The sequence below is a fragment of the Oenanthe melanoleuca genome, chromosome 1A (assembly GCF_029582105.1).
Source record: "Oenanthe melanoleuca isolate GR-GAL-2019-014 chromosome 1A, OMel1.0, whole genome shotgun sequence".
NCBI lineage: Eukaryota > Metazoa > Chordata > Aves > Passeriformes > Muscicapidae > Oenanthe > Oenanthe melanoleuca.
The window spans coordinates 46,366,499-46,438,587 of record NC_079334.1 but is presented as its reverse complement, the minus strand read 5'-3'; the positions used below and the strand labels follow the sequence as shown (position 1 = coordinate 46,438,587).

The window sequence follows — 72,089 nt, the reverse complement described above, 5'->3', positions numbered from 1 at the left end:
TCTGCTTTTCAACAGTGTTTCAAAAATATTTAGGGTAGAAATATTTTTAGGCTCTCCTGAGCCATAGATAATAGCAGAGTAAAGCCAGGGTACTATTCACTACCTTCTTTATGCCATTTTTCCATTCTTCCTCTTGTATCAGTGGGACACTCCTGCTGAGTTGCTGGCTTGTTATGACCTCAAATTCCTTAGACTCATTGCTTGAGGTGTTTACTTCAATGTAAAATCTTGTATTTCTTCCTCCAGTATATGCAGATTTGTATTACTCTGACTGGGAGCACTAGTCTAAACATATTTATATGCTTTTCAGTTTATTTTTCATTAGTCCCAAATCACTGATGGTAAAATTGAGTAGTACAAGACTGAACAGCCCCTCTTTCTGATGCCAAGCCTTTGCTGATCACTTTCTTATGCATGCTGCTTAGCCAATGCTTAATCCAGTTAAAACATGCTTTATTGATACTGTGCAGTGCTATATTTTTAATTAGAATATTGAGTGATACTAAGTCAAAAGGCACACAAAAGTTGAAGTGTATTATACCTACATCGTTACCTTTGGCAACCTAACTTAAAATCTCATCAAAGAGCAGAAGTAGATTTGTTTGACAAGGCTTATTTTGCACAGAACTATGTTGACTAGCATTAATTATATTCCTATGTTTTAATAATTTATTAATTGAATCTCTTTTCAGTTTTCCTATCATTTCTCTTGGGAATGATATTGGGCTGAGCAGCCTGGGAATACAGATGTCAGTTGCTTGCTCTTAGTGGAACACCAAGAAAGATGAAGAACTGCTGCTGAATGGAATATCAGTGGCATTGTTCATTCCTTCTTTAGGTCCCCTAAAATAGGTATTTTTTTCTTAATTTTGACATGCTTTATATTCTTTTACTAGCAGAAGAAAAATTCCACCAGCAAATTGTGAAACTACTGTTTATGTAAATAAACTACCGAAAGTCTAGCTATGCCATTGTGCAACATATTAGAAATGAAAGCAAACTTAGTGTGAATATGAAAAAGATTGTTACACAACTGTGCTGCAGTGTTACAACATGATGATGTGTGCTCAAATTAGAAAGAGCAATTGAAGAAGTCTGAATATGCATCTGTAACTCTGAAAGGCTGTTATGTTCTTTTTCCCAGAACTGGCATGTCAGTGAGATATAAAATGGAAATAGGTACAGTCAGTTTCCTGTGCATTGGGATATTTTTCTGGATAACAAAATCCATCTCCAAGTTTTAATTTCTGTTTCAGCTTTGTGGAACTGGTGGAGTTATAGTACTTGTATTTGTGTTGGATGCTTTTGATTCCCTTAATGATTGAAGCTTCTGGTTTTGGTTAGACTTTAAATTCACTGTGTTTAGGAAAACCAGATATTAAACAAAAACAATGCCTAGAAGGGAGTGGATAATCTATCAACTGTTAGATTTTATGCTGTCCTTCTTTCCTCAAACAATCTGGGATAATTAGCATTTAAAGTACATGGCTACAGCTGCTGCAAGAGAATGTTTGGGAGGAGAACCAGCACTCCATCTGCACAAATTCATCACCTTGTTACACTTTGCACATGTGATATCAGGAGCACTTGGCAGGAAGGGCCAGACAAGCAGCTATACTACAGGCTAGAGCAGATGTACCAGCAGAACAACACTAAATCCTGGGTGGTGTCTGAGTTTTGGCTGAGTCAGGCTCTGGATCACAAGGTGAACACTGAATGCTTAGCAAAATATTTTGCTAGAGATTCCTAGAAATCAGATATGCCAACAAGCAAGGTCATCCATCTCACAAAACAATAGGATGGCAGAGAGGCATTTACTAGCAAATGGTCTGCTGAGAGCTAGAAGATATGCTTTATCAAATCACACTTCTTAATTTCTGTCAGACATGAGAATCCAGGTTCCACAAGTGTGCCAGATTATTGGATGTGCTATCCTGAAAACTATTTCAGGTTCTTCCTTCATGCTTTTCTGCTTTAAACAAAGGAGTAAATATTCATTGAACCACAGAGACAAAATGAAAACTAAAGTAACCCTATATTCAGACTGTTGTGGCAGTAAAAGATGCATCAGCATCAACATCTGAATCTTAAAATTCCACATAGGGTCTCATAAAATGTCACAGATTATGGGAATTCCTCAAAAGATTCTGAATTGAAAAATCAGTCTCCCAACACTACTGGAGGATACCATAGTAGGATTATTGGGAAAATAAAAATTATTCTGCTCTGGAAAATCTTTATTTTTCCTTTTTTTTTTTTTTTTTTTTTGAGAAGCATTTTGTTTTGTGGATCTAAAACATTCACATGATTAAGATCTCTCTGCAGCTAAGTGCATGTTGATCTTGGTTATTTTGCTTGTGAAATTCATTTATGTGGAACTGGTCTTTCAGGTCTTCTGCTTTTTGCACTTATTTCACTGAACTTCTAACCTGATATTATCCTTTTTTTCCCTCACCAGACTTGATAATGGTTATTCAGAGTTTCTATATGTAGACTATCAATTCAAATTTCCCTGTCTGTTTTCAGATTTCCTTTGCTCCTTCAGGTTCTCAGGGCCTTGTCCAGAAAAATGTTGAAAATCTCCAAGGATGGAGATTACACAGCCTCTTGGGGCAATGTGTGCCAGTGCTTAATGCTTAACTGCTCCTTGTGCATCTTTAAAATGAAGCTCAAAATAAAGTCAAAGTTTAACATTTACAATTTTGGCAATACTTAAAAGAGTTAAAGTCATCTGCAATATTCAGAAAGTCTATGTTGAAACTTACCTTCACACCACTGAGAAAAGATAACAGAAGTCATGCAACATCCCAAAGGACAATAGACCAGTCATACTTGGAATGAGACACTGTACTATCTGGTTTTATAGAATGATGAGGATTTGAGCTTTTACTCCTAGTTCACACACATTACATGCACAGTTTTGCAAGTAAGTTCTGTGTTTAGAGAGCTTGACTTGCAATTTCAATATTCCTTTCTCACAGTATGAATTTCCCTTCCCCCCACCCCACTTTTATGGTACATTAACAATATGATTATAAAAAGAGGTTTCCCATTCTGCTTTGTCTTGACATTGTGGTTTGATTTTAAAAAGTGCTTTACTTTAGCAGTGAGTACTAAGACTTATTTAGAATATATTAAGTTGAAAATCAGGGCATAGATCCATTTTTAACCTCAAAGATTTTGCTTTGTAATGACTGTAACTGGCACAGTAAAGGAGTGGAGAGGTTTCCAAAACCACAGCAACATATATTCTGTTGGCAAAGCTTTAATTCTTTTTCTGCCTGTGTAAGTTCAGGACAGGATATAATCACTGAAAGATTATCATACTAAATAAGCACATCTGATAAACTATTTTTAACCTAATCAGCAGTTAGCTGAATGTCTTTCACAGATCTTCCCTTTGCCCAGTGTGATGGCTCTGTGGTGGTTCACTAAGAAAACAGGATGCTCAGAGATTTTGGTCTGCCACTGGCAATCTGGGGCCCCGAGGAAAAAAAAGCAAACCATTGAGTTCTCCACAGTTTTCTTGTAGACCTATAAAAATTCCTTATTAAAAACAAATTTAAAACAAGGTAGTATAGATTTTGGACACTGCAACTTTCTTATGTTTCCCATTTAACTTGAAGGCATACGATATTCTTGATTTTATGCTTGATTTAATACTGTGATTAAACTGACATGCAATAGATTTCACTGGATTATCATTTAAGAAAATGCTTGATTATCTAATTTATAATATGAGTTTAAGCATGAAGGACTAAATAGGTGCATAAGTGTCTGAATTATTTGTTATGATTTTGCATGTATCCTTACATGTGATAAATCAGAGCTTAAAAAATCAGTGCATTATGCACTTTCTAAAACTAACACAAAAATTGAAGTTAAGGCAAATAATGATGTAAGTAAATCCCAAATACACATGATTTTTGCAACTTTATATATCATGCATACCTTCCTAACAGAAACCAGGGGAAAATCCAAACAGTGTATTTAAGATTTTATATCGATATTTTAATGGAATATTATTTAATAACTTTAGGGCTTCCATAAAAATAATTAATCTCATATTAATTACTGCATGGCTTAGTCTTTTTATATGAATGGAAAATTAGTTTAAAGAAACATAATTAAAATTATACTTAATGATTAAAAAAAAGTAGGTACTGCAATATTGTAGAAAAATATAACTTCTTCAAATACAAATTGCTTTTATGGCTATCTATTTCTGCTTATATATTTTAGGGGAATCAAAAAGAAGTTTGCTTAAATGACTAAATTTTTTTTTGAGAAAAAAGTCTTCAAAGCAAGCCTTGCTATTATTTAACAAATATTAATCATGCTTACACAGAGACCACTTGAGAAAAATTTATTACAAGACATTTGTGACCAGTCATGCCATAGGAAGAGGAGAGAGCCACAGGGCTGAATTGACAGTAAGGTCTGTGTACGCAGTGCTCCTCTGGTAGTTAAATTGCTGGAATGTGACATTGATCTGAAATGGGATCTGTTTGAAGTAGCAACTGTCAATCTCTGTAGTCAAAGGATGGCCCAAAGTCTTAATCAGCCATTTTGGCATGACCACTCAGTTTATAAAGCTCAATCCACTAAAAACATGATCTGTCCTCAAGAGGAACCTCAAATAGTCTGCACAGTCTGTGGATAGTGAGCAGGCATTCAGAACTATAGCTCTGACTCTTCCAAAATTACAGCAATGCCTCATTTTAGTGACTGTACTTATTACAAGGTGAGACAATGTGGATTGAGGTGTGAATGAATGTCTGCTGCTGCTGATGTTTAGAATTGGTTGGATGATATTTCTCTTTGTGCATTTATTTACTATTTCATGTACAAAAGAGTCAATATTAATTTAGGTACATATATGCATGTAGATTTTATTGCAGTGATCTCAAGAGAGATCACTTTTAATTGAGAAAAATGTGTAGCATATTTCTGGTCTTTTCTCAGGATCATGGTTATTTTTTCTAATTCTGCTTTTCTTTATCATTATTCAGAGTGTTTGTTCTTCTGTGTAATGGGAAAATGGTAAACAAAAAAATGTGTATGTGTGTAAAATTGAAAAAAGATACTATTAATTCTATCTAAATGTTATTAAAGCTGAATCTACTGTTTGGAAATATTTTAAAGTGAGCATATGTATAAATACTGATACAAGCAACTTGAAATTTCAGCAATTGTTTCCATTCCTTCCCAGGTACAAACGCACTTGGAAAATCAGTCCAGATACCACATCCAGCAGAGCCAGAGGCACCAGGTGAAGCAGTACCTGACCCTGGACACCAAGCTGTCCAGCCAGACGCTCTCGCTGTCGCACTCTCACACGATCCAGCCCGTGGGGGTGAGCTCCATCCTGCGGAGCCACATGGCCCCAGCGAGCAGCGCTGGCCCCGGGGACAGCCCTGTCCCCAAGCTGCTGGCCCTCGGCGCCGAGCGCGAGCATGCGGTACGGCGGGGCTGGGCAGGGAAGGGAGCTGGGCCTCGGCTGCTTCTGCCACAGGCTGCATGACCCACCTCCTGCTCAAAGTGGGCAAGAGATGACTTTCTGAACTCTCAAGGGGCCCTTGGTTATGGCACTTGCTTTCTGCATCCTTTTGAGTTATGTGGGTTATTCCCCTGTGTGCCTAGGAATAGCTTACTGCAGGATCTTTTAGATGCTGCCAGATAAAATGCTTCTTTTTTATACATGCAACATATGTTGCTGTGCATTTTCTGAATATACACTTTGAGAAGAAAAACATTCTTTTTTCAGATGGGAGTTGTTTCTGTCTAAAGATATTAACTGCATAAAAAAAGTTAAATACTGATTACCTTCAATATATAAGTGAAAAAATCAACCATTCATTTTTCAGTTAGCTGCTATATTTTTATATGGGTTATCTTGAGTAAATTGGCAAAGATATGCTAACTTTAGTGCCACCATCGATTTTCATAGAGGTGCAGCTGTAATACAATATCAGATTCTTAGCCAGTGTGAGATGTAGGTCATTATGGCTTTTAATACATCAATAGATTTCAAAAGAGACTGTTTATTAGGTGAAAGGGGAATTCCTACAGAAATGAGAAATGGAGATGCTGTATCATGTCTTGGACATTAATAGAACAGAAAAATCCTACAAATACACCGTGAGTCATTCAAGCATTTGGATGTTACATAGCTAAGCATGAGGGAGCCCATAAATCTTCCTGGAGAGCTCATCTGGGGCCTCTCCATTCCTTCTGCATTGACAACTGACAATTTAAGTCAGGTTTATGGATTACTGGAGCTACTCTAAAATGCTATTTTAACTGGTTTTTGTGGACACACATGTGGCCATCTCCATGCTGGCAGAGTGCAGGGTGCTGGTACTGCTCTCAGGTATTTTGGGTCTGATCAGGAGCCTGCCCTTGGACCACGCTCCATCCTGGGGAGCAAGGGAGTGCCTGGGGAAAACTGGAGGGTGATAGCTGGCACTGGCAACATCCTGGCAGCTTTGCAATGATTTGAATAATCTCATCTCAGACTCAGGGGGATGACTGTCCCAGTGTAATTTCTCAATGTGGGTATGCCTTGTGGTTGACAGAAGGCTATAGTTACATTAGTAAATAATATAGAGCCAACACCCAGGTTGGTGCAGCAAACTTCACTCCTTCACATTGTTTAATTGCCAGCATTTCTTGGCATCCTTTTGGCCCTGATGGTGCTTTCCTAGATAAGTCTGGGCACAACTCCTGGCACCGGAGTTTTTAGAGAAGGAGAGCAATGCATGTATGAGCTGTGCTGGGCCATGTGGCCTAAAAGACTGTGTGGAAAGGTCCCATGTCTGTGTGATCCTTTCACTGCACAGGAACATCTACAATTCCTTCAGCTCCCAAGAGCTGCAGACAGTAGAATTATAAGTGACATGCTTACTGTGGGATCTCTCCCAAAATTATATTGTGAATGGAACCAGACCATAATTATCATTGAAAACTCATGTTGTACTTTGTCCAAATTTATCTATAATCTATCTATATATCTATCTGTCTATCTATCTGTCTGTCTATCTATCTATCTATCTATCTATCTATCTATCTATCTATCTATCTATCCATCTATCTGTCTATCTGTCTATCTATCTATCTCTATAGGCTTTCAAAGTATTCATTGTTTCATCCCAAGTAATCATTGAGCTATTCCATCTGGCTCAATGTTTTTTGGCTCAGATTTTATCAAAAGTGAGACCAGAAGGCTGTCTGGAAAAGTATCCAGTGTACTGCTAAACAAAAAAAAACCCTCTACCTGCCAAAGAGAGCAGCATGTAACACCAAACCTTGAGTGTCTCATACAGTTGCAGAACCACAGGTTCCTTTCAGTCTTCCTGTGCCAATGCACTGTGGATATGACACATTTGATCAAGATGACAGGTCACAGTTACAGCTTAACCATGCACTCCTGCCATCTCATCATGGTGCTGCAATAAGGGGTTAAAATAGGTGGTGGTGTTTAAGAGAATGACTGTTTTCACCAGAAGTAAAAAATGTGAATATTGTATAGAAATGTTTGAATTGTTTGAATTTTAAGATATAAAATTCTGAAATTCAGTTTTATTGAGATAAGATGTAGATATTCAAGATTAATTCCTGTGTATTTTAAATGTAACTTTTTTTTTCCATTGTTATTTGTAGTGATTTGTCTTAAAATATTATTTTATCAGATGGAAGAAGTTATTGAAGACATAATCAATATGGAATCAAATTTTAATGATGAAGGGATAGGTTGTTCTGAAACTCCTTTACTAATGCAAAGAACTGTAAGTATTTTGTTGAATTTCCTCTTCCTTTTTATACTAAAAAACTTCTTTGAGTGATTCAAGCACATCACAGTTCAGTGACTAAGGAATAGTATGAGTGGACTGTTCTCCATTCTCTTCAGTTGATTGCATTTTTGTCAATAAAAGTTATAGAAAAGGGCAGCAGTGTGGTGAGACACAATTATTTTAAGTGGTCTGAATATCATTTGGGGTTCTAGCTCAGCAAAATATCTGGTGTATAACCCACTGGAGTTACAAATTTCTTTGCAGTGCTAAAAATAATAAGCATAAAAGTCTCTGGACCCTAGAAGGCCTTTTAAAGCCTTGCTTAAATATTCTTCTATCTCAACTAAAAAAAAAAAAGCCAAAACTTCCCCAGGTAATAGTTTCTATGGTAAAGTGGTTTCTCCAGTGTCTTATCCTGAAGCAAGACTCTAGTTCTGGATTTTCATACAGAAAAGTTGCATTTAGTTGAATAATTTCAGGGACAAATAAGAGGAATGTGACTTTTTCCCAAGAATTAATGTAACAAACTCCAGTTTTATGATGTCTCTTTGTGAATAAATGTGAGAGGACTAACAAAGGCTATTTATATTTCCATGTATGTTACATATTTGAAGAGGAAGGATAGAGAATTTCTGGACACAACCACACATAGAGTGTTATTATTTATGAAAGTAATACACACCAGTAACTGTAATGCACTTTACAGAAGGATTATGTTGTCCTCTCTACCCTAGCTAATGTCCAGAACTGTTTGTCCTCAGGGCTTTAAACTGCACACCAATAAAGGGGAACTTCACCCTGATGAAGGCAGGAGGATTTTCACAGGCTTTGACAATCTACCAAGTTTACTCAAAATAATCAAGTGCTTGATCTTTATCGCCCTCTGGAGGAACATCTCTTCCTGACTTACAGAACTTCCCTGGCTCCAAAAATACCTTAGGACACAAGACCTCTTCTCTTCTATGTTGCCCCCTATACAGTCCAGCATTAATGACAATTAAAAGTTTCATGAACACCTGATATTTGCATGCCATCTACAGAACTAGTGCAGCTGGACTGATTTACACATATCTCAGTACAGAACATAGCAAAGAAATGGTCCCTGGGGAGTGAACGAATATTTTGGCTCCAATTAATGTGAGGCAGGGGAGGATAATTTCAGGTATGATAGTGAGGGATGGTGATGAGAGGCATGAATTCTGGGTTTGGGGTTGAAGCCGTACTCCCTCAAAACCTTTTAAAACTGGATGATGTTAATCTATGCTAATTCCAGGTTTATTAATCTTTATCTTCAGCCTTGAAGGGCATCTGTCTCTAAAACTTATTGAATACCCTACTCTTGATGAGGAAGGAAATATGCAATGTCTTTTAGACCTTGATGATATTGTACCTGCAAAGATTTGGGACTCTTGAAATGCCTCTGGGACAAGTAATAGTATTTGGATTTTCATTAGTGCTGAGGAAATCAGCAGGCTGTTAGGTAAGCCAGGAGTAGCATGTGTTTCCAAATCTCTCTGTTCAATCCTGTGGCAAAATAAAGCCTGCCTTCAACAAGGCATGCAAACTGCATCGGTGTGAGGAAATTGTCTCTGCTTCTTGTCTTCACTTTTAGCTTTGAGTACTTAAAAAATGTACAAAAGAATTAGGTATGTGGACATGATCTCAGGCATTTAGCTCACATCATTTGGTTTTATGTCACCTTTCAGGCAACATCCTAAATCAGCCAGCAAAATTTTGGTCATAAGCTGTGCAATAGAGAAAGATAGAGAAGGAGGTAGAAAATATTTTTTTTATATCCAGTTTTTCATTATTACATTAAATATAATGAAATTTTTTTTATCTGAGCCAAATATGTATGTATTATAAGAGTATTGGACTAGAAGGCATGATCAAGAATGAGAGAACATCTAATTTCCCAGGAAAGATGTGCTGGGTTTGTGCAGTACTTCAGCAAGGACCCACAGTAGCTCTGACACCTGCACAAGGTGCAGTGCTATGGTGGCTGACACAAGCATAGAGTAAGTGAGATTGCAGGTGAGACTGAGTTGCCTCTCTATCTGGCTGATTTTGTGTTGGCTTTCTCTTTAAAATTCTCCAGTATCATACCTAAGTATTTCTAGAATTTCTTCTTAGACTTTCCGTGCTTGGGATTGTCTTGCCTTTGCAAACTGTGCAGAGTAGTTGCTGAGGTTCTGAAATGGACCAACTTGGTTTTCAGAATCTGGTGAAAGGCTCAGGTGTTTTTTCAGTGAAATCTTTTCTTGAAAAAAACAAATTCATGATGCCATTTTCCTGTCTCAGTATTCTCAATGGATAGTGGCTGAGTAATCTTTCCACTTCTTATGGTGCAACCTGTTGTGTGTTGCAGTGAACTAATGTTTGCTTTGGTTAAATGCACCCATGTACCATTTTAATGGCACATTAAATGAAGACATTGAATTCTGTGAGACTACTCATGTGAGTAATTGCTCAAAGGCTCATTGTCTGACCCTGAATTAATGAATTACAGTTATGTATTAGTGGAACCAGAGAAGTGAACATAAGAACATTCCTCCATCTCTCATTAAAATAATTACAGTTTCTGAGGAGTGGATTATCTGGCTTTTATTGTGTTTGGATCCAAATTTATAATTTCATGAAACCGTCTGGTTTTGGGTGGTCACTTAAGAATTGCTCAAACTAGGGAATTTTCTGGCTGTGTTTCTACTGCTCTTCAGAGTACCCTAATGGCAGAAACCTACTTTTTATAACATTTTTTTAGAAGTTCAGTTAAAATGAAAGACTAGGTCCTCCCTACATGCAGGAGGTATTGACTCTTCTGAAAGAATTTGTAAACCAAATTTGTTGATAAAGCCTAACTGAAATAAAGGCATAACTATTCTTATGAACTATCATTTAATGTCAACTGATTGTTCATTATGGAGAAAATAAGATTTAATTAAAAAAGACTCTTGAAGATGACACCATTTTAAATTTATTTTTCCTTGTTGTAAAAATTTAATTTTATGAAGCTTTTATTAAGAGACAGCAGAGTATTTATCTTTATAAGAAAATATTTTTTTTTCTAAGTCTTATACTAGGAGCAGCAAGTTTGTTCTTGACTGTATAAGAATCATTAAAAAAAATGAAACAAATAATACGTGAGTGAGTTTTAGAAGAGAACTACTGTCATGCAGGGCAGATATAGTGACAGACATTTGAAAATTTTCATTCATTTTTATCAGAAATTCATTCTTATTCAAATCCTTACAGTCTATTTAACATTCTATAGTGAATTAAAAGTATATTAGCACTTCCAAATGTTCAGAACATAGGAAGTGTAGATGTATAGATGTATACAAAGCATACATATTCCACCACTATTAATAGTTTAGGGCAGATAGTAGAAATCTCTGCTCTACATTGCTTTTAATATACGCAAAGACAGAAATTTAAGAAAAATATTAAAGGAGATGTGGACAGATTTAGTCACAGTGGAGAGAGGAAAGAGCAGTTAAAAATAGGATCTCTGTGCTTTTCAGGGTATGATTTAACAGCATGTGATCTTATGATGTGATCTTCTTTGTAATAAATGTTGTTTTGTTTTGATAGATTATAAACGTATAGAGCCCTAGGACTCACCAGCAAACCCAATAATCTGGCAGTCACAGTGGAGATCTCTATGAAAAGAGCTAGTGATGCGATTATACTGTGTCTTTTTCCTAATTACTTAAGAACAGACACAGTATCACATCATGGATGGAGGAGGACACAAGAGAGGCTCTTTCAGTCTCAGTTTATTGCAGGGCGATGGCGTGGCCAGAAGGAGGCCGAGCTTCCCCCGAACCAGGTATTCAGGAGAGGGGAATGGGAGTGGCCTTGGCTGGCTGCCAATGGGATGAGGACACAGAGGGGACAGGGACCGGAATATCCGACCCCCGGTGGGTACAAGGACACAGGGGAAGGTCACAGGACCGGAAAGGAAGACATGAACTGGGGTTTGCAGGAAGGAGGTTACAGGATATCCTGATATAATTTCCTATACCTCAAATACTGAATTACAACATCTCCCCGTTTTTTTGTTTTTTAAGTAGGGGGATGATATTAAACTAATTCTAGTCCAAATTTATTATTTTGCCCACCATTTGTGATAAGCAGGAGAGTTAGATTGTTTTATATTTGCCATCTCTATATGATTGCCTGCTGAGGTAGAAGAAATTATACCATTAATGGCTTTAAATATTAAATGACGTAGGATACCAAATGCTATTGCTACAAGGAAAAGAATGACAACAAATAACATAAGGGTTTTGACTATGGAAGTCCACCACCCAGAAAACCCCCAGCCCTTGAACAGTTCATTAAACCAGTCCTTTGTTTCTTGCTTCACTTGTCCAATTAGGTGGTTCATATCTCGCAGAGCAGCGTGGACATTGGGAGCTTTTGAAGTCAGGTTCAGGCAGCAAAGTCCTTCAAATTCCTGGCACTCATGCCCATGTAGTAATAGGAGGAAATCTATAGCAGCACGATTTTGGAGTGTTGCCTGTCTAGTTACTTCCTCATCTTCTAGGAGGGAGCTGATGGCAGTTGAAGTTAAATTTGCCTGTTTAACCACCCAACACTCCAGGTGACCTAATTTACCCAGAGCTTTAGCTGCTGCAACCCATGGAAGAAATACAGACACAGCAATTCTTTTTGATTTAGCCCAATGGAAAATTTCTGCATCACAATTTGGGTCCAGATTTTCAGCACTTCTCTTTTGTATTTTATTGCCTAATTTGCTTTTGTGTGTCCAATTACTAATTAATGTTTGGTTGGGTGCTAACAGGGACAACCGCCCTATAGTACATGGTCCTCCTAGCAGATTAGAAGGAATTCCAGCCCAGGCCCGGTCCCCACAAATTAAAAACAATCCCTTTGGTAGAATTTTGGGACTTGAATGAACTGGATCTGTAGCTGGAATATGGCTTAAACTAGTACACCACTTGGTGGACACAAATTCCTTGCGAAATTGTCTGATGTGATGGAAACCCTTAGTGTCAGCAGGTGTTGGATAATCTTTAAAATGAATGCAGTATGTTGCTGGGTAGGAACCAAGCAGCTCTAGCTCTTGGGGTTCCTGGTGTGCTTTGGGCAATTTTGGCAGCAGCTCTTTTATAGGATTACCTTTGACTTGTGTTGATTGCCTAGGTGATATAGTGAATAATTCAGGTGTTTTATTAGGCATGTGTATGTCATAGCTGCCTAAATACTCACTAACTTTTAGAGGAACGCCTACTAGGCAGGTGGACATAGGGTCTGTTGCTGCTGCAGTGGACAGGCATATGTTTTCCTGCTTGAGTGTCTGTGCCAAGGTTACCCAGATGTTTTGACGTGGCTGAGGGACGATCCACGCCACTGCCAGACTGTTCAGGGCTAACTTGAAGACAACTTGGATGGGGTTCTTCACAGGGTTAACTGGAGGGTAGCTTTTTTCTAAAAGGAAAAACAAACATTTTAAAACATGTTATAAGTCCTTTTCTGCCAGAGGGTATTCCTTTATGAGGTTTTTGTTTCCTTTCCCTCTGTGGCGTCTTCTTTTTGAAGCAGTGGTTACTTGCTTCTCATCTCCTTCTGCTGTAGCTGGAGTTTTGGGAACAAAAGGTTTAACCCACTTTTGGGGGATCCATCGAGGGCCTGAGGGAGTTGATACACATGCATAGCCCCTTCCCCAGGTTACTAGCTCATAGGGACCCCTGGTTTCCCATGTTTCTAGATCCCTAATCAAAACAGGTGGATGCTGAGACAATTTAAACTGTTTACTGCAGTTAAAATGACGGACCACAGGAGGAGTCATGGTTTCAAACGAACAATTCGAGAAATTGATTGTGAACAGAGCTTTACAGAGCTTTTGTTGGGGAGACATCCACACAGTTGAACTGCTTTGCCTAGCTAGAACTTGTTTGAGTGTTTCGTGTGTGCGTTCAACCACTGCTTGGCCTGTAGGGGAGTGGGGGATGCCTGTCTGATGTCCCAGTCCGCACTGCTGGACAAATTCCAGGAACTCCTTGGATGTGTATGCTGGTCCATTATCTGCTTTTATTTCTTTAGGGATCCGCAACACTGAGAAGGCTTGCACTAGGTGTTGTATTACATGTACAGCCTTTTCCCCCGCATGGGCATTTTTCTCTTTCTCGTTCCTTCGTTCTTTTTGCACACCTCCTTTTTGGTCTTTCTCGTTCCCTCGTTCTTTTTGCACTCGTCCTCTTTTATCTTTCTCGTTCCCTCGTTCTTTTTGCAATCGTCCTCTTTTATCTTTCTCATTCCCTCGTTCTTTTTGCACTCGTCCTTTTTTCTCTTTCTCGTTCCCTCGTTCTTTTCGCACTCCTCCTTTTTGGTCTTTCTCGTTCCCTCGTTCCATTCTGCACTCGTCCTTTTTTCTCTTTCTCGTTCCCTTGTTCATTTTGCACTCCTCCTTTTTGGTCTTTCTTGTTCCCTCGTTCTTTTTGCACTCACCCTTTTTTCTCTTTCTCGTTCCCTCGTTCTTTTTGCACTCGTCCTTTTTTCTCTTTCTCGTTCCCTCGTTATTTTTTGCACTCCTCCTTTTTGGTCTTTCTTGTCCCCTCATTCTTTTTGCACTCGTCCTTTTTGGTCTTTCTTGTTCCCTCGTTCTTTTTGCACTCCTCCTTTTTGGTCTTTCTCGTTCCCTCGTTCCATTCTGTACTCCTCCTTTTTGGTCTTTCTCGTTCCCTCGTTCTTTTTGCACTCATCCTTTTTTCTCTTTCTCGTTCCCTCGTTCTTTTTTGCACTCGTCCATTTTTCTCTTTCTCGTTCCCTCGTTCTTTTTTGCACTCCTCCTACTTGGTCTTTCTAGTTCCCTCATTCCATTCTGCACTCGTCCTTTTTTCTCTTTCTCGTTCCCTCGTTCTTTTTTGCACTCCTCCTTTTTGGTCTTTCTCGTTCCCTCGTTCTTTTTGCACTCGTCCTTTTTTTTCTCTTTCTCGATCCCTCGTTCTGCACTCCTCCTTTTTGGTCTTTCTCGTTCCCTCGTTCCATTCTGCACTTGTCCTTTTTTCTCTTTCTCGTTCCCTCGTTCATTTTGCACTCCTCCTTTTTGGCCTTTTTTGTTCCCTCATTCTTTTTGCACTCCTCCTTTTTTGTCTTTCTCGTTCCCTCGTTCTTTTTGCACTCACCCTTTTTTCTCTTTCTCGTTCCCTCGTTCATTTGCACTCGTTCTTTTTTGTCTTTCTCGTTCCCTCGTTCCATTCTGCACTCGTTCTTTTTGGTCTTTCTCGTTCCCTCGTTTTTTTGCACTCGTCCTTTTTTCTCTTTCTCGTTCCCTCATTCCATTCTGCACTCGTCCTTTTTTCTCTTTCTCGTTCCCGCGTTCATTTTCCACTCGTGCTTTTTGGTCTTTCTCGTTCCCTCGTTCTTTTTGCACTCCTCCTTTTTTCTCTTTCTCGTTCCCTCGTTCTTTTTGCACTCGTCCTTTTTGGTCTTTCTCGTTCCCTCGTTCCATTCTGCACTCGTCCTTTTTTCTCTGTCTCGTTCCCTTGTTCTTTTTGCACTCGTCCTTTTTTCTCTTTCTCGTTCCCTCGTTCTTTTTGCACTCGTTCTTTTTGGTCTTTCTCGTTCCCTCGTTCTTTTTCCACTCGTCCCTTTTTCTTTTTCTCGTTCCCTCGTTCTTTTTGCACTCATCCTTCTTGGTCTTTCTCGTTCCCTCGTTCTTTTTGCACTCATCCTTTTTTCTCTTTCTCGTTCCTCGTTCTTTTTGCACTCGTCCTTCTTGGTCTTTCTCGTTCCCTCGTTCTTCTTGCACTCATCCTTTTTTGTCTTTCTCGTTCCCTCGTTCCATTCTGCACTCGTCCTTTTTTCTTTCTCGTTCCCGCGTTCATTTTCCACTCGTCCTTTTTGGTCTTTCTCATTCCCTTGATCATTTTGCACCCCTCCTTTTTGGTCTTTCTCGTTCCCTCGTTCTTTTTGCACTCGTCCTTTGTTCTTTTTCTCGTTCCCTCGTTCTTTTTGCACTCCTCCTTTTTGGTCTTTCTCGTTCCCTCGTTCCATTTGCACTCGTCCTTTTTTCTCTTTCTCGTTCCCTCGTTCTTTTTTGCACTCCTCCTTTTTTTCTCTTTCTCGTTCCCTCGTTCTTTTTGCACTCCTCCTTTTTGGTCTTTCTCGTTCCCTCGTTCTTTTTGCACTCGTCCCTTTTTCTTTTTCTCGTTCCCTCGTTCTTTTTGCACTCATCCTTCTTGGTCTTTCTCGTTCCCTCGTTCTTTTTGCACTCATCCTTTTTTCTCTTTCTCGTTCCCTCGTTCTTTTTTGCACTCCTCCTTTTTGGTCTTTCTCGTTCCCTCGTTCCATTCTGCACTCGTCCTTTTTTCTCTTTCTCGTTCCCTCGTTCTTTTTGCACTTCTCCTTTTTGGTCTTTCTCGTTCCCTCGTTCTTTTTGCACTCGTCCTTTTTTCTCTTTCTCGTTCCCTCGTTCTTTTTGCACTCATCCTTTTTGGTCTTTCTCGTTCCCTCGTTCCATTCTGCACTTGTCCTTTTTTCTCTTTCTCATTCCCTCGTTCTTTTTGCACTCGTCCTTTTTGGTCTTTCTCGTTCCCTTGTTCTTTTTGCACTCGTCCCTTTTTCTTTTTCTCGTTCCCTCGTTCTTTTTGCACTCATCCTTCTTGGTCTTTCTCGTTCCCTCGTTCTTTTTGCACTCATCCTTTTTTCTCTTTCTCGTTCCCTCGTTCTTTTTGCACTCGTCCTTCTTGGTCTTTCTCGTTCCCTCGTTCTTCTTGCACTCATCCTTTTTTGTCTTTCTCGTTCCCTCGTTCCATTCTGCACTCGTCCTTTTTTCTCTTTCTCGTTCCCGCGTTCATTTTCCACTCGTCCTTTTTGGTCTTTCTCATTCCCTTGTTCATTTTGCACTCCTCCTTTTTGGTCTTTCTCGTTCCCTCGTTCTTTTTGCACTCGTCCTTTGTTCTTTTTCTCGTTCCCTCGTTCTTTTTGCACTCCTCCTTTTTGGTCTTTCTCGTTCCCTCGTTCCATTCTGCACTCGTCCTTTTTTCTCTTTCTCGTTCCCTCGTTCTTTTTGCACTCCTCCTTTTTTCTCTTTCTCGTTCCCTCGTTCTTTTTGCACTCCTCCTTTTTGGTCTTTCTCGTTCCCTCGTTCTTTTTGCACTCGTCCCTTTTTCTTTTTCTCGTTCCCTCGTTCTTTTTGCACTCATCCTTCTTGGTCTTTCTCGTTCCCTCGTTCTTTTTGCACTCGTCCTTTTTTCTCTTTCTCGTTCCCTCGTTCTTTTTGCACTCCTCCTTTTTGGTCTTTCTCGTTCCCTCGTTCCATTCTGCACTTGTCCTTTTTTCTCTTTCTCATTCCCTCGTTCTTTTTGCACTCGTCCTTCTCGTTCCCTTGTTCTTTTTGCACTCGTCCCTTTTTCTTTTTCTCGTTCCCTCGTTCTTTTTGCACTCATCCTTCTTGGTCTTTCTCGTTCCCTCGTTCTTTTTGCACTCATCCTTTTTTCTCTTTCTCGTTCCCTCGTTCTTTTTGCACTCGTCCTTCTTGGTCTTTCTCGTTCCCTCGTTCTTCTTGCACTCATCCTTTTTTGTCTTTCTCGTTCCCTCGTTCCATTCTGCACTCGTCCTTTTTTCTCTTTCTCGTTCCCGCGTTCATTTTCCACTCGTCCTTTTTGGTCTTTCTCATTCCCTTGTTCATTTTGCACTCCTCCTTTTTGGTCTTTCTCGTTCCCTCGTTCTTTTTGCACTCGTCCTTTTTTCTCTTTCTCGTTCCCTCGTTCTTTTTGCACTCGTCCTTTTTGGTCTTTCTCGTTCCCTCGTTCCATTCTGCACTCGTCCTTTTTTCTCTTTCTCGTTCCCTCGTTCTTTTTGCACTCGTCCTTTTTTCTCTTTCTCGTTCCCTCGTTCTTTTTGCACTCCTCCTTTTTTCTCTTTCTCGTTCCCTCGTTCTTTTTGCACTCGTTCTTTTTGGTCTTTCTCGTTCCCTCGTTCTTTTTGCACTCGTCCCTTTTTCTTTTTCTCGTTCCCTCGTTCTTTTTGCACTCATCCTTTTTTGTCTTTCTCGTTCCCTCGTTCTTTTTGCACTCATCCTTTTTTCTCTTTCTCGTTCCCTCGTTCTTTTTGCACTCGTCCTTCTTGGTCTTTCTCGTTCCCTCGTTCTTTTTGCACTCATCCTTTTTTGTCTTTCTCGGTCCCTCGTTCCATTCTGCACTCGTCCTTTTTTCTCTTTCTCGTTCCCTCGTTCTTCTTGCACTTGTCCTTTTTGGTCTTTCACGTTCCCTCGTTCTTTTTGCACTCATCCATTTTTGTCTTTCTCGTTCCCTCGTTCTTTTTGCACTCCTCCTTTTTTATTCTTTCTCGTTCCCTCGTTCTTTTTGCACTCGTCCTTTTTTCTCTTTCTCGTTCCCTCGTTCTTTTTGCACTCGTTCTTTTTGGTCTTTCTCGTTCCCTCGTTCTTTTTGCACTCGTCCTTTTTGTCTTTCTCGTTCCCTCGTTCCATTCTGCACTCGTCCTTTTTAGTCTTTCTCGTTCCCTCGTTCCATTCTGCACTCGTCCTTTTTTCTCTTTCTCGTTCCCTCGTTCTTTTTGCACTTCTCCTTTTTTCTCTTTCTCGTTCCCTCGTTCTTTTTGCACTTCTCCTTTTTGGTCTTTCTCGTTCCCTCGTTCTTTTTGCACTCGTCCTTTTTTCTCTTTCTCGTTCCCTCGTTGTTTTTGCACTCGTTCTTTTTGGTCTTTCTCGTTCCCTCATTCTTTTTGCACTCGTCCTTTGTTCTTTTTCTCGTTCCCTCGTTCTTTTTGCACTCATTCTTTTTTTGTTTTTCTCGTTCCCTCGTTCCATTCTGCACTCGTCCTTTTTTCTCTTTCTCTTTCCCTCGTTCTTTTTGCACTCCTCCCTTTTTTTCTCTTTCTTGTTCCCTCGTTCTTTTTGCACTCGTCCTTTTTTTCTTTTTGTCGTTCCCTCGTTCTTTTTGCACTCGTTCTTTTTGGTCTTTCTCGTTCCCTCGTTCTTTTTGCACTCGTCCTTTTTTCTCTTTCTCATTCCCTCGTTCTTTTCTGCACTCGTTCTATTTGGTCTTTCTCGTTCCCTCGTTCTTTTTGCACTCGTCCCTTTTTCTTTTTCTCGTTCCCTCGTTCTTTTTGCACTCATCCTTTTTTCTCTTTCTTGTTCCCTCGTTCTTTTTGCATTCGTCCTTCTTGGTCTTTCTCGTTCCCTCGTTCTTTTTGCACTCATCCTTTTTTGTCTTTCTCGGTCCCTCGTTCCATTCTGCACTCGTCCTTTTTTCTCTTTCTCGTTCCCTCGTTCATTTTGCACTCATCCTTTTTTGTCTTTCTCGTTCCCTCGTTCCATTCTGCACTCGTCCTTTTTTCTCTTTCTCGTTCCCTCGTTCTTTTTGCACTCGTCCTTCTTGGTCTTTCTCGTTCCCTCGTTCTTTTTGCACTCATCCTTTTTTGTCTTTCTCGGTCCCTCGTTCCATTCTGCACTCGTCCTTTTTTCTCTTTCTCGTTCCCTCGTTCTTTTTGCACTCCTCCTTTTTGGTCTTTCTCGTTCCCTCGTTCTTTTTGCACTCATCCATTTTTGTCTTTCTCGTTCCCTCGTTCTTTTTGCACTCGTCCTTTTTTCTCTTTCTCGTTCCCTCGTTCCTTTTTGCACTCGTCCTTTTTTCTCTTTCTCGTTCCCGCGTTCATTTTCCACTCGTCCTTTTTGGTCTTTCTCATTCCCTCGTTCATTTTGCACTCCTCCTTTTTGTCTTTCTCGTTCTCTCGTTCTTTTTGCACTCGTCTTTTTTGGTCTTTCTCGTTCCCTCGTTCCATTCTGCAGTCGTCCTTTTTTCTCTTTCTCGTTCCCTTGTTCATTTTGCACTCCTCCTTTTTTCTCTTTCTCGTTCCCTCGTTCTTTTTGCACTCGTTCTTTTTGGTCTTTCTCGTTCCCTCGTTCTTTTTGCACTCGTCCTTTTTTGTCTTTCTCGTTCCCTCGTTCCATTCTGCACTCGTCCTTTTTTCTCTTTCTCGTTCCCTCGTTCTTTTTGCACTCATCCTTTTTTCTCTTTCTCGTTCCCTCGTTCTTTTTGCACTTCTCCTTTTTGGTCTTTCTCGTTCCCTCGTTCTTTTTGCACTCGTCCTTTTTTCTCTTTCTCGTTCCCTCGTTCTTTTTGCACTCCTTCTTTTTGGTCTTTCTCGTTCCCTCATTCTTTTTGCACTCGTCCTTTGTTCTTTTTCTCGTTCCCTCGTTCTTTTTGCACTCATTCTTTTTTTGTTTTTCTCGTTCCCTCGTTCCATTCTGCACTCGTCCTTTTTTCTCTTTCTCTTTCCCTCGTTCTTTTTGCACTCCTCCTTTTTTCTCTTTCTTGTTCCCTCGTTCTTTTTGCACTCGTCCTTTTTTCTTTTTGTCGTTCCCTCGTTCTTTTTGCACTCGTTCTTTTTGGTCTTTCTCGTTCCCTCGTTCTTTTCTGCACTCGTCCTTTTTTCTCTTTCTCATTCCCTCGTTCTTTTTGCACTCGTTCTTTTTGGTCTTTCTCGTTCCCTCGTTCTTTTTGCACTCGTCCCTTTTTCTTTTTCTCGTTCCCTCGTTCTTTTTTGCACTCATCCTTTTTTCTTCTTTCTCGTTCCCTCGTTCTTTTTGCATTCGTCCTTCTTGGTCTTTCTCGTTCCCTCGTTCTTTTTGCACTCATCCTTTTTTGTCTTTCTCGGTCCCTCGTTCCATTCTGCACTCGTCCTTTTTTCTCTTTCTCGTTCCCTCGTTCTTCTTGCACTCGTTCTTTTTTGTCTTTCTCGTTCCCTCGTTCTTTTTGCACTCGTCCTTTGTTCTTTTTCTCGTTCCCTCGTTCTTTTTGCAGTCATCCTTTTTTGTCTTTCTCGTTCCCTCGTTCCATTCTGCACTCGTCCTTTTTTCTCTTTCTCGTTCCCTCGTTCTTTTTGCACTTCTCCTTTTTGGTCTTTCTCGTTCCCTCGTTCTTTTTGCACTCGTCCTTTTTTCTCTTTCTCGTTCCCTCGTTCTTTTTGCACTCATCCTTTTTGGTCTTTCTCGTTCCCTCGTTCCATTATGCACTTGTCCTTTTTTCTCTTTCTCATTCCCTCGTTCTTTTTGCACTCGTCCTTTTTGGTCTTTCTCATTCCCTTGTTCATTTTGCACTCCTCCTTTTTGGTCTTTCTCGTTCCCTCGTTCTTTTTGCACTCCTCCTTTTTTCTCTTTCTCGTTCCCTCGTTCTTTTTGCACTCATTCTTTTTGGTCTTTCTCGTTCCCTCGTTCTTTTTGCACTCATCCTTTTTTGTCTTTCTCGTTCCCTCGTTCTTTTTGCACTTCTCCTTTTTGGTCTTTCTCGTTCCCTCGTTCTTTTTGCACTCCTCCTTTTTGGTCTTTCTTGTTCCCTCGTTCCATTCTGCACTCTTCCTTTTTTCTCTTTCTCGTTCCCTCGTTCCATTTGCACTCGTCCTTTTTTCTCTTTCTCGTTCCCTCGTTCTTCTTGCACTCATCCTACTTGGTCTTTCTCGTTCCCTCGTTCTTTTTGCACTCATCCTTTTTTGTCTTTGTCGTTCCCTCGTTCCATTCTGCACTCGTCCTTTTTTCTCTTTCTCGTTCCCTCGTTCATTTTGCACTCATCCTTTTTTGTCTTTCTCGTTCCCTCGTTCCATTCTGCACTCGTCCTTTTTTCTCTTTCTCGTTCCCTCGTTCTTTTTGCACTCGTCCTTTTTGGTCTTTCTCTTTCCCTCGTTCTTTTTTACACGCCTCCTTTTTGTTCTTTCTCGTTCCCTCGTTCTTTTCTGCACTCATCCTTTTTTCTCTTTCTCGTTCCCTGGTTCTTTTTGCACTCCTCTGATGCGATTACACTGTGTCTATTTCCCAATTACCATAGATCAGACACAGTATCACATCATGGATGGAGGAGGACACAAGAGAGGCTCTTTCAGTCCCAGTTTATTTCAGGGCGGTGGCGTGGCCAGAAGGAGGCCGAGCTTCCCCCGAACCAGGTATTCAGGAGAGGGAATGGGAGTGGCCTTGGCTGGCTGCCAATGGGATGAGGACACAGAGGGGACAGGGACCGGAATATCCGACCCCCGGTGGGTACAAGGACACAGGGGAAGGTCACAGGACCGGAAAGGAAGACATGAACTGGGGTTTGCAGGAGGGAGGTTACAGGATATCCTGATATAATTTCCTATACCTCAAATACTGAATTACAACAAGCTAGCAATTTACCAGTACTTTCATTCACAAATAACTGTTGCAGTCCAAATAAGTTCAAACTGTACAATTGAGGCAATGCTCTCCACTTGACATGCAGTCCACTAAAAGTTATGTCAAAAGCATTAGGAGATTGGCTTGGAGTGAGAATGAGGTGAGAGGAATTTAATGTTCTGCAATGGCACGAGCCTCTCTTGTGCAGGCCTGGGTGGGATCAGCAAGAAAAATAATCTTGTCAACATTTTTAATGATTCTAAGTTGTCTTTTTTTCTGGTGCACAAGAAAACATGAGCCTTCAGCTCTATTTTTGAAGAAGCCTGGGGACAGAGGCTCTGTAACACTTAGATGGACAGCACTGAGAGCTAAGAATTAGCTGCAGAGCAATGCCTCAGGCAGAGCACTACCATGAAATTGGATTTCAAAAAGTTACCAGGAGAGACCCAGCTGTGGTTTGTTGAATCAGTTCAGCTCCATGTTGCTGGAGTAGTCAATACTGAATCAGTAAACTAAATGGAGCAGTAGTTTTCAGATTACTTGGAAAAAAATTGAAAGCTTCTTCATGGAAAACCTTTTCATTGCCTTTTTTTTCTATGTCCAGTACCAAATAAAGCCAAGAAAAAAATGTTTCCATGTTGATGTAGGAAGAAATTATTTACTGTGAGAGTGGTGAGACCCTGGAACTGATTGCCAGGGAAGTTGTGAATGCCCCAAATCTGGCAGTTAAGGCCAATTAAAGCCTCAAGCAACATGGTTTGGTGGAGGTGTCTCTGCCCATGGCAGGGAGGGTTGGGACTAGATGATCTTTAAGGTCCATACCAACCCATTAACACTCTGTGATTCTATGAAACTATGGTTTATTTGTAATATTTACGAAATTTTTTCTTTAACTATCCCCTTGAATGACTTTACCAGCAAGAATGTTGAGAAAAAAAGAATTAAATCACTACCAGGGAAGAGAAACCAAAGCACCTGGGCATGCTGGAAGTCAGGGGCTGTGCCAGCTGTGAGCTGGGGAAACAGCTGGGCAGGGGAGAGGTGGTAATGCTCTGCAAAGGTGATGCCTTACAATGGGTCACCTCTTCAGGGATCTTCTGGGGCTTCACTGCTTCACTTTCATGACTTCATTTTGTATACTCATCATTTACTATTTTACCAAGATTGCGAGCTACTGTCTATTTCCAGTCTGCTTGGGAGTCAAGTCAGTGGGATTGCTTCACTTCTGCCACTCTTGCAGGAAAAGAGCTTGTGGGGAAAATCCTCAGTTGCTGCATGGCTTGCTTGTATTTTTTTTCCTCTGGCATTTGGAAAAAAAATCTTGTGTTGTACAGGTATGGAGTCAAAGTTAGATCAGGACAGGACAGATAGATGTTTTCCTTCTTTAATTTTTATGATTCTATTAACTACAGCTAGCATAAAGTTCTGATTAAATCTGTTAACTCCACATTTGATTTTGGGGAGACACTATTTATTAGCAAAAGCATAGTTCACTCTGCAAAACCTCACTGCTATTACAAGGTCTTTGAGATCACAGTTTCTCATCATAACACTAATAATTTGTATTTGTATTAATTATTTCTTAAATATTGTTCGTGACCATCTGGATGGATTGCAAAAGCTGCTGTCTGTCCCATTCTCAGAAATCATACAGAAGGAAGAAATTCAAGTAGGTATGCTCCAAAGTACTTTATTTAGTAAGTGCTGCAATTATTCAGCCATGAAGTAAACCCAGCTTTCCATTAGAGGAGCATATAACATTGCTGATCTAGGCAGCCCCCTGCTGCATAATCATGAGTGTTTTTTATTTAGTGAATACTGATGTAATCTGGCTGCACTTATAAGTTGATAACATCTGCTAAAGTTCAAAACCATTTTAGAGAAAGGGCCAGAGTAAACATTAACAACCTCATTTGCTTAGGTTGGCTAACTTAGAAAGGCTGCATAACATCAATGAAAATGCTTTGTCAATCACATTCTACACTAGATTAGTCTTAAAGTCCAAGGAAGAATCAAAGTTCACCTAAGTATATAAACTTCTGTCTAGCAGTCTCTGGTATCATTTACAAGTTTAACAAAAAAGAAAAATGAAGGAGAAGGAGCTGTCAGTAGCTATTGAGGAAATAATAGACGCCTCAAAAATAAAACTGGTGAGCAAATATTTTCTTTCTCTTCCTTTAATTCTATAAAAGTGTTAGGTAGGAAATTGTGTCTTTCAGTTGCTTCAATTGCAAAAAAAACTATCTATGAAAAGCACAAATTCAGAACTCCTGAGGCCTGTTTCCTGTAGCTGGGAGTAACTTTTGTTATCACTGCCACTACTGTTTTGAATGTCATACAAATGTCAGATGAAGGTTTGCTTTTGGTATTTTACACAATTTAGTAGTTTGAGGTGGAAATGGGCAGTGTACAGCCCTCCTGCCTGCACAGTTTACCTCATGCTGTGGAAAAGGTATTCACAGAACAGAACATGCATTACTTTGGGTCAGGAGAAGAACTGTGGTCTATTTTTACATAGCTGCAGCATTCAGAAACTCTGCAAAATGACCAAAAAGTTCAGCTCTGTCTCCAGCACACTGGCAAACCAAGGTCTACTAATGCTTCTCTGGTTTGGGGGTAGAACACCCTGACTAAAGGGAGTCAAAAGACTCAATCTTCATGCAACTGAAGTAAAGTTACCATAACTTTGAAACGAAGGGAAAATGTCTTTCTTCCTCTCTCTATTTTTCTCATTCTAAAAGGTAAATAGACAGAAATGAAAGTATTACTCAAAAATATACAGTTTATATGCAAGTACCTTTTATGAACATGGTCTTTATCTCGGATCTCAACATTGGTTTAACAGTAGTAAGAGAAAAGGATAGTTAAAACAAGTTTCTAATTCTCCCAATATTAATTCCTTATCAACTCCAAGCCCCTGTGTAGCAGGATCTGCCAGAAAATTCCTGCTGTTTGGGGCCACCAAGAAGATTCTTTTTTATCCCAAAGCCTCTGCTGCATCTTATGTTGTCTGTATACAGCAATGCAAGACTTGAAGTCCTTAGGACATGACAGGCCATAAAGAAGATTATATTAAGCTCACTGCTGTCTGCAGCATACAGGTTATGATGCCTTCTTGAGAGAAACTTTAGGAATTTCTGTCAATGGCATTTACATAGGTTGAATAAAAGACTTGTGAGTTCAAAGCTAACAACAGTGGCCACTTTGTTCTCCAGGAGCAGTCAAGGTTTTTACTGAAAGACAGAACTAGCTGGTGGAAAACAAAGATTTCTTGAAGTCCATTTTGATAAATAAACTTCTGAAAGTACAACTGATTATTTTAGCAATTCCTTTTCCATCAGCCTAGGCCTCCAATGACCTTTAATATATGTGTAAAATAGCTTATGAAGTAGCTATTTACACTATATTTAAATTTATATTTATAGATTTTATATTTACATCAGAAACATAAATTTGTGAATTTATCTGAATTCAAACACTACAGAAAGGATTTTCAACCAAAATGAAGTTCTGCATGGTACACCCATGTGAATCCACTAGAACACAGAAGTCTTACTGTAATGTGTTTAGAGACTTAGGTGTTAGATGACATCTCAGAGGATATAATACAAAGCATATAGTATATAGAGCATATGATATAAATAAATATGTTTTTCACTTCTCAGCCTCAATTTTTCCACTTTTTTTTTTGGTGCTGACCTTTTTTCATCGTTTTTAGAGGAAGAATGTGAATGATTTGATGTGTGTATTTACATGCTGTATCCAACAAAATTGAAGTAAGGTGGAACCAGGAATAAGTACATTAGTTGGTGTTACTTGTGAAATAATAGTAAAATAGCAAACATTTGCCATTTAATTGCCACCTCCAGTTTTCAGAACCTAGGGGTTAGTGGGCAGTACTCTCATGACTTAATTTCCAGCTGCAAGTTGGATGATGACATTACCAGAACATCACTTCACTTCTGGACTGTCTGTTAATTTTGTGACCAGAAAAGACAAAAAGAGCTAAAAACATACACTTAAAAGGTGGTAATTCAAAGAGCATGTAAGTCTTGCAAAGAGTTGATTCTCCAGAAAATTCCTTTACTTAGTCATATTTGATCAGACATTTATCTAGACAATGGACTTCTATGTATATGATCAGGGCAGAAATGTCCTATGACTGGAATGTGAAGAGTTCATTTTTCTCTGATGAATAATGAACCATCTTGATGATCATTATTGGAAGATAAAAAATGAACCAGTTTTCATGCATAATATATAATATCTGATATATCAGAACATTAAGTCCCTGGGTGAGGATTGTGTAATTATGAAGCACGTTAAAGATAAATATAGAAGGAGATACAGTTTGGTCAGATGAAAACAAATCTGAGAAGGACAGTATTTTCTGCTAGTCTCTTTACATAATAAAAAGAGATACTGGAGTATTTTTGAATTGTTGTTGCTGAAGACCATATGTACTCAAACAGAAGTATTTTGTATTGCAGTTACAAAAGGACCAAGAAAATTTACCTGTAAATGGGGTCTTCTAGATTCTGAAAACAGTATAGTACAACTTCTTTGGCAATTGATAGTGCAAACACATCCTTACAAATAAAAAGGATAACACAGTTTATGTTTAACTTTCTTCAAGCAGCACAGCCATTGAAAAAGAAAGATGAACCCTAGTCTTTCAAGCACAAGTACTTGACAAGATTATGCATCCTGTCTGCAATAAATTTGAAAAGATGAAAAGTCACAATTTATTAAAACACACATTGAAGATACAAGAACTGCCCCAGTTTTCCCCTTGTTCAAAACCTGCAAACACCCATTACACCAGGTATTGTAATTTAGAAAATGGATTTGTTAATATGTGTTGATATACATTTATTGATCAACTCGCTATTTGGCAGAATTCAGTTCACATTTTGATGTCAAACTGTGAATTTAAGACATTGAAAAAGAGTTCTGTTTATATGTCACGAATAAATTGTACAGGCATGTCAAGCAATTAACTGTGTTTTTATGTTTGGTACCCCAGTAACACAAACTTTTACAAGATATGTAAAATGAACTGTGGACTCAATTTCAGACTGAGATTTTTGTATTTGTAAATGTTTTAGCCATTTTAGACAACTAAAACATGTCAGGTATCTGCTTTTTGAAGATATACACAGCCTCCATCATCCTTGAGTAGTGACATCTTTTGGGTATATGGAGAGATGTTTCCTACTGGAATTAATCTTTTTTTAGCTAGTCCTGCATTTCCAAGGTTTGCTGTTGACAACTTTGTGTATGAGCACATTTTAGTAAAAAGCAGTCCAGGTTCAACTACAACTAAAGAGACAATAAAGCTTTTTTATTTAAAATAAAAAAGATATTAATGAAGTGCACCAATAACCAATCCTTGATCTCAGTTTACTTAATACTTTCATTAGTGATCTTGGTACAAAAAATACATTTATGCTGATGAAATTTACTGAGTTAGCAAAAGTAAAAAATTTTGCAAATACAAAGAAGGATGAGGATATCATAGAGGAAGAATTATATGACTGTGATGACAGAATGGTCTAAATGGAAGGAATGTAATAGTACTGAGTGGAAGGTCATTCATTTAAATACTAATAACAGGAATGTCTACGGTAAGCTGAGAACTCATTAACTGGAGATGACAGAAAAAGATCTGGTTACATTAGTTGTTCAGAGGATAACTATAAGCCATCAAAATGATGGGACTGTGTAAAGGAGATAAATATCATCTTAGTATCCATCATGAGACTGATTTCCAAGAGACACGAGGAAATATCCAGTGTGGGATTCACTGGGCAAAAAACTCTTTGAATGCTATGGGCAAAAAAAGGTGTCTACCCTTCACAAAAACTAATTCAAAGCAGGAAAAGTACAGAGATGCTCTTGTTAGAACATATAATTGAATAGGAAGTCTGACTAAAGGATCATGGCCTGTCCAACTTAGCAAAGCCAAGTCTTAAGGGAGCTGTGTTCACTCCCAGTAGTCACCTGGAGATGCTAAACAATGGCATATGCATTAAAGGAACACAAACCAAAATAAAATTTGTCAACAAACGGAAATAAAATACAAGCTTTTTGACAGTAACTTGCAATCCTTCAACTTTTTTAACATATTCCAAATAAAAATATTGGGGATGTGAAACCTAATTGATTTTAGAAGGAGCATTATTGGCTCATGAACTAGATTATGTAATGATAGGTTAAATGAACTCAATGTCCAGGAAATTCTTTCTATACCAGACTGGGAATTGCCATTTTCAGCAGAATTCTTAAATTAAGAAAACACTAGCTGACATTGGGAAAGGGTTGGGCTGTTATTTTCTAGCTGTGCAACACTGTGATACAACCATGATCCTTAAAAACTTGAATGTTACTGTAAGGCAAACACATCGTGCAAAGATTATCCAAAATGGAAAAATACTTAAATAATATGTGATCATGCAAGTGAACACTGTTGTGACAAACCTTTTCAGGGACTACAAGTGAATAGGTGCAGAAAACCTGTATTTATACATTTTATTACTTCATTCAGAATCCTTCTCTTGGAAATATGGAAATGCTATTGGTTTAAGTCTTCTTTAAAATTACATGATATTTACTAACAGCTATCATACTATAAGATTTGGAATACCACATAATTACCTTTCCTAAGGCAATGTCTTTCATGTAATGTTTTCCTTTATAAATCCCCCAAACTTGGTATTAGAGACTGCAAATTGTGATCACAGCTGTCCATTGCTAGCCATCCATGCTGTTAATAAACCCTTAGTATTTGCTACACAATCCTGCCTGCACAGCAGTTCAGACCCAAGTACTGAACCAAACAATTTTCTCTTGATGATCCCTCCACAGTTCTTCCCTTGGACACTGTCAGCAAGCACAAGGTCACAGGAGCCTGTGAGGTGTATTCACTCAGGTACTCCAGCTGAAGTTTGCTTTTATAATTGGTCTAAGCTTCAAAGTTGAGTATCTTTCAGGACTGAGACCCATGAATGGAAATTCTCCTGTTCCAGTCTTTGCACACAGGCATTGAAGATCCCATGACACTTTATACAAAAGGAAGAATGTTAACCCCAGTGTCCTTGCCAAATGCTAACTTCGTTAATTACAGTCTGCTTTCTTTAATGCTCCTTGCAGTTTTAATTAGAAATTGTATTATTCTCTTCCTATACTACATTGTCACTGCTTATTCCCAGTTAACTATTTGCTGTGCTAAAAGGTGTTGATATTTTGTTCAAATCTGGCTGTATTTCAAAAGTAGGAAAGATGACATATTATATTCTGCTATTTTAAATATTTCTGGTCTCAGTCCTTATAGCAGCTCTAAATTCCTATATATATATATATACATAAATATAAGTATCATGAATGCAAGGTTTGAAAATATGTGACTTACAAGGACTTCTCAGAACAACACAGGTGTGAACCTGCAAGATAAATGATTTGCTGGTACCTAGGAATTTTCATACCCAGATATCTATGTTTCCACATCTAAGCTGAAAACAAGAACATGCTTTTGATATGGTGGAATCAGCTGGATTTTTAAAGCATTTTGGGATTCATCAAGTTTCGTAGTATTATAGAATTTTAAGATCATCATCGTACACATATTGTATAATTGTGCCATTTTAAATGATTTGCACCTTTAGTAACATCATGTTGAATTTTTGTGAAATTATATGTATACATATATATATATATATATATATATATATTAATGTAGGCCTGGAAAGCCTATTTGAAGCCTCAGTACTGCAAAAACTTTCCCTGCTTAAATGATAATATAAGCAATAAATTGCATTACAGTTTATGGAGTTTTGGTACATCCAAACAGCAACATGTATTTTGACTCACCATTTCTGTAATATATTGTGCTATATATTTTGATTTTATAATTTGAAAATTAGTTGCTTACAGATGTCTACATTTCTAAAAGAACTTCCTGCTTTGTCACACAAAAAGTATGTTTCCTCATGTTGTATCAAAATTGGCCAATTTCTACTATAAGATTGCTCTCAGTGTTCAGTAACATTAGCAAAGAAATTCCTTGGAATTTTCTATCCTTGATATCAATGCAGAGCAAATACTTTGACACGTTTTTTGACTGTATTTTATAAAACTCTCTGGTAATCAGAAAAATGATTAATTTCAAGGGAAGTATTTCTGATGTGATTTTTAAAATAAGAGTTTATTTGGGAATTTTCACATCAGGAGCCCAGTGAGGGTTCCTGAGAAGGTGCACAGGGGAGGCCTGCCATATTCACCCCAAAGTTTCTTCAGAGTCAGGAATAAGAGACAGAGATCATTCAGTTAATTTGGACAGGTCATATTAATCACTCTCTATTGCTTCTCCTGGTCCTGCATCCTGGCCAAGAATTATTCCTTGCACACTAATTCATGGTAGATTTTTTGTGCTAACTGTGAATGAGGACAGTGTGTCAAAGGGAGACCACCAGTGCCACTCTCCACATATCCACTTACCTGTCATGGTGGCCATTACAATATCATTGAAATTTCTACTAAATTCACAGAAGAAAGAGACAGATGCTAATTTTCTAAACCATTTCCTGTCACCTGGGTCAAGGTGAGAGGCCTGTAGTTCCTCCATCCTCCTTCTGGCCCACCTTGTAGATGGGTGTTGCATTAGCTCCAGTACCTGTGACCTCCTCAGCTCTCAGGACTCCTGGTAAATGAGCTAAAGATGGATCAGTGGGTTCTGCCAGCTCCCTCAGGGCCCTCAGGTGCCTCCTTTTGGGCCTCATGAACCTGTGTGTGCCCAAGTGCTATAGCAAGGCCATTTCCCTTGGGTTGTGGGTGTTCATTCTGCTCTGTCTCCCAGGGCAGGTGGCTGGGTACCCAGGGAACAAGCAGCACTAAAGACTGAGGCAAAGAGGGCATTGAGTACTTCGGCCTCTTCCTCATACTTTGTTGTTGTGTTTTCTCCCACATCCAGTACAAAAAGGGAGCTTCTCCTTACCGCTCTTTTGTTTATAGAAACATTTTTAATTGTCTTACAGCTGTGGTCAGATTAAGTTCTAATTAGGTTTTGGGCCTTCTAATTTTTTCCCTGCATAACCTCACAACATCATTGCTGTCCTCTTCAGTTGCCTTCCTCTTCTCCCACTATGCTTTTTTCCCTCAGTTCCAGCCAAAGCTGTCTGTTTAGCCAGGCCAGTCCTCTTCTTTTGCTCATTTTTTCACACATGAAGATGTCTTGCTCCAGCACCTTTAGCATTTCCTTCCTGGTCCAGCCTTCCTGGACTCCTTTCCCCTCCAGGACTGTCTCCCAAGGGAGTCTCTCAACCAGTCTCCTAAACAGGCCGAAGTCTGGCCTCTGAAAATCCAAGCCTTGCTGATCCCTTCCCTTACTTCCCCAAGACTCAAAAACTTTATTGTTTCACAATCACTTGTGCCCAAGGTGGTCTCCAAGTGTCACATCTGTACAAGTGCTTGCATATCCACTAGTCACCTCCCCCAGCTGGTTTGCTCACCAGCTGTCAGGAAGTTACCTGTTACAAACTCCAGGGATCTTCTGCACTGTTTCCTCTAGGCTGTTGTACTTCCAGACAACATCTGGTAAGTTGAATCCCCCTCAGGAATGAGGGCCAGCAAACACAAGGCTTCTCTCAGCTGCTTATAGAATATTTCAGCTGCCTCTTCATCCTGGTTGGGTGATCTATAACAAAGTCCAATGAGGAAAACTGCCTTGCTGGCTTACCCTCTGATTCTTACCCATAAACATTCAACTTTATCATCTGCATCATTAATCAAAACACTCCCTAAAATACAGAGTTACCCCACTGTCTCTTCTTGTCTGCCCATCCCTTCTGGAGTAAAGCTTATGTGAATCCTTCTAATTAGTGAGATGATAGACTGTGGTCATCAATAGTTGAATTACTTGAGTTTGGGCTTCATTTTCATCATCTCCATGATTCTGTTTTCCGAATGGCTGATAAAAATTGTGAAACCACAAGGGGAAGAATGCTGGAGAGCATCTGCATGAAACAAAGATGATATGGGACATTTGGCAGAGATGCTTTGCAAACAGAATTAGACAAATTAGAGGGTTGGACAGTCACTGAATGAAGTTTAACAAAGGCAAATCTTGTATCCTGCACCTGGTATGGGGCAACCCTGCATATATGTACAGAGTGAAAATTGAGATGCTGGAAAGAATCACCACAGAGAGGGACCTGGGGGTCCTGGTCAATGGAAATTTGAACATGAGCCAGCAGTGCCCTGGCAGCCAGGAGGGCCAGCCCTGTCCTGGGTGCATCAGGCACAGCATCACAGCCTGGCAAGGGAGGGAATTGTCCTGCAGTTTTATGGAACTGCCTCCACCAACTGTGTAATTGAATTCAGCTGAAATGTCTACCTGTGGTTTTAAGTTTAATTTACTCATGTTCTTTTGAACCGTCCCACAATTTTGATTTTTGAGGTGTGTTAGTACTTTTTCCTTGCCAGCTAAATTGGCCACTCATGAACTTTCCTCTTGGATTTGGACATTGTCATTTAAATTCATACCTTTTTGAATAGACTATAGAAATTTAACCATCTTCCAAGGATAAATGTGAATTGATGTTTGAATATTAGAAGTAATCAACTAAGTATCTCATGTTTGTGTCAAACTGTGGTGCACAAGCCTGTTTTTTTTATTTATTGCATTGATAATCTACTAAATTGAAGATGGCCACCAGTTTCATGCAAAATACTGAACTTATGTACATAGCTGTGTGAAATATGTAAAGAATGACAAGTATGTATTTCTCATTTGTTAGATTATTTATTTGATTATATTATTTTCAGTGGTTACTATTTCCTAGCATTTTACAAAAATAGTGGCCTAAATCACAGAACAGCCTTGCCAAAGTCCACTGGAACCTGGATGTGTAGAAGTGAAGGAGTCACAATGAATCTCAGTTTTTTATGTCATTCTGTTTTCAGATAATTTCAATAAACCAAATTAATTTACATGCATGTAGGAAGTCATTAAATATGACTAGAGCTAATACGAGCTCATTCTTTTTATGTAGTTATCCTACCACTGGAACAAAGAAAATGCTGCAGTGAATTCTGTAATACTTGTCAGTTTACCCCTCGAATGAAACAAAGGTACTTAACGTGAGAATGCTCTTAGTATTCAAATCCTGCATATTAAACATAGCTTGTTCTGAGTAATACTCATCTGAATTCCAAACATTCTTTTCAAAAGTATTTTCATTGAGAGATCAAATGTATAAGCAGATTTTCAAAGCTGACTTGTAATGGTATTCCAGAATTTGCAGTTTTCCCAAGTAATAAAGCTCTAGTTTAAAAATGAGCACATTATTTATGTGGGTTCAATAGGAATTTTGATTGTTTCATTTCACTGTGTGTAATAGAACTAGGAGAATTTAACTCAAACTAGAATATCAGATGATCTAGTAAAGTTATTAGTTAATTTAATAAAACCATTATTTAAAAATAAAGCTAATTTAAAATTTCAGTTTTAACATAAAGTATAGGAAGCACTGCCATGGAACAATTTCACACTGAGCAAGTAATTGGGAAAATTGTCTCCATTCAAATTAACTTGTGGTGAAACTCACAGACTCTACAAAAAGAGAAATTACATGAGTATGAAAAAAGTTGGTTCCCAGCAGACCAATGGTTGCTGTCTTGAATTGCCTGGAAAATTCCAGGTTGTTTCAGGATCCATAGGTGATGGGCAAATCTGTAACAACACATTTTCTTGTATATGAAAAACAATTTTCTTAAATAACTCCTAATTTCCTTTCATGCTTTTCTGTCTGAAGTCAGTGGTTGTATCCACATTTTTTTTCACCCACTTTTTAATCCTTTTGGGAATTTTGGTGTTTTTCTTTTGTTTACTTTTGGATTTATTTTCTGTTATCTTGGCCATGTGGACCCAAACTCAGTTTCTGAGTCCTTGGGTGTTGGACATAAAAAAAACCCAAAAATCAAAGCACAAATTTTATATGCATGATAAAACAAACAAAAAAGTTTTTCTTTTACTGCAAAGGATCAATGGTGAAAGGTTAATCACAGGGTCACAGAAACTGAGCAAAACCTGAATTGTTCTTCAGTAAACTTTTACATATTTTACAGTTATTTCATACATGTAAAATTTTTCAAGTGATGGGAATCCATGTACTTTAGCCTTACTTTTTTTAGAGTGCATTCTATGGGCTTATTTAAATAATATTATATTATTAAGGGAATAAGGATACTGGTGTTCATGGCTATATTTTATACATGTTAAAACCATTAGATTATCTGGTCTATCCTGACAACAGTACAGTTGCTTTCCTCAAAGCATATTGTCTGATGTTCTGTACACTCTAATTTTAACTACTGCATAGAGGTAGGTCCCTGAATCTCTATATTGCTAGACCAGGCCCCATAAGAAGTTCCAATTTAGAGTTTAGAGTTGTGGTTAAAAAATCCCACTGGGGAGTATGGTTAAAATCAGCATGGTAAAGTTGACTTTCAACCTAATGCATATTTGAAGGGCAGTCGTGGCAACCCTGGATTTAGAAAATATAAAGTAGAAGCAATTCAAAAACTGACACTGTGGCTCATATCTTGCCATCACTGTAGATCCAAAGTCCACACAAATGGCACCTGAAGAAAAATGGCAGACAGTGACCCTTTGCTTTCAATTTTAGTTAATATTGTGTAACAGGAAACCTTCCCTTTATGTATATCTACATATTCCTTCTAAAGAAAACCAGATTCAAATCCAAAGGTATTTGCTCCTTGCATGCATTTTTTTTTTAAATCTTTTAAGTCTTTTACCTATTTTAATTTTTTTTCCTTATTCTTTCCTTCCCTACCCCTCAAGCTATCTAGCAGCATTTTGGATATATATAACAGTGACCAGGGAATGGCACCAGCTAATATGGGTCTCACAAATGCTTCTTGCCCAGCTAATCTACCAGTAAAAAGGGAACTCACAGGTAAAAGAACTCTGAGATTTCAGTATATAAGTGCATAAGTGATGGTGTGTGTCTTAAAATTTGAATAGATCTTACCAATGAAATAGTAATTAAATTCCTGAGAATTTTCTGTTTGTGGTTTCATTTAAGGAAAAGAGCAAAGATCAAGGAGAAATGTTTTCTTTCTGTTCTTCTCTTTAGCAATTCAGAAACCATGTTTGCCCCATTTTTATGACCATGATGCTTCTAAAAAACCTTAATATTTTAGGAAAAAGTATATTCTTCCACATGTTGGCTCCTGACCAAAAAATGTAAATAAATTATCATCTATTAAATTTGTTTGAGGGTAGAACAAATAGTTCTTTTAAAACTTTACAAAAAGGCTATTCAAGGTAAAGCCATATTAGTGGATTAAGAACTTTAAAAGTTACATTCAATTAATCCAAAGAATGCTAAAAATCATGTACAGTTTATTAATGTCACTCAGAGGAAACAGTGAGTTCATTCAATATCTTACAAATCTGATTAACTCTTGCATTATGGGATATTGAAAATCCATATTCACCTTAGTGTACTGTAAGTTTTATCCTGATATAAAATACAGGAAATTGGAGAAAAATACCCCTCCATGGCATTTCTACATTCTTAAATTTTTAAAAAGTGCCATAAAAAAAAGTTAAGCTACCTGCCAGACCTGCTTAAAATTTAGTACTGGTAGCATAAAGGTTTGCCTATGATCTGTTTTAATAATAAAAATAGTAATGCAGTAAAAGGACTGGTAGTCTAGTCTTTGAGACAAGAAGCCATTTTCAAAAAATGAATGAAGTACAGGAATTACATCTTAAGGACTATTTTAATAAATGTTACTTTCTGTCAGAAGCAGATACAAGAGCAATGGCAAAGGAGAGACAAAAAAAGGATAACCACAATCTCAGTAAGTATATGTTCATCTTCCATCTCATTAAATGGAATGTATGGAGAATGCAAAACCATTATACATTAGCTACCACATCTCTGTTTTTCTTTTAGACCAGCATCTCAGCAGGCTAATCAAATTGAACTCAGACTGCAAACACAGTCAACCATTAAGCTTTCTTGAAATTAATTTGTCTCTGAACTTTTGTCTTTCAAAATGCTTTGCATATTGCAATTAATTTATTTCCATATAATCTCCTGCCATTATTTTTTCACAGTAGCACACTTTACTTGATGTTTTCTCTAAGAATTCCAGTGCAAAGCAGGCAAGAAAGGAGGCAGGTTATGAGAAAAACAACAGTGAAAATCCAGTCTTTGCACTTTATTTACTGAAGCACCAAAGCAAGAGGCTGTATCTTTTATGGGTGATGGGGGAGAAAAAAAAATTTACATAGGATATCAGACAACTTCTAAGTGGTTGCTAAGCTCTTAAAGTTATTGAAATTGTATTTCACCAAAGGAGATCAGTGCAGGACTGTGTGAGACTCACCAGTGTTCTGACTGTGCCACACAAGCCCCATAGCCTTGTCATCTGGGATACACTTCTGTTTCCTTTATGGACAACACTGCAGCTATGTACAAATGACAGGCATTTTGGTTCTAGAGGAACACTCTTAGAACACAGTGAAATTCATAGTTCAGTGTCTAAATATTAGGATTGCAAAAATAAAAAAACATTATAATTTATATAGAACAGAAAAACATCAGTTTCATTACTGGGAGAAGACTGCATATAAAATTACACAATTTTCTCCCCTAAAGTATAATTTGAAACAAAAAGCCTTCAGGATTCTTTTTGGAAAGTGTTGAATAAAGCAGTTACAATTTTCAAGTTCTCCTTTCCAGCTCTTCCAACAGAAATAGTATGGGAGTTGAATTCAATGATCCTAATGAATCACTTCCAAATTGAGATATTCTATTATTCTATGAATTTAAACCTAAATTGGTAATTAGTTAATAGCCACTATTTACATCTTTATTCTCTTACTTCTATCTTGTTTCTCTGGCTATTCCAGTAATCAAAGAGAGATATATGGCTTCACTTGCATGAAACTACATACCTGAAAGTATAGATCCACTGGCACAATGTGCTAGCAATCACTGTGGGCAATCTTTTGCTATTTAGGATTTCCAGACCACATCCTTATATATTTGCCTGTAATTTTCTTTCTGTGTATTACAGACAGACCATGAAGATTTTTAGACATGTTGTTAGCACATAATCTCTGAAATGCCAATGCAGCTGCTGTCTGTCTTGTTAGGGGAGAAATGGAGAGTTTTGCTGCACTGATAAAGAGGGTGGGTAGGAGTTATCTGGAGCTACAAGGGGAGAGGCTCATCACAGATACATTAGGGATGCCAACTCTTACTATTGCCTCCATTGTTTGCTTTGGCTTGTCATGGTCCTTGCTGATCTCAGAAGAAATGTCTGAGAACTTTCCTCACCACTGGCAACTAAACTGAAGGTTGTGGAGATACTGCTGTGGACAGGCAGCATCTGTTTTGGCTTGGCTCCAGGTGTTTACTACAGAGCTCAAAGGATCACTGGGCATAGCTCTACTGTCTAAAGGCTTGGAAAAAATAACATGTCTCATATAAAGGCTTTATCAGTGTGATTTACTCTTTTATGAGGATCAGGCTTCTTAGTGAGGATTTGAACAATCAATTTTTGAAAGTTGATTGGAATTATACAAACTTTCAATTTTCAGGTTGAACTAAGGTTTAAATTTCACAGAAATGTTCTTGCATGTTCTAATAACATGAAGTAATAAAGGCACTAGAAAAGGAAAAAAGTTCATTTTGGAAGACTGTATATTGAATAAAACCAGGAAAAGGGATTTAGATTTAAGAAGTGAAACCCCTTTATGCAACAGAGTTTAAAAATGTACTTAATGTTTTTGACTTTGGGGTTTTTTTGCTTCCAAACAAAGAATGTTATCTCATTATCCTGTCCATGCAGTTTGAAAAGTAATTTTTTTAATTTGGCTTATGTATAGTTTGATGCTTGAAATATTACCGATAACTCAGGATATCTCTGGAAAGGTTACAGACATACATCAGGAAAGTTCTATTGCAACATGTTTCAAGCCTAAAAATCTCCCCTCCTAACTCATTGACACAACCACTGGAAATTTCTTTTCAGGAAAATATGAAAAAACATAAGGAAAAGAGAATTTTGTTAAGTGTTCACTTGTAAGGATAATTTTTTCTTTGCCTTTTATAGCTAATGCTTAGTTGACTACTTTTTGATTAATATCTTACAGAATTTTCCACGGTGTGAATATTAACTAAACAACAGCTATTATGCCATAGGACATTATAGTTAAAGCACATTCTTCAATTTTTTTAGCCGTGTCATTATTTTGCCAACACAACTGAAATACATCTTTTAAATTTTCCAGTTGCTGTGTGTTTTTGTACACTGGGCTCTCCTACAAGATCCAGCACATTCATTCCAATGCCATGCAGGGGTACACTAAGCAGTACAGTCAGGAAGATTATAACCCTGTCTTCTGAATATGTGAATCACCACCAAAAAGCCTGAGATGCTTTAATTTAAGTGAAATTCCTGTTTCTGCAGAAAGCAGGACAAGATAATACATCCCATCGAGGTAGAGCACTTTATCAAAATAAATAATAACACTCAGGTTGTTCCCAGAACTTGAATCTGCAAGGGAGGAAATAACTGACTGCTGCATGAACCTAGGAGATCACAGACAGGAAGCAAACCATTCTGTATACAAGAAGAAAAGGACTAAGAGTGATCCAGGTGTTGGGCTGAGGCTGAAAGTGACATTCTCATAGGAGAAGATAGAAGTCAGCCTTGGAAGACCCACCAGGATGCCCTTGGCTGAACACTTGTAACTTAGCTCTACTGAGCTTTTTGTATTTATACTCAAAATTAGGCCACTAGACTTAAAGTGAGCATCTCCAAACACAGGGCATGTATCCATTCTGCCTGTGTTCTAGGCTGGCCAGGGCTGGTCAGACAGTGCAGTAGCATTAGCACATTGAGCCCAAGGTAAGGCCTTCCAAGATGCAAAGGACAGGAGGAGGAGCTGAGTGTGGTGTTAGTAATGGAGAAAAGCTGCATCTAGCTTACTCAGTGAGATTAGATTAAGGTAAAGTGGAGGCGGTGGACAAAAGTGTGAGCTCACACCAGTAGAACACCAGTAGAGAATGCTGGTTTCTGACACCCAGCAGTGCCCTAATGGGACTACATTCTCACTGAATACACTTTCTGTGTCAAAATTACATACAAGTAATTCCTCAAAGCAATGAGATGTTCTCTGGACCTATTCACTAGAAAAATGTAAAGTTTCTGTAGGATCATACACACCAGTCTGGATACCAGTACAATGCTGGTAAAGTGAATTGAGAGCACACAGACAGGGTATTAATTTTAAGAAATTTGTTTTTTCTTTTTTCATTCCAACTAAATTATAAAGTGAACAAAGATACCCTACATAGCTTGTCTTAGGAGAAGCATAAATTTAAATCCAGAAAATATATTTCATTGTTTAAACCATGGTGGTTTTTTTTTTTTTTTCATTTTCTCTATGTTTAAAACAATCATCATAAATGTTTTTGTACTGTCCATCACCAAAGGAAACAGATTAAGTGTTTTTGGGACATAATCTTGCTCTATTTCAGTGAGGGAATATGGTTATAGTTATGAACTCTCTGTGGGTTTTAATGCTGGCAATTGTAAATAAGGGACAGTGAAGCTGTTACCTTGTGATCTGTAACAGAAGTTCTGCCAAAATATCAATTTCTGGATAAATTGTCTTGTATCCCTGTTGAAGTCACTAGCAAGACTCCACTAAGCTGAAATCTCTGCTCTGTGGGAGCATAATGGAGAAAGAATATATAAACATCAAGGAAAAAAAAAGCTCACATTTAGACAATGTGTGACTATTTCATTCTCTAGAAATCTAACTGTAAATGAGGGAAAAACCTATAGTTAAGATAAGATACAGATTGTACTAATGATAACTTTTCCTGAGAGTAAGTCAGAGACAGGTAGGAGCTCATTTTGGGACTTCTATTTGAGGAAGATTTTTTCTGCATATTGACTAACATGTTTTTAACTAATTAAAATGTTTTATGTTGATATTCTCCTAAAAGATTTCACCATAAAAATAGTAACTGTTTCTTTTCAACAGTTGAAAGAAGAAGAAGGTATAATATTAATTACCGAATCAAGGAGCTTGGCACACTCATCCCCAAGTCTAATGATCCGTGAGTTCAACTCTCTTTCCTATAATAATGTTTATAGTATTAATACAGCAATAATGAGACAGTTGTGTATACCAGCTATAGGATTGAGTAATAGGATACAAAATCTTCCATACCAGGCCACTGGCTTAGATCAGGCTGTTGAAGTAACAAACCTATGACAGACGTTTTGTGCCTGTTGGAAAAACTTGTGTGAAAGCATGAAATAACATGAATAACATGAAAGCAACTTCAGGGTGTTTAAGAGAGACTGCCTCTTCAAGGGAAAACAGACAAACAAACAAGAACCAAAAAAGAAAAGATAAACCAAACAACAGAGAGTCCATCTCTCTGCTCCAGAGCACAATTGTGTGGTGTCTCTGGAGAAGGAAGTAGTGATGCTTTCAGCTCTTGCCATGGCCCTCTAGTGGGATAACACAAAATTTATGTTGTTGCTGTCTGCCCTTTGACTAAGAGGAAAAAAAAATCAATTTAAGAGTCTGCAGACTGAGCATTTTTCCAAAGTCCTCAACTGAGTGCAGCAAAAACACCAGTCCTAAAATGCAAGGATAAAAGTTATAATTGCTATAATTGCTATAATAATATCATTTTATACTAATGCATATACTTACAGAAACACAAAATGCATATTGCTTGAACTATATGTGCATTCCCTTAAAGCTTATATTTGTCGTCAACAGGAAAAAAAGCTGCCTTGTAGAAAAGCCCATTGCAGGATTAACAATAACAATTCAGAGTGATTTTTAATGCAGAACTTTAGCCTTAAATTTCTCTTGTCTGTCAGGGAAGACTTAAGACAATTCACTGGCATGATTGTGACTTGCATAAAATTGATTATACAGATTTTGTCTATATAATTTGCATATTAATACAGATGTGCATGATACTTCAAATGAAAAAAAATCTATTGATATTTCAGCTTTTTTAGCTTTAGCACTAAGAAACTTTTGATTACATTAAGGATTTCTGCAACAATACAAAGCTGTGTGAGACTTACACAGGTTAAAAGGTTGCCTTTACTTGAAGTGAAGCCATCAGAGAGAAAGTTAACATATTGCATCCATTTTAGAGAATTCACAAATTCATCTGCTTCTGTAGCATCCACCAAAGATTGGATAAATGAGCATGTCTTTTTATTATTAATATGGAATATGGGGTTAAAGCTGAATTTTTAAAAAAGTGCTTAAAGTACTTAAATAAAGTTTGGGCCATGTGATCCATTGCAGGCAGAAAGTGATAGAAGTGTTTTAATTTTGTTGTGCATCTTTCAGTATTCAATACCATTTGGGCAAGTAATTGAAAGATTTCTCAGAAAAACAGTGGATGGCACTGTTGGTTTGCAGCTATAAAGCAAAAATAGAAACTGGCTACACAGCAATTAGAGATGGGCATGGGGTACAAATTCCAGTTGCACTTTTTGACTGCCTATAAATGAGTTTCACTTACACGTTTTGGTCTGGATTCAGGTTGACTTTGCAAACTTAAAACGTTAATACCTAGAGTAATCATTTAAGTTTTTTTAAAATTATTTACCTGGATCTGCAGTTCTGCTCCAGTACGTGGATGATGGACTTCACCCTTAGTTTTTGGTGCTGTTTCCTGATGAAAAAGTTTCAAGTCTGGTTTCTGAAATCATTGCCTTATCGTGTATTAGTTTGCAAACCCATGACAGAGCTCAGCAGTGTGACCAGACCCAGAGAGGTTTATGCTTACAAAAGCAAAAGGTGAACTTAAGTATCTCACATTCTGAAGACTGCTGTCTTCAAAAGGCTGATAATCAGTACTTCTTTGGAAAGCAGGCCTACTGAAAAGCTTTTAAGTTGGTGCTAAGAAAAAAAGGCATCAAAATGTGCAGGGCTCTTGAAAAACCAGGTTGCAACATAATCTTGCTATAGATTAGTGCAAGGATAAATAAATTCAAAGAAGTGTAAGCACTTCTTAAAAAAATTGTATTTTTAGGTGGGAATATATTAATTTCAACATGCTGTTTTGTTGGCTGATCAGATCAAAATTATTGTTACCTTTTGGTATGGTCTTGTTTTGTCAAATCATAACTCAGCATCCTTATTCTCTCTCAGTTCTTGCTTTTTACTTCATAAAAACTTACTGTGCCCCCAGACTGCCCCCTCTTCATTGAAAGAGATTTATCATTGCTTACAATACTTCATCTGTAAAATTTTATCACACTATATCACATTATAGCATTTTTGCTTCATATTGATTTTAGAAGATTCTTCTTATCGTGGAAACTTAGCTGTAAAAGGAGAAAGCTTACTGATGCTTAGACTAATGACAGTGAAGAAAATCAGCCTCTGCATTGAGGAGCAAATACTACTATAACTAAGCCATTGTGGTTAGCATGCCTGTCCCAGATGGCTTGCTTCAAGAAGATTACATTCAGAATCAGAAACAGAAAAGGGCATTTTTATGCCATTGGAAACCTTTTGTGATTTATATTTCTTAGAAGTGCTGTGCGGGGTTTTTATTTCACTTTTGTTTTGTTGGTTATGCAGTGAACTTGTTTGGCTCCTGCAGAGCTTCTGCAGGGACTTTCTTTTGACTGGATTAAACCTCTATTCTTTTCGCTTTTTTTTTTTTTTTTTCTTCTAATTTAATGATGAAAAGTGTGGATTACATTACATAAATGAATGGGTGTTTTAAGTTCACTTCATCAGCATTAGAAAATGAAGATAAGTTACAAAGAACTATGATTCTTTTGTTTAATTTTCAATGCTTAGATATCCAAGTGCTAGATGATTCAGAAATGCAAATGAGTTTTATAGAATAATTCAAAAATAGAATTTAAAAAATGCCAGAAATAGTAATATTTTGCTGAAAAACTCCAACCTGCTCCTTTAATTATATCTCTCTTTCCATCTGTGTTCAACCTTTCAGAATCCTCCCTTTAGGTGGTTAACAGGATTTCTTATTGTGATGGAGTCCAGCAATGCCTACACAAGAACAGTTTAATGGTAGTTGGACTTAAATTGCCAGAAAGCTAAACAAGAAAAAGCCCCTTCCTTCAATAATTCTAGTAGTTTTACAGAACTGAATGTTAAGAGAACTGCAGGAATTTGGGCAGAAGCAGAGGGTTGCTCTCACTCTCTCCTTTCTGGTCTCTGCATCTACCTCTGCCTGACCTCTGGGATGTCTGTGGACAGACCCTCTACAGCCAGCACAGACACATTTCTTGCAAAGGAAAAGCCTGTGTACACTCGTGCTGTTATAAAGTGGAAACTTGCTGCCTCTTTCAGAAGGATACGCTTTGCAATTGTGCAAGTCCTCAAAACAAGTACAAAGTCCTTCCAAGTACTTCCTTGAGCAAATTTCTTTAGTTTAAAGCTAATTTCTCAGGAACAGGGAAAGAAATGTTCTGCAAGCACAGTTTCAACTTTGCAAATGTGTTTGCTATTAGTAACTGGCCTGTGTTTTTGGCAAACTGTAACTATCACGCTCTCTCAAACACTGCTTTTATTAATTAGTTCTGATTTAGATGACCAGATACTCCCATGCTTCCTACAGGAGTTCAACTTCTGTAAACTAGTGAAGTTCCTTTGACTTCAAAAAAGTTAAATTAATGGCAATGAGCTGAAGATCAGTCTCTTTTCTGTGTTTCATTTTTCCAAAATGGGAAACTCTACTTGGTAAGAGTGACGTGTTTTGTGCTGGGCATTTGAGTTTTGTAGAGAGATTCAGATGTTAAAGTTAGGAGGAGACAAGATTCAAAGGCTATTAAAACACTATGTGTTTTTTTTTTTTTTTTTGTTTGTTTGTTTGTTTTTGTTTTTTTTTTTTTTACTTTTCCATACAACTCTTGTTATTTTTGGTAAACCTCTGTTAATTAAGCTAACACATCTTTAACTTGCTAGAAACTTCAAATTACCACGTGTACACACAGGAGCAAAGAAGCAATCCTCGTTTGCAAAGGCCATTTCTGATGGCCAGACTGGCAAAACATCTTACTGCTCTCAAATGACTTGGCTTGGATTAAAATTTCCCATGTATTTCAGCATTTACAGGATGGTGCCATGCATGCATTTAAAAAAAATCAAGACTAAGAAAAACAAAAGTAAAATTAAAAAAAAAAAAAAAAAGCAGAGCAAATTAATAGAACTGAAAGATCAAAATGAAGAAAAGAATTCCTGCCATATCTGAAGATAAGTAGGTTTATATCTAAGTTTTTAGGATGCAAATCATTAAAAATGCAAGTATTTTGTCTGTTTTTTTATAGAAGCTTCTAATTAATTGAGTAACAACTGTTAGTGATTCCTCAATTTTTAAAGGCTCTGAAAATGTGCTTGTAGGGGTTTTCATTTCAGTTTTTGTCTCTAAGCACAATCTACAAATCTCTAAAAAGCAAAAACTACAATCTCCTAGTGATATTTTTAGAACTTTTCAGGTAGTTTTGTTCACACCAATTTAGAATTCATTGTTTTCAGAGAAAAAACAGAAACCAAATAACTGATCAGAGAATTTCTGAATTCTTCTTATGCACTTTTTGTGCTTTGACTTTATCCGATTTCAAATGCTGAGATGTTTTTTTCTTCCCATCATAGACAAATCTGCTTGCCTGCCTGATATGCAGAGGTAGAGGCACTTCAGACTATTGGCATGCTGGAATCTCACCTTTAGCATCCCAAATTGCCTTCATCCTCACCAGCTGCACTGTTGCTCTTCCAGCCCTGCACATCTGCATAGAGCCTCTGTTGCTCTGCAGCACTGTCCTGTGACTGCTGTGTGGTGCTCTGGGCTAGAATGGATGAAGAGGGTCTGTGATGCAGAATCAGCACAGACACCTTCAGTATTTTTGTTAGATCCTGGTAGAGAGAGACGGGAAGTGAAATACACGTTGACTTCTAAGGTCACCAGCTGTTCCTTTGCTGTGTTGCCTTCAGATACTGGAAGGTTCAACTTCAATATTCTTCATTTAATGACACCAACCAGTATATGTACATAGGAGAAGTGATGTAGAAGCCATATGTGGGATATGCACACAGGCACAGATACACACATATGTACACAGCTTAAGCAGTCTCTTCGATAATAATAGCAACCACTGCATTTTTATCCCAGCTCTCCATTGTAGTTTTGCCTCTCAGATGTGTAAGTATTACCACAAGAGATATCTATCCACATGTATCTCATACAAAAGTTGACCAGATCCATCTCTCTGGCAGTTTGAATCCAGGAATTAATCTTTCAGTAAAGATTTATTCAAAATTGTGAAAAAAAGTCATTATCGTTGAAATAAAAACTAAAGCTGTCAAGGAAACATGAACTAAAAGTAATCCATATCACAAGGTGATATTAAGTGTAACAATTAAGTATAACAAGAATGAATTTAATAAAAGAAATATTCCAAATACAGTTATGTATATATGGCTTATTCGTATGTCAATCAGAAAAATCAACCAAAAATAACTTTCTCTGATTTTGAATTAATAAAATTTTATAACTGACATGAGATTATTTTAGTGAAAACACTATGAAATATTTTCTAAATATGTGATATATTCAAATTTTTCTGCTGCTATTACATTTCCTCAATTATTTCCATTCTTCCAGCTAACGATTTGTTTCTAATTTCATAGGCTGTATCTTTAGGTTCAGACCATCAGTTCAAACCCTAGTTTTTTTTTTAATACTTATTTAAGACTAAACTCCTTTTCAAGGCAGATTGTGTTTCTCCATATAGCATGTATAGCTCATATCTGAGATGGGAGTAGAGAATTCCCGTTTGAAAACTTCTTGTCCTATTAACTTTATTTCTTTTATTTAGTTTCTTTATTCATGAGTGGCCTGGTATAGAACAGATAATTTACTGCCTTTCAAACTCCACTGCAATTTAGTAATAAACAGGGACCTCTCAGTATTTTACCTAACTTTCCAAAGAGGTGTGAAGACAATGAGACTGACCTAGTGACAGTGGTCAAAGATTTGTCCAGAAAATATTCATACTGAAAGCTTCCTTAACCTTTACAGTTTAAACATTTAGACATAGGTAAGCCATTTGAGAGGAGAAAAGTCCTCTCCTAGGAAGGAGCCCATGGGATGCTGTCAAGAAATTCTGTCCTCCCACCTGCTCAAAGGTACAGGGACTGTAAGGAGAAGGCAAAAGGACTGCCAAGAGATGATTCATCCATCATGGGGGAGATGTATTCTGCTCTTGCCTCCCAGTCCCACCTCTGCTCCAGCTTTTTTGACCAGGCAAAGTTTAAATCAGAATACATACCCAACTATGTTTTGGCTTTGTAGACAGTAGGGTTGTAGACAATGATTATTTCCTCTCTGATATCCTCACCTTCTAATCCCAAAAGCTGTGCATTTCTGGCATGCAGTACTGAGAGAAGGGTAGGTCCCAGCATACTGGAGTCTCAGATTGTGTGCTGTCCAGAGAGAGCTGACATTTGAGTTAGAGCACTCTTGGATCAAGAAAATGTTGCTCCCAAATCTCTAGCAAATTAACTGAAGTCTATGATATGCTTAAACACTGTGATGTTTTATCCCAAATAATTTTATGTATTCTTCTTAGTGTCTTAAAATTATCAGCTCCATAAGGTTTTATGCCTAGCAAAGCATGAGGAAAAACTGGATGGTCTGGGTCCCTAAATCCTGTACCTGCCTGGTTTTTGAACTATACTTCCAGAAGAAAAAATAACTGCAGAAATCTCTGAGGGTGCTTAGCCTCATGAGGGGCAATGCAGGGGCAAGTGCCAATCTCTTCCCTCCCGTGACCAGTGACTGGATCCAAGGAAATTACATGAGGCTGAGTCAGGGAGGTTTAGGTTGGATATCAGGAAAAGGTTCTCATTTCACCCAGTGGGTAGCTGAGCACTGGTAACAGGTTCTCCAGGGAAGTGGTCATAGCACCATGCCTGGCAGAGTCCAAGAAGTATTTGGACAATGCTCTCAGGCACAGGGTGACTCTTGTCCTGTGCAAGGCCAGGAGCTGGACTCACTGATCCTGATGGCTGCTTTCAACTCAGCATATTCTGTGATTCTCTGAGTAAGGGAAAGCGATAATAGCTGGGCATACCATTTTTTTTCTCTCCTTAAATGACAGCATGTAAATATATGTCTGGAATAGGTATTGAAAAAATGCTTGTCCCTCCCAACATCAGATTCATACTTGTTTTAACATCTTTTCTTTCTCACACTTGTGTTAGGGACCGAAGCTTGGCAAAACTTCTGCTCAGCCTAAGCAATCTAGTTTGGATAAAGCCCATATCTCTGTATATTTAATGCAGTGAACCCATCCTGTATCATAAAATACTGAAATGAATTAGAAATTAAACATTTCCAGCAAAATTCATTTTAGGTCCAATACCTTACAAAAAGGAATGCATGAAAATTTGATAAATGGATATGTGAAAGTCTTCAAAGAGTTTCATTTGAACAAGCATTTGTTGTTAGTAAGGCTACTTGTAAGCTGAAAGTCAAACCACAATTTCCTGAATGATGGGCAGGTTTAATTTAATTTTTTTGCAAAGCTTTTATTTTGAGTTGGGGTCTGCATGTAGCTTTAGATTTTAACTTGGTTTTTATATTGTTTCAAGATTTTTGAACATGATTTTTGTCATTCCCTAATCATTATGGTTATGAAAGTGTGATTTTTCTGGTCTGTCATCAATGAGGAGTGGCATTCAGCACAGATCATTTTTTTCTCTACAAGCATAAAAGCAACCTCATTAGTAAGTCAGGTAAAAGGAGTAGTATATTCAAAATGATCTTTAAAAATTTAGGCTTAAGTCCTCAGTAATGTATATTTCCTAGTTCATTAATGCAGAAATACTGCACATAGATTTTAATCTTAGAGTTAATAATAAAAGCAATTTTCACTAAAAATATAAAAACTGTAATGGTAGAATCATGATATTGCATTTAGCTCTCCCACAAAAAGTCACTTTATTACTTTCTTTTGACACTTATTTTCATTCTGGGATTAATTTTACTATATAAGGGCTTCTTAACTATTCTATTAAAATTTCCATTCAGAAGCAATAATATCTAAGAGTGAATAATAGTCATGTAAATCATTATTTCATATTAATGTAAAAGATTTTGTAAGTTCTTATGAATTCTGCTGACATGCACAATTGTGAAAAGGTTATCTCTACATTCTGCAGTGATATGCGCTGGAACAAAGGAACTATTTTAAAGGCATCGGTGGAGTACATCAAGTGGCTACAAAAAGAACAACAGAGAGCCAGAGAATTAGAACACAGGCAGAAGAAATTAGAGCATGCTAACAGAAGACTTCTACTTCGAATTCAGGTTTGTACAAGTGTTGCCATGAACTACAAAGCTTTCTCTGCACTTATCCCCCACCAAATTTTGTTAATCTATATGATTTTTTATCAAATGATGTTTATTAAAAATAAATTTATTTCTGTGTACATGGGGGAGGGTATTCTTTAGATTTCTGGGAAATTTCTTTGATGATTATACCTGACATAAAGTAACTAGTGGAAAATTAATAAAGTATTTGTATAAACAGTTTCATTATGCATGTGCTAGAAACAAAGAAAGAAAAGAAAAAAAAAAAGGAAATAAGTATATTCCTGCAGCCAAATATCAATACTGGACACAAAGTTCTCCACAGTATTTTATTTTTCCCTATCAAACTATTTAATGTATTACACTCATTGGTAAGAGTGTCTTATGTTGTATCTGCTTTTGACACAAAGAGGCAAACCATAGTCCTTCATGGCTGGAAAAGCAAGATTCTAATATAGACACAAACCTATGGAAATGGAATGGGTAGATAGGTAGATGGACATAAAACCGACCATCTTACAGATAATGATTTACTCATTTATCTGTATAATATAAGCATTATCAAGTAAAGAATCTTCTTTTTCTCTGGATAGCAGTTTTATAATAAACTATCAAGTTGCAACATTTTTCTGCAACCTTCATTAGATTCAGCATGCAATGGTTTTAGAGAGGCTGTCCTACCTCTTCTGTTCCTGTAGGATAGTTTATTAATGACAGAAGGCGATATAAAAAGACTTGAGTGGCAAATTTTCTTAGATAAAAAAAATTAGTATTTAAAATTTTAATCCCACAATTGGGCAACAGGTATAATAAATTTTCGTGGATAATTCTTATACTTTCTGCAATTGTTCTGAAGAGATTGTTTTTTCCTTTAAAATTGTTGTCTAATTATTTTTGTTTGGAACATTAGGAACTGGAGATCCAGGCACGTGCACATGGCCTTCCCGTCATGTCTTCACTCAGTGCTGTCGATTTAGCTGCACAGGTCATCAAGCAGCAGTCTTACCCAGAGGAGAACTCTGCAGACTACCCTCAACAAATGCCTCTGGCACATGGACAAAATTCTGCTGTCTGCGATGGATCCACAGCCTTTTCCGATCCACTTTCGCACTTCACGGATTTGTCCTTCAGCGCAGCTTTGAAAGAAGAACAACGACTGGAGGAAATTTTGTTGGATGACACAGTGTCACCGTTTGGAACAGACCCACTCTTGTCCTCCACGTCTCCAGCTGCATCAAAAGAGAGCAGCAGAAGAAGCAGCTTTAGCACAGACGATGGAGATGATTTATAAAAGCAGAAAGGGTCTCATACTTCTCTAAACCACTTGTTAAAAGACTGAGTTGAACGTAAGCGTAGATTACGCCTATTTTAAATACCTATAAGGAGAGACATTGTAAAAATCAATTACTACATGGCAAGGGTTTCAATCAACCCTTACTTCACAGGAAAATAACATGAACTCATGTCACGCTGCCCCAAATCCACTCTCTGTTAGCAGCTAATATTGGCATAAATGTGTCTTCACTGGGAATATTTTTGCAAACACTTCATGACTTTTTACAATACTATGAAAATGGTTACTACAAAAGGAATACCCATGTTGCAAAACTGTATTCAAACTGTTTTCAATCTGCTTACACTTTTCTCTGCTACAAATATGAGTTTTAGCCATTTGCTAAATTCTTTATTTTTTTATAACGAAAAAGTCTACAAAATGTGAAGCAACAGAGAACTATTTAAGCTGGGAACTGTAGAGATGTTACAGGTTTTAACATCTAAAAAATCAGATGATAATGCTTTCACACAACTAAGCATGAAGTTTAAACTATGTGGGCTTCTCTTTCAAAGGAGAAAATCCATCAAGCTTTCCATGGAATCCCATTTCATATGTAGAAAAAGAACACTCTTTAAAGTATATGTTTTAATGACACAGAATTAAAATGGAAACTAACATATTGACAGTGATTCAAATGAACTCAGACAGAAAAAGACTCAGCATTGCGGCAGAAAGACTGTGTGGATATACAAGACAGCACAGACACTCCATGTTACTGTTAGCACAATTTAAAACAAGCACTACTTGTGACAGTGCTACGTCAGCTACTTATTCCAAGAATATTCAAACTGTGTCCTTTTTTATGTGGAAGGAATTGGAAATCAGATAGAACACTGGGCTGTTGGATGACACTTTCAGTGTCCTTTGACAGCACGGTGAGATTTTTCCAAAGGGAAATGTGCTTTTGATCCATTTGGAAGCAGAAAGAAATGACAAGATTCCCATTGCATACACTATAAACAACAATAATTTAATTTCGTATTTGGCTTTGGACTCCCTGCAGAAAAGCTGGGAAGACTTGTCAAACTGAAGGGAATATTCAGAAACACTGATGTGATGCACTACCTCTCATAACCAGTTTGCTAGGAGGGGGCATTCAGAGAACTCACTTCTATACACAGTGACGTTCCGGAGAGTGATGTACATTCCTGAAGAACATAAAGTGCAACCATTCCAATTGTAACATTAAAACATGGGAAAATAAACTGGAACAGGTTCTTCATAGCTCTTTCTCAAAGCCAGAAGATCACATTAGGGAGTCACTATGGTTTAACCCCAAGCAGTAACCAAACCTCATGCAGCCACTTGGTCACTGCCCAGCCAGAGTGACTGGAGAGAGAATTGGAAGGGTAAAACCTGGAAGGTTCTTGGGTTGAGACAAAGAGAGTTTAATTGAGAAAGCAAAAGCACAAGTGAAGCAAAACAGGGAATTAATTCACTGCTTCCCATGGGCAGTCAGCTGGTTAACCATCTCCAGGAGAGCAGAGCCCCATCACATGTAATGGTGACTTGGGAAGTCAAATGCCATAACTCCAAAATCTCCACTCCTTCCTCCTTCTTCCCCCCACTTTGTATACTGAGCATGATTTGATACGGTGTGGAATATCCCTTGGTTAGGGTCACCTGTCCTGGCTGTGTCTCCTCCCAGCCTCCTATGCACCCCCAACTTCTTTACCAGTGCATCAGTATGAAAAGCAGAAAAGGCCTTGGCTGTGTAAGACCTGATCAGCAAGAACAAAAACATCTCTCCAGCACAAATCCAAAATACAGCCCTATACTAGCCACTGTGAAGAAAATTAACTCTACCCCAGCTGAAACCACCACAGGAGTTCTGTAATGATTCAAAACATGCTTCAAAATGTCTATTAATTTTGCTGTCACTGGGCCTGGCTCACTCTAGAAGGTTTTGAAATAGTAAGAAGAGATTAAAGTGGATTACTTTTTCCATGAACATTTTAAGTTTTTAAAAGCATACATACATATCTGGAGCAATTGTTTCTTGCTGTTGTCTCTTTTGTTATTGGCACCTGTGCCCTCCCAAAAGTCACTGTGAGGTTTGTGCTCCTGCCAAGCCCTGGCAAGTGCCTGACCAACCCTGGCAGTGCCACAGTAATTCCATAAGTGGAAAATTAACAGCTGGATAATACATCACACTCAGATGCCTATGAAAGATTATGGTGTGTCCAGTCTCACAAGAATATTTAAAATTTTAGGAATCTTAAGGTCTTCCATGTGTTTGTGAAAACTGCTTGAATGTAAGGTGACCTGTAACACAGACCTGACCATTAGAAGAGCCTTTCATACACACACTTCATAGATCAAAAAAATGACAAAAGACAGAGTTCTGTTAATTTTCTTTTGTTTTGGTTTGGTGTTTTGTTTGTCTTTTTATTTGTTTGTATGCTTTAGTGTTTTAATTTTATTTTTTTGTTTGGTTGTCTTTTTTTTTTTTTTGTTTTGTTTTTTTGTAGCACATCAGAAAGACAAACAAGTATTGACCAAAGATAACTGGATAACTGGACTGACCATCATTTTAACTGGATTAATTAAAAGAGGACTGCTTTGTCATAGTTTTGTCAAAGACAATTGCTAATATTTACATCTGAATACAAAGCATGACAAATTAAAAGTAATCTTTATTACACATTTTATATCTAGTGTAGTATGAGTATTGTCCATTTCAGCTGATGAAAGGAAGGGTTATTTGGTTGATATCAAATGCCATTTGTCCTTGTACTGCAGTTTCTACTATGTTAGTTTTAAATACACCAGTGCAGATTGCTCATAATGGAGAAAAAGAATTAAATATGAATGTATTGCATGATTTTCCCATTGAACTTTCACATGTGAGTTAGACCATACTTCTGAACTATACTGACTTTAAATAACATCCTGAATTTCATCACTTTTATGAGAACTGTTCTAAAAAATATATATAGTGTATCCATTAATTTTTTTTAAGTTGATTTTCATTCTTTTGACAATTGCTTCAGTCTAAAGCATCAGAATTTTTCTCTCTCTCCTTGCATGAGAAAATTAAGATATTCAATGGTCTTTTTGCAAGGCATTGTATTACATCTGTCATTAAACTTATTCAAGTTGTCTTCCTTCATACAAAACCTCCAGCCCCCTTGGCCAAAACAATAAATACATCAGTTCTAGGTGTTTATTATGGCAATGGTAATTCACCAACTTTGCATTTTTCCAGTAGGAAGTCATCATAATTAGTATTTCAGCTAACAATGATAGCCTGGATTACAGGTTCACCCCTGAAATTAAATGGTGGTACAGATGCAAAACCAGAATAGGACATTCTGGGGATTAGTAGGTGCTATTGAAGGTATTTAGGAGATGCATGTGCTGGTTGTCACATCCCAGACTTTCTGGAGTAAACACTCCCTGTCCCACCACAGGCTTGGTAATGGTGCTGTGAAGCTGAGAGGACCTCTAGGACAGAGCCAAGCCCAGTCCTGACAACTCTGAAGGAAAGGGATTTCAGAACTACAGGGACAAATCCTGACTTCTTCTGCCAGGCAGAATTTCTTTGTTGTCCACGCAAGTTTTATTGGACTGAGTTGTGGTGCAAGCAAAATACACTTTTTAGCTATTTCCAGCTAAAATGATATCTCTGTTAATGATATATGATATATCTGTTTAATGAAATCTCATGAAAGAGATGCATAATATGCCCGTGGCTCTGGGCCTGGAAAAGAATTTTAAGTCTTACAGGTCTTGACCTCAAGCAGGGCAGGGGGCAGTAGAACTGGCTATTTTTGTCAAGATGTATTAAATAAAGAGTTATTGCTTGTTTTCAGTAGCAGCTGTTCAAAGCTGGTGGACATATTCCTACAGAATCCACAAAACAGCAGACTGATAATTACACAAAAGGAAAGGGAGTTGAAATATTTACATCCTGTTTGATTCATTACATGGATATACTAAGAAAAGAAAGTGAAATTATTTAATTGTGCATAGCATGGGTAGTGTGAGAAGCTGCAGTAAGTGCAAACAATTTTAACAAACAGGAACACAGTTGCTTTATATAATAAAATAACTAAATATAATTCAGTTGCTTAATCCTAATAAGAACATTAATATTATAATACTTTCTGAATTGAATAGAACTGTATATATGAACAGGTGATGTAAAATTATTGTAATTTAAAATTACGTTAAGTCTTTTAGATAAGTAAAGACATTTACATTGCTATTATGAGACTGTAGAATATTTTTATAATAATTGCTATTTTTCATTCTTAACCATATAGTATCTTGTTTTCCAAGTCATTGTATGCAGAGAGAATGTACTTTATTATGCACAATATATGCAATCTTTTTACAATTACATTTTATACTTGCTGGCAATTTATGTTTATTGTATGAATATAATTAAAGGAGTGAAAACATCTTTTTATATGTCCTTTGTGAAACTTCACTGTCCAGACCCTCAAAAATGCCACCAAAAGGCAATATAGTAAATCCAGTAAGAACATCTGAGATATCTTACAGAGAAAACACTTCACAACTGCTAAACATTTAGTCCATTATGATACATCATGATCCAGTAGCATCCCATTAATAAAAATAATTGATACATTCTTTAATATGGTCTCCTGCCATCTGCTTATTCCTGCTGCTAAGGCTTTGATTTATGGAAAGTGTTTTCAGAATGCTGCAAAATTGCTAGCAGGCATGATGATATCAGTTAAATCACTAAGAAGCTCTACAAAAACCTTTTAATGTACTAGATGTTCCCCAGACAATCTAGGATAAACAGAATATTGTATTTTAAGATGTAAAACATTTTTAAAGCTGATAATTAGGTAGCATTTGGCACTAAAAGATACTCACTTAAGGAAGTAAGTAAGGATTCAGATTTTATTCTGAATTCCTAATATCAGAAGTGCTGCTTTCTAAAGAAGGTATTTGGTGCTTTCTGTGCATGAAATGATGTAAAAGTTGTTGAGTAGTAATATAAATTTCAACTACAGTTTTGTAATAGTTTATCATTTCATGTAAAATAGTGTTCATTGTTTATGTACATCAGGTAAACATTTTATTTGTACTAAAGATTTCTTCAGTCTCTTTATTTTGTCAAATCATTAAGCTATCAGTATTAAAATTGAACATTATTATAAATATTATTTAAAGTTCAGTGATTATCTATGGAAAGAAGCTTTGCTTTTTTACATATTTATTATGTACTTAGGCTTTGACCATAAAAGGTACTCAGCTCCTTTGTGAAGGCACTGAGAGCCCACACTTTGCTTTATAGAAAGCCAATGTTTATCCTGTTTAGGACTCATACACTTAACAATTAAATAAACAACATCAGAAAATAAAATCAGAAGTTATTTCAGAAATTATAAAAGCTCTATGTGATACACTGCTTGATTAAAAGTAGAGATTTGCAACTGACAGACAAACAGATTTAATGTCACCATCATTTGTGGTGACAACCAATGGGAGATTAGAGGAAAATGTATGAAATTGTGATAATAATCAGATCAAAAGTCTAATTATAAAGGAGACTGCAGCAGTGAAGTATGCTAAGGCTTATTGGTTAAATCACTGGTACCCATCAAGTTAAATATATATCGGTTTCATTAATTGGCAACCACAAGACAAGTGTTCTATATTCAGGATGGTGATGATTTTGATATAATCCACCACATTGTGGTTAAGTATATGATTCATGTAATAAGAAGAAGGTGCCTCCAGGCTATTGTTCCTACCATGGATTAAAATTTACATATTGCTTCTCCTTATGTCAAAACATCTGGTGCCTGCAAATGCTAACATTTCGTTAAAAAGTTTCACAAGATAGGAAAAGTGGATTGGAAACATTGCATGTGAATCATTCAAGCATTATAATGGAATAAGAAGCTGAGTTATGAACAGGCAGATTGAATAGTAGTATAGTCAAAGAGATTCATATGCTTATGAGCTCAAGACAACACTTTGTATAAGGGAAATGCCTCAAATCATAGAAATAACCAGTGAGGTTTTTTCAAATGTCACTGAGATATACAATCTCCATCTTTCCAAAATGCATTTTCCTGCCCAAATAAGATCCCTGTATCTAAACTTATGTAATAAAGTACTAAGATTGTGTTTAATACATTCATTTAATTCATGCACTTTAAGATGTTAGCATCCTTACCTGCCATGAAGTTTTCCCAGAAAAATTCATTACTCTTATATTTACTTTTCTGTTTTACAGCAGTATATATCAGGGTTGAATCTCAAAAGATTTCACTGGCAAATTATCTAATTATCTGGTATTGGCCCACGACAGCAAGCCAGGATTTGGCAACATGCTTGAACTCTTCTGCAGATGTCCCAGAGTTCTGTGCCCAAGGAGGTTTGAACAAGAGAGCAGCCAAAATCAGACCAAGAGCACTCCCTCCTACAAGCCCAGAACACTGATGTTGTTAATGGTGTTTCACAGGAGTTTTGGTTGGTTTTTATTTTTAAGTATTTTACCAAAAATCATGTTTGTACATTGCATGCACTTGTAAATGCCCTGTCTTCAGCTCCCAAAGATTCAAAATTGTGTAAGTTTAATACTCAGAATTTGGCAAAAATCTGTTAGCTGAAATATTATACATACCCTTCCAGGAGTAGGTTGAGCTAAAGGAAATGTTTCTTTTTAAAACATAACATGACAACCTTAAATGTTCTTAATATAATATCTTTTTATCAGTTAGTTTTTTTTGTGACATGTGCACCTCCTCTTGTCACTAGGGAGAGGAACCTCAACGGAAAAAAGGTATTTCTACAGAGCCACTTGGAAAATAAAGGGAATAACAAAACTAATTGCAGAAATACCATTCCATCATTTCCTCTGGAAAATAGTTTCTACTGTATAACAGTTAATATACACAGCTGGCTTGCTACAAAAACAAACTGACACAAAGCAATTTAGTCTTACTGCAAAGTAAAGTAAGCAGGTCCATTTTAAGTGCAGACCAGAGAACTGACTCCTGCAACAAGCACCCAAGGGGCAGTGTCTCCACCTGAAATTTGCACTCCAAATTACATTAAATTTGACCTGCTCTTTCGCAGTGGGCAGAGAATCCTTCGGGCAAGTGAAAACAAAACATGAGACAACTGAAGTTAGGGAGCATGGGAAACAAAAGAAAGTACATGCTTGATCCCAAAATGCCACAAATAGGATTTGGTGCACCCAAAGGAAGATCTCTGCTCAAGGGCAAATATCAACCTGAGAAGCAGGCAGAGCAGTACAAGGCTGGGCTCTGGCAGAACCTCTACCTTCCCGAAGGAAAAGGGAGCTTATTTTAGGATATTTGCATCTCCCAGTAGGGTAAGTTATGAGTACTCCTTCTTGCCCACTTCTCACATTATTCTCTCCCTCCTCAAACCATGCCTAATACTGAAAGATAAATTCTCCCCTCCTTTCTTCACTGCTCTTCCTCCCTTAGAGATTGGTGGAAGTGTGAGGAGCATCAGCTTCTCCTGCTTCTCAGCGACCAGCTGCAGCTCCAGGTGAACCTGCCAGACCAGTCAGTGGCTTAACAGGTTGTTAGCTCTGAAACATTACTGGTGACAAGTATTTATGTGCTTATTTTAAAGGCCAGAATGGGTTTTTATATATCTTGATCTCAAAGGTTATCAAGCATGGAAATAAAATAAACATATTTGCCCTTTAAGCCTTGTTGTTTCAGAAGAGCTAATTTAGTTTAGATGCTCAGTGTACTGAAATTCAGTAAGAAATAGATATTTGGTTCCCTCAGACCCCTGAAGTTCCAAACTGGATGGTTTTTGGCTTCAGGCACTCTTATTGTTGCTGGGAGATGCACATGGCTTGTTGATAACCTTGCTGGTGGGACCAGATTTTGGACCAAGAGCATGTTGGCTTAACTGAGGATTTCCATCTAAATAAGGGTTCATGCTTGTGCTTTCAAAATTAATTATTGGATAGTTGTTAAGAAAAATATGGTTATTACTACAACCATCAGCCTCATGTCCTCTTTAGAACAATGAAGTAATGCAGAGAATTAAATAAATTTCACACTAAAATATTTGCAAAAATTTGCCTATATGGACTTTCCGCTTCAAAGCCCATTCCCTGGAGCAGATGTCTGAAGTTTGAATACAGGCTATGAACTACTTTGTTTTGGAGAACTAAATTCTTAAGCAAACTGAGAGCAAGTGGTTTGGTACTATTCATAGACTGTTTCACTGAGATGGTAGCTTTTTAATTTGCTTTCTTTCTTCGCTTAACTGTATTGTTAAAGTGGTTTTTGCTAGATGCTGGTAGCAGCCAAAGAATTTAAAAGTAGAAACAGAGGCAGCGATGTGATTTACAGTCAAATCAGACTTCTGCATATACTCTCAAATATGAACACAGATTTTGTGTACAGAAATAATTAAGGTTCTAAGTGTCCTCCTCAAATTCAGTCTGCTGATATGTGGAGCTAAGATGTTTCTCAGAGAGCAGCAGGAGGAACTGGTCTTATAAAAAGCACTGCAGCAGTATCACACTTCCCAATACTTATTTCTTTTCCCCTTTATGAAGTAACTTCATAAACATCACTTTTCTATTCCATTATTAGAGCACATCTGCTATCAAGAAGGCTGTGGAAGCCCTGTTACCATTTAGTGCAAGGTCCTGCATTATCTCCTTTGTCTATAAAATACAGGGATACTTAGGTCTGTATTATAAATAATAATACATGTATGCAATGGATGATTCTAATGATGTAGTTCAGTTTCAGATTTTTACTGCCATTCATAAACTGCTCCAGCAGACTTCTTGTAATTTATGATATCAATAGAGCCCCTTAAATTACATCCTAGATTCTGCCATGTATTGCCCTGTGAAAGAAAATGGCTTTGTATCCAATATCAGTGTAAGAGGAGTGTTAAAGGGAGAATGAACCAAAAGTCAAGTGCCCTTTATTGAGAGAGAAAATTGCCTTCATGGTGTGCAATATGTGAGAACTGAGCACTTGAAAACAACTGCTCTAATCCTCAACTTAACTGTTTGCTCTGTAACTACGTGGAGCTCCCTAACACTGGCTTGCAATAAGCTTGTCAGAGTCACAAGAAAGGTGAGTGCATCTTTCACTGTGCTGTACTTTTTGGACTCACAGCTTTTAACTCTGAGAATGTCAGGGTCAAAATACTTGCTGAACATTTTTGAATTGTCCAGTCTGATTCAGGATCTTCTATGTCTTGCAGGGCCTGTCTACCATGCCACGACCTGCTGGGGGGAAGCAGAGCTCCCAGGCTGAAAATATTAATCCTGAAGCCCATGTCGCCCAGAGTAGTGTTGGCATTTGTAAAAGAGCCGAATATTCTTGGCTGTAGCATGAATCTGCACTGACAGTTTTGAGTATTTCCAGTTTTGACCCACGTACAAGTACAAGTTGTCTTGTCTGCCTTTGTTAGGCAAGGGGATAAATCCCAATGCACCCATTAGAAGATGGATCACAGCATGGCAGGCCATTGCTTCCACAGCTGTTTTTTTTTTCCCTTTATTCCTCTTCCTCCTGTAAAACCCTCTAAGGAGGTCAAGAACTGCAGGTGGTGAGGGGACTCTTCAAACCTGGCTGAGAGAACTGGCCAATTTAGCACTGAGTTATTTTAATTCAGGTGCTTTCTTCTTCTGCAATGTGTAAACCTTCCTTGAGCAGAGGACTCCTGGGGGTTGTGGCTGGAGGGGATCCATTACTGCCTTGGCTCCATCAAAGCTCTTCTGGGGACAGGGAGGTGACATGGAGGCACTGAATCTTGCTGGGGGACAGCTCATGCGGTTCCCCACCACATGAATGCTTTTAATCCTGTCTAAGGAATTATATCCCACTGCTAAAAATCAACAGAAAATGAAGTTTTGCAGAAGCTATACTTACAGAACAAGCTTCTGATTTTACAACTGCAAGCACATTCAATTGTTTGTGTTTCAGCAACAAAGGCCATTTGTATAAGATATTAAATCTGGATTCAGAAAAAACACTATAGCCAGGATACTGGCCAAAATATTTGAAATGTTAATAGGATTTTTAGTGGGTTATTTTTACTATTTGCATGTACTTCTAATTTTTCAAAATCTTTAAATGGAGTTTGACCTTGATTGTTACCTCTGAGGAAAGGCAACTTTAGAGATGTTCTTTTGCACAAGGTGCAAAACTCAATCTTTGCAGATTTTATTTATGGAGGGAAAATGTTGTAGTCTTCTAGGGTGCTCAGCTGATATTGGAGGGGAATAATCAGATTTATTTTGTCTAAACAACAAAGGAGACATGAAGAAAATACTTATTTTGAACATCCCACATAACTTTGAAAATACTTAGTCTTGGTCTGGACTTTGAGTATTAAATATACTGACACTTTGAGACCAAAATGCAGCAAAGGCAAACAAGACAGAGCATGTGAAAATTTCATGGCTTTTTAGATAGCGCTCTAATCCTATTGTACCTAACAATTTATATAACAGAACATATCAACTCACAGCAATGTTATCTAGACTACTTTTCTTGCTTTTACTGTTTTATTTCTTCTTTTCTTTTCCAGTGCAATTTAATTCTAGTGGCACTGTGTAATTTTCATCAACAAAAGAAATTAAATGCATACAGTAGAAAATGGATCCTGTTTTAAAATGCCCCAACCTGTCAGATGTCCATTAATCTATATATATATTCCATGTAGGAAGTAGAAAGCAATATGAGTTTTCACATTCTTTGTATTTAATATTTACCTGTGGGCATGTATAAAAAATTCTAATAAACCCACAGCTACTTACAATTTACAGAATGGGACTAATGCTGCTAGTTGATCCCAAACTGACACAAACCAGATATTCTCTTAATGTTACTCCAAGGAATTTTAAACTGACTCTGTTAAAGCCAAGGTTATTTGCCTTGGGGATGCCTAATGGAAGGGTTATTATAACACTGTCCACAAATAGGTGTCTTGAGAGAGCCAGGGCCATAATACTTCATTGACAGCTAATAGATTGTGCTGTTGCTGTATCATAGCCATCTTTAAGGCCAAAGGTCACACCTCTTCCTTAATATTTAAATAAAGATACTTGACTGGAGCAGAAAACAGCTTATTGCCAGTGATGGCTGCTGCTCAATTTACAAGAACCTTTACAAAGTCATGCTAATTCCTGGCCCTCCTTAGAATGCACGATAACCTTTCATAAATCCATCTTTTCCAGATGTCCTTGGAAATGACAGTTATAAAACTACAAATGATTTGTAATGCAAAATGGGACTGACAGACTTGGAGATTAGTTCTCAGTGTACTAAAATGGCTAAAGACTATAGCTAACAGAAGACTTAAACTGCATCAGTAAGTATCTGCCAAAACAGCTCATGAGTATCTTCAACATGTTCAGTAAAAGCTGGAAAATAAGAAATACTCCTGATTGTGATATGACAAGTGGCAAATTTCCCTCTAAGGGTCTCAGAGCAGAACTTTGCATCTGTGGGTCAGTCTGGAAGGCAGACTTTGAATTGCTCATGCTTCCAATTCAGCATTTCATTTGTCTGTAACTTCTCATTCATGAACAGGATTTTTCATGAACCAAAACACAGTTTTTTATGAGATTAAATTCTATTTACATTTACACACATGGCAGTTAAAACTGTTAATAAAGTGTATTTAAATTTAGAAAGTGCTGCTGAAAATACATTTTGTTAAAAAAGAAATACTTGGTCCACCTCTTCAAGATTTTGAAAATATATATATATATAACTAAGGCTTCTAAGTTTCACTAAATTACACTATAATTTACATTTATGAATAATTTTGTTTTCTGTTACTACAGGGAAAGTTCATAATACAGTCAAAGTCTTAAATATACCTGTATAAAGATCCATGAATTTTTCAGTAATTCCAGAAGTCTACAGAAAGCAACAGAAATTAACAGTTGTTGCCAAGAAATGCAGTCCTTTAGATAAGGCAAAAATTACTTTCTAATGCTAAAAAGAAATAGAGGGAGACAAATCCAAGTCAGATAAAGCATTAGGGTGACAACAACAGCTCATGGAACCAGCTGCAGGAGAGCACCCTGCTTTATGGCTTCTGTTCATGACCCTTCTCTTTGATTTTCTCTCTTGATTTCTTAATTTCAAATGAAATAAATAAGAAATGTTATCCATGAGGTTAAGGATGTATGCTATTACAAAAGTAATTTTGTTCCTATTTTCATATTTTTAAATCTACCTGGAAAAATAATAATATATATTAGAACAAGTCACATAAATTAATTGGTCACAAATGCGTTCCCAGTTTTTATTCATTTCATTTGTTAGTTCACAGTCCTGATTTCTACAGTGGTATTTGTAATTCCCAAGTTTTATATGGATTATCAAAACATATTAGAGTCAATTGTCTGTTCCCACATGTTTTACCTCACCTGTACAGTTTTTCTTTCACGCCAACGATTGCTTGCCAAGACATAATGATTCCTGCTCCCAGACTGAATTAGTGAAAGTTATTAATCCGTCACTGTAGTTTCTGAAGAAAAACCTATTCATATAGATATTAAGGAATAGTAATAATAAAACAATCTATTAGAAAAGTAACTCTTCTGCTTTCAATCTACTGTTTGTGAGCCATGACCTTATTTTTCTGCTTGCTCTATTTTGTTTATTTTCATAAAAAGGTCTGATTTTGTATTCTGAGACGCAGTCACCATCTCTGTGATGACCTGTTGTGATGAGTCAGGGGGGTAAGGGAATAAAGCCTGTGCAGTAATGACTTTGCTCCATCTTTTATTTTTCTGGCTCGTAGTGTGACTCTTGGGGATGTCATGTGCAGGGCCACAAGTTGGATTCGATGATCTTCGTGGGTCACTTCCAGCTCAGCTCATTCAGTGGTTCTGGGATTCTGTGACTGATTCTGCTGATCCAGCTGGGAGGTCTTTTCTCAGCTGTCACTATTTGCTCATTCTCACTGCATGTCCTTCCTCTTCCAGCTTGCCTCTCCACATCATTTGTTGCAAACCATAGCTAAACCAACAATGCCAAGAGGGGAAGGACATGGATTTTGACAAGGGCTCTGAGTGTCCAAAGACCACCATGAATTTGGTAGGTATGTGCACGTCCATGAAAGGAAACTATGTGTGTTGGCATAACCTTTTTTGAAAAATAGCTACAGGAATCTGAGAAGAAGACACATTTGAGATGCTGGTAGTCATTCTTCAGGTTTCTTAGCAGGAAATCTAATAGTGGACTCAGGTGCAAGGAACAACAGGTTCACTGGAATGAAGCTCTGTAGAGGCTGTAGTGAAGGTGAGCAGCAATAGCCTCAGAAACAGCCACATACACCTTGCAAATAAATGTCTGACTGCTAAGGGGCAAGCATGTGAGGCATGTACAGACCAGGGAGACAGAGCAGCAGAGCAGCCACAAAATGTTGCCTAGATGTTTAAAGGTATTCTTAGGTGTATAATAACACTAATATAAATTGAATGATTACTGAGGCATTCTTTCATGTTTACACTGGAATATTTGTGCCTGGTGGTTTTAATAGTGATAGAAAGGATAAAAATATTTTCTAGGTGTTTTCCCTGACAATTCAAATAATGATGGTGTACACAGTTAACCTATATCCCCCAAAAGTATACTCCCTTGCAAATTCCTCTCATTTGAAGGAAGTAATAACAGACTGTTTGCCTTTACAGATGTTTAAGAAAAATATACTCAAAAAGCAAGGAAAATAATTCTGTTATTTTAAGTTTACAAAGTTCTATCTGTTTGCATTATCAGAAAACGAAAAATAAAAATGTGAAAAAAATAGCACAGTGAGAGAATCCTTTGGTTTGGGATTCCTTAATTCCAGAAAACAATCTCTGAACTTGCCACATGTTCTTGGAGATGAAAAAGAAAGGGAGGGAGTATTGGATGGCTACATATGAAATGGTTTTTCTCTGCCAACCTGTTCTAAACCAATAATTCAATTTCAGTAAGAAAATTGAAACCATGTGCCTCTCAGTTGGAATGATTGGTAAATTACACTTGGTTAACCATTTTCTTCCCGCTCATCCCCAAAATGTTATCTTTCCTCAACTTTTAAACATTTTCGCAGGACTAGCAATGAATCTTTTCATGTTTAAAAGATCAGCACATATTTTATGCACAAAGATTGCAGTGCCAAATAAATTTCTGCAGTAGACCACCTCCAGCAATACTCTAAATAATATTTAGAGAGGAGTCCACCTACAGGGGAAAAGTAGCCCAGACACCTATCTGATCAGAGATGATGAGGGGAAGATGATGAAGTTATTCACTAAAGTAGACTCTGTAGTTCTTCTGCCATAAGCAATATATTCAAGGAACTGATTGATAAGACTTGTTTTCATGCAATAAACATTTGAAGGATAAAAGTGAAAATTGAAGATATACCATGTAAGTGTAAATGTGATCAGAACACAAAAACAGGTGGCTGAGAGGAGATAATACAGCATATGAGCTATACCATTAACCGGTCTTTTGTCTTCCAAAAGGAAAGAGAAAACAGAAAGTAAAAAAAAAAATTATACATTTATATATATTTTACTCCCTTTTTAGTGTCCTTGCTAACCCAAACCACTGTGTACTTGTTTTCTCAGTGATTTACTATTGTTGCCTAGAAAACAAAGTGATATGAGTCAACTTTATGTTATTAAAATGGAGCCCTTTAAAAAGATAAATGTTCTCATTGCAAATTCCAAAGTTCAGTTGTCCTATTCGTGGGCTTGCTGAAATACCTACATACAAGTAACAAGTGGGTTATCTTGGCAAATTGCTGAGAACTGTTGGTAAAATTCCTGAAAGAACTGTGAATAACCTGTGTGATGAATGGGGTCGAGGAATCACATCATCTTCATACATCTAAGGGCAGCTTAATTAATTCAAATGGGGAAATTAAAGGTGTATGAAGGGAATTAAGGCAAAAGATGAAAATAAAAATAGATCTTCAAAATGTTAGATCTCTCCTAGCCTCAAAAGAGATCAATTAAATCTTTACAAGAGAAAAGGCTCTGAAGAGGTCTCCTGTGAAGCCAGCAGAAATCTGAAGTGTAATATTTTGGAAATACCATAAATTAAGGAGAGTACAATGTGTTATTTTTATATGCTGCAGAACTCCACAGCTCCACCTCCTTTTCCTGTTAAAAATGCTACCCAAGTAGCTTAATACTCAAAACTCTTTGACACAGTGTCCTGGATTTTAACACTTTCTGCCTATTGTATTTTCCATGTCTGCAGCATTTCCAGAAATGAGTCCCTTCAGTGTTGTTATTCTCCATAAATCAGAGAGGAGTGATTGATTCTTTTATAAATTATGGCTACCACATGGCAGACTGGCTGGTAAACACTGTGATAGTAAACAGGCCTTCTCTTTATACCTATATTTTTGAGAAGCCTGCACAAAGAGTTTAAATTTCTGATTAACTGCTTGCTCCTTCTCTAATTAGCATTAACACTAAAAACACTATTCACTCTTCATATTTGCTCATCTCCTTATCTTAGATTAACCACTGTTTAATATGTGGTTAAAATTATTCTGCACATCATCAACTGATCTATGTGAAACAGCACAGAGAACAAAAGAAGTTTAATCTTCCATGAAGCTTCAGTCAAGTGAAACTGTACATAATCCAGAGACAAGTTTCTTTTCGATAACCTGCACTTAATACACAGTGCATGTCCCCTCTCTCTCTGCCCTTGCATTATTTTGAATCTGCTTATTAAAGCAAAAAAATAGCTCTGATTGGTATTATTAGAATTTTGCTAGATTTCACACAGTTTGGGCCTTACTGTACCAACTCTTTGCATTGAGCATGATGGTTGAGCTGTCCCACGGACACAACATTGTGCTTACAGACATGGCAGAAGCAGGATCAGTACATCCAGAAAGAAAGGAGACTTTGTGAGATGAGACTTTCAGTAGTGACTGTATCTGCAAGTGCCTTGAGACAAATAGTTGTGATTTGGGCTGCTAGAGAGAAAAAGAAATTGAAAAAATAAACAAGCTACCTCTCATAAACAAATAAAGTAACAAGACATAAATATATGGAATTATTAAGGTGTGACAGCGCCTTCTTATTGGTAAGAACCTGAGTTGCATCACTAAGTCCTTCATTTTTCCAAATTCCTCACTTAAGTAGGTCAGGGGTGTCAACAAACAGGAGCAGTAAAACAAATTTTCTCCGACTTGAAATATTTTATATTTTTAAAAAGTCACGTGGGATTTATAGCAACTTTAATTTCTAATGTCACGTCCCTCAGTGCACTGCTGCACAACACGGTAAATTAAAGCCGAAACGGAGAGAAAGACACTTTTGTCCCTTTAGCCCGGTGGCATTCCCGCAGAGCACCGCAGCCCCTCGCCCGGCAGCGCTCCGGGGCGCGGAGCCACGCGGTTCGGTTCGGGGCGGGGCAGGGGGATTTGCGGGGTGCGGTGCGGTCCGGTTCGGTTCGGTTCGCAGCAGTGCGGTTCGGTGGGAGCGGTGCAGTTTGGTGCGGTGCGGTGCGTTCGGTGCAGTGCGGTGCAGTTCGATTCGGTTCGGTTCGGTTCGGTTCGGTTCGGTTCGGTGCGGTTCGGTTCGGTGTGGTGCGATGCGGTGCAGTGCAGTGCGGTTCGATTCGCACCAGTGCAGTGCGGTTCGGTTCGGTGCGGTTCGTTCGATGTGATGCGGTTCATTCTGCGCGGTGCGGTTCGGTTCGGTGTGATGCGGTTCATTCTGTGCAGTGCAGTTCGGTTCGGTTCGGAGCGGTGCGTGCGGAGCGTTGCGGTTCGTTCGGTTCGGTGCGGTTCAGTGCAGTTCGGTTCGGTTCGGTTCGTTCGGTTCGGTTCGGTTCGGTGCGGGACAGGAGGCGCTCCCGCCGCTAGAGGTCTCTCTCGTCACAGCTTTGCCGCCGCTGCTCCCGATAATTATTTTACTCAAAGGAACAATTCTGCCTTTTCGATCGGAATGCCTCATTTTAAGCGGTGTGCTAGAGAAAGATATAGTGCCTCCTTAGCTTGTTCTCCTGCTGATGAGTAGATGTTGGGTTGACTGAATGAATCATCCTGGATATTTTAATACACAATGGATATACCTTAGCAGAGAAGTTTGAGTTTTCACCTTGGCTTCCAAAAGGTTGAAAATTGGACCAGATAAGACAATATGCCCTGGTAAAAAAGGGCCTTACTACTGAGAGAAAGACAGCGTGGAACTTGAGACTCTCATGAGGACACCTAGGATCTGGTATATACTTAGATCCCATAATTGCAAATCTGAACCCTTTTACAGTCATTTCTGTGCCTTTTTTTTTGGGGAAAAAAATATAAAGGCATATTTTCCCCCACAAGTTGACAGTAAAGTTCGAGTGTATAAGTACTTCCGCTTTCTGATGCATTTTTCTTTTAATAAAAAGTGGGATATTATCTATGGTAGTATTCTTTTTTATTGTAACTTTATTATTTAAAAAAAGCCTTATCAAACTTATTTGTTTACCATGTTTTTACTGTTTTCAATGCTTGTATGATGTTGCTTTCCATACTTCCTACACAGATGAGGCACAACAATATCCAACTCTCATAATGTTATGATAATGAAAAAGCAAAGGCCATGAAGCAAACTGAACAAAATGCAAACACAGCCCCATCCCTATGATCAAGGCAAATTGTATTTGAGGAAAGCATAACAAAGCAAATTGATGTCAGCTATAAGGGAAAATAAAGATCCATGGGATAGAAAAAAAATCAGATTTCCAAGGGCAGTAGAGGAAGACAGGTGGAGAGAATATTCTTAGCACAAGGTGCGGAATGTGGGAGGTAAAGAAGAACATAATGCAACAAATCATTGACAGTAACATGCTGAAGGAAGTCAGAATAAGAGAGGAGAATCCTGTTAAACAGAGAAGGAGACACTGTGCAACAGTGGGGGGAAAAGAAAAAGGGGTTTGAATTAGCAGTAGTGAGATGATACAACCTGGCCAAAATTGGGAGACAAAAAGAAGCCAGAATACTGTATCAAAAAATACTGTGAACAGAGTAAGAAAGCAGTGTAAGGAAATGTTATGAGGCCATAATCATACCATTATGGCTATGCTGAAAGAATTCAAGGTGAGGTCTATTTCCCACTAACAAACTGATAAGTGGAGTTACAGTGCGAGTGCATATTCCCCCCACTGTCTTACCGGGATTGTTAAAACATTAGTGTAGGTCTGGATTCTGATTTCACTACTTTCACTCTAGTGCAGCTGGAAATCTCACTGGAGTTACTACTTATTTACGGTCCTGTGAAATCACACTCAGGATTTTAAAAAAAGGCTCTCAGTATTCTTTTTATGATTCCAAATTTCTTGTTCAGTGACAAAAAAAAAATCTTTCAAAGTTTTTAAAGGGCCATATTTTCAATTTCCACTCCATCCCCCTCACTGTTCCCAAATTTTCAGAGTCAGTGTAGAATACTACCTGCCCAATATTGCCTTGTGGCATTCTATTTGTCTAAGCACATAAAACTGTGTAAGTGCTAAGCAGTAGAAAATAATGCACTCATAATTCTTAGTGTACTTGTAGTGTTCAGATCTTTACTAGATTTGAACCTGGACTGTGATACTCCTCCTTTTGCAGAGCCAGACACGCTGACCAGGCTCTGGCAGGCTGATATGTATTGTGAAGCTGTTGGCCTACTTTTTTTATTGAAGCTGCTGGCACTGGTGAAACACTTGTTTCATCACTGCAGAGGGAAACTGAATTACACAGCTGCCAATTTGTGTGTTTAAATTTAGGTGCTCATCTGAAGAAAGAAGTAGATTTTTGAAATCAGAGAAGACAACGCTGAGAGTAAAACCACTAGCTTGTAGAAGAGCATGATCACTAAACTTGGAGCTTTCCTGCAGTGAGCATCTTCTTGACTCAGTGTGGAGAGGTAAATCCCTCCTTCCCTGACTAATGGAAATCCTGTGAGACTGGGAAGTTTGCCTAGTTCTCTGAGCCTAGTGGCTGCAAGTGTCTTTCCATTATGTGGGAGGAAGGTAGTGTTAAGAAACCTTCTTCATCTTCTCCTTCTGCATGAGGAGGTCATTTTTGTTTTGAAATCCTGGTAGACATTCAATGCAGTTAATTTCACCATCATTTACAGTAGTTCCACACGGATCATTGTAGCCTGAGGGCTATCATTACTGCTAGGGCTTACAGAAGGGGAAAGAAAGACCAGATTCATTATTCATTTGTAGGGAAGGGAGAGGGAATGAATCCAGAGAGACAGAGTGGTCACACACAGAATCCAGTTTTCCCCATTCACAGCCTGTCCACTGGGCTATGCTGCCTTTGGCATGCATCAGGGATAAGAAATACATTAAGTACAAGTGTCTGCCTGATAGGCTGTGTAGCTCTGGCCCTTCTCCTGGGGCAGAGCAGATCCATACTGCTCTGGAGCAGGGACTGCAAAGTGGCAGAAGTGAGCCCCATCCTTTCCTGTCTGGGGAAACATCCCAGCCTAGTAAATGATGGGGAAGGGCTGCCCCATCTTCAGTGGGAGCTGGACACAGCTGCCATGCTGACACATAGAGAGCAGCATTTTCTTCAGCTCATGACCCAGAGTATGTGCCCCTTATTTTGTCTCATAAATCTATTGCTGTTAACTGCTGCATTAAATAGACCCATGACCTCAATATTTTTAGTTCATCTTTTCCTGGACTCTGGCTTGGCTATTACTATAAATTAAGAAAATAAGAAAGGATTGTATTATCTCTGGAAGTGTCCTTGTTCTGCAGAGCCCTCACCTGCTATCAGTAGCAGCTCCAGCTTTCAATGAGCCTGATTCTGTGATTTCCAAGGTTTTGGATTTGGGTTTTTTTGGGGCTTAGGTTTTGTTTTACATTCATGTAGAGCAAAATATACCTGATCAGCATGGCAGGTTTATAGATAAAGTTCTTTAACAGCAGTCCTGACCAAACTGTTATCCTCTGTTACTTTTTTGTGGGAAGATATTTCTCTACATGTTGGCCCCCACAAGGGACTCTATGTTGCTTCTTCAGAGGATGTTTCTCGGAATGTTAGACCCCACAATGGCTTTGGTGGAGATTTCTGGGAAACACTGGAAATGTCTCTGTTCAAGGATGACTTCTGAGATGAAGGCCATCATGTACTACAATAAGCTCACTTTACCCAGAGGAGAACTTCTCTCGAGTTGCTGTGGAGAACATATGTGGTCTGGAGACATGTCTGCATTTTGTAACTTAAAAAAAGGGTGAGAGAAGTTTCCAAATTAAAAAGCTCAAATGATAATGGTACTGGATAGGGAAAAGCATACTTGTGTTTTGATCCAGAAGAATCAGTTCCAGAAGCTTAATGTTCTTTAGCAGAGCTTGGTGCTTTCAGATCCAAGTTGGTGGCCTACTCACTTCTGTATGGACTGGTGGAATTGCTTCTTCTGACATCGGTTTGGCAGGACCAGGTCAGGTATTCATCAGTGACTTTCTTATTGAAACATGGGCTAAACTCTACAATCAGCAGCCTAGAAAAGTCTATGTGTATAGAAATTTCTTTGCCTGGGAAATATTAGATGTAATAAGCCACGTGTAACCACCAGAGGTCTAGGATCCAACACCTAGGGAGAGCTTGAGACAGGTCCATCTTCATCCCACTTGCTGAATGTACTGCATATCTTTGCACTAAAGAAAAGAAGGTTTTTGTTCTTAGTGGAAGCTACACATTCTGCCTCTGCAAAGTGGAATATTGCCTTCTGGTCACACAGTTAGGATTTTGCAGCAGATTAGAAGGATTTTGAACTTAGTGACTCTGCTTCACAAGGGTGTTAACACCAACTATCAGTCAGTTTATGTATAGGTCTAAAGAGGTAGTAAGAGAATAATATTACAGCTGGCATCCACTGTGAATATAAGGAAAAAAATTTCTCATTATATTAATTCTGTCTTAAAGGAAGTATTTGGAGATGGCTTATTTTCCTGTATGAATTGTACTATGGAGTCTCCTTAGCCATCACATTTGTATTGTTTTCATGTTTGGGATATTATCAGCGTGTTGGATTGACATTAAATTTATATTTAAAGATAAATTTAAGGAGGAAAGAGAATCAGACAAAATGAACTGCTGAATTGCTACAGAAACATCTCTCTTCAGTTTCATTTCAATCCAAAAAATGTATAAAGAATGCCAGAATGCTAATTTAAAATGTGGATATATGTCTGCACATTTCTTGGCACTGTGCTTTCAAAAAAGTCTCTGTCAGTAGCCATCTGATACATAAATGGCTTTGTTTACAGCAAAATGCTGGCATAAATAAATAGGAATATTGAACCAGAACAATTGCCTTTAGCAGCCAGTGCTGTAAATCATACACAAGCTGTCATCATGAGTTGGAACACGTCTGCATACTTAGTACCATGTTTAGCTTGCTTAATCAGAACAATATGTAAACCGTTAGTGCATGAGAGCTTGCCAAGACAAAAATTATTTACAAGTTGCATTTTGTGTTTCTGGAAATAGAGGAGAGGAGAGGAGAGGAGAGGAGAGGAGAGGAGAGGAGAGGAGAGGAGAGGAGAGGAGAGGAGAGGAGAGGAGAGGAGAGGAGAGGAGAGGAGAGGAGAGGAGAGGAGAGGAGAGGAGAGGAGAGGAGAGGAGAGGAGAGGAATTTGTTTTGATATTATAAAAAATACATTGGGAATAGTAATCAAGCAAACACTAAATGTTTTTCTTGACAATGCAATAGTGTGGACCAGATCCCCAGCTGATGTAAATCAGATGAGTCAGTGAAGCTGCACAGATATACACCAGCCATAATTCTGCCTGTTAAGTTTTTACTCTCCCTTAAATTCAGAGGAATATAAACAAATAGTTAAAAGCTACATGTATTTTCCATCTTGATTCCATGCATCAGACTATGGTGCCTTAATGATATATATTCTGACCCTACTGTCCTTTAACCTATAGCCTTTAAAGAATATGTACACTGGAGCAGATTCTCAACTGTATAGACTGGATGTTTGATACTTTAGTTTGTATTTCCAAGTCTGTGTTTACAAGAAACACTAAAATCCTTTTATTCAACTAAGAGTAATAGGAAGCATGGTTGCCCATGTTCCTCTCTGTACAGCTCTCTGATGTCACCTTAAACACTGTCCCCGGTTAGGCATTGGTATATGGATTTACCTGGAGGCCATTCTTTTGCTGTTGATGGGAACCCTTAATAGGGAAATACCTCTAGTGCCATAAAGTTGTGTCTTTAGCATTGCTGGGGGTTGGTGGTAAGGACTAAGTGTGCTATTAGCAGAAATGCTTGAGACAAAGTGCACCTACAGAAGTTTCTGATGACCCTTCAGAGTCTGTGTTAAAGGCTTGATTTGCCCAGAATGATATGGCCCTTGTTTCAGGCAGGGGCTGTTCTCACAGGAGATGCTGCAATGCTGCAG

General features: G+C 37.9%; 2 protein-coding genes across 4 annotated transcripts; both read left to right on the top strand.

Annotated features, from left to right (window-relative positions):
- The first annotated feature begins 5,293 nt into the window (after positions 1–5,293).
- Positions 5,294–8,997, top strand: LOC130248269 (transcription factor EC-like). The gene is made up of 3 exons (XM_056481903.1): positions 5,294–5,461; positions 7,692–7,787; positions 8,555–8,997. Exons 1-3 carry the CDS (start codon positions 5,381–5,383, stop codon positions 8,696–8,698), a joined length of 321 nt encoding a protein of 106 aa, XP_056337878.1. The 5' UTR covers positions 5,294–5,380; the 3' UTR covers positions 8,699–8,997.
- Positions 8,998–23,246: 14,249 nt separating this feature from the next.
- On the top strand, positions 23,247–49,969 carry TFEC (transcription factor EC). Of its 3 annotated transcripts, XM_056481901.1 has the most exons (8): positions 24,004–24,077; positions 26,567–26,752; positions 32,976–33,054; positions 34,787–34,901; positions 35,758–35,814; positions 40,022–40,097; positions 48,221–48,368; positions 49,282–49,969. In XM_056481901.1, exons 4-8 carry the CDS (start codon positions 34,829–34,831, stop codon positions 49,660–49,662), a joined length of 735 nt encoding a protein of 244 aa, XP_056337876.1. In that variant the 5' UTR covers positions 24,004–24,077; positions 26,567–26,752; positions 32,976–33,054; positions 34,787–34,828; the 3' UTR covers positions 49,663–49,969. The 3 variants fall into 3 exon arrangements, with proteins under 3 accessions (XP_056337874.1, XP_056337876.1, XP_056337875.1); XM_056481900.1 differs by lacking the exon at positions 32,976–33,054; XM_056481899.1 differs by lacking the exons at positions 26,567–26,752; positions 32,976–33,054 and having other exon boundaries at positions 23,247–24,077.
- Positions 49,970–72,089: the final 22,120 nt, after the last annotated feature.

Bases quoted from the DNA above. Each gene is read 5' to 3' on its own strand.
- TFEC (XM_056481899.1), top strand. From the start codon at position 24,015: ATGAAGGAGAAGGAGCTGTCAGTAGCTATTGAGGAAATAATAGACGCC. The intron at 35,815-40,021 runs GTAAGTATATGT...TCTTTTCAACAG, and splicing joins AAAGGATAACCACAATCTCA to TTGAAAGAAGAAGAAGGTAT. The intron at 40,098-48,220 runs GTGAGTTCAACT...TACATTCTGCAG, and splicing joins ATCCCCAAGTCTAATGATCC to TGATATGCGCTGGAACAAAG.
- LOC130248269 (XM_056481903.1), top strand. From the start codon at position 5,381: ATGGCCCCAGCGAGCAGCGCTGGCCCCGGGGACAGCCCTGTCCCCAAG. The intron at 5,462-7,691 runs GTACGGCGGGGC...TTATTTTATCAG, and splicing joins GCGCCGAGCGCGAGCATGCG to ATGGAAGAAGTTATTGAAGA. The intron at 7,788-8,554 runs GTAAGTATTTTG...GTTTGTCCTCAG, and splicing joins CTTTACTAATGCAAAGAACT to GGCTTTAAACTGCACACCAA.